We start from the raw sequence: 72,089 nt of genomic DNA, 5'->3' as shown, positions 1-72,089 counted from the left end.
AGCACAGCCACCAAAGGAGCCAACCTTAAAATCAACATACTAAGAAAAAAAAATCCTTCCTCCCCTTTGACCACCTCAAACCAGCTGTACAAGCACCAGTAATCCACAGGTTAGAATATGGAAGTGCTACCTTATGTGGTCTGTCTAGATCCAAGCTGGCTCTACTAAAAGTGTTGCTTAATTCTGCTGCAAGAATCATCACTGGATCCAAAAGAAACAACCACATCACTCTGAATACACTAAACTGGCTCCCTTATGAGGCAAGGATACAGCTTAAATTGCTTGCTTGACACATAAAGCACTACACATAAACACACCAAAGTACAAAGCTGACACACTGGAACATTCCTTTCTGGTCTGGTGGCTGCAGATCCTCTAGGAGCGCCAGCACCTTATTGTTAAAACTACAGAAATTTCAGAAAAAGAAAAAGGGGCCTGCTCCGGAATGGCCCCTAGAATTGGAAGCTCTCTGTCCCCTAAAATCAGACTGAATTCACCAATCAGCTCATTTAAAAAAAAGTCAAACTGTTTTTGATTAACACAAATGTGCACAAGAAAACTCTGACTCAGCATATGGAAATTAATTGACACAATGTCTCAACCTGGGCTCTCACTCGCCATTTGGGTGTTCAACTAACTGACTTCCTCTCGATTTGCAATGGGTAATGACAGCCTTTGTGTTGCTTGGTTGTCATGTTTCTTCTTGCCTAACCAAATGTAAAGCGCTCTTATACCCTACTAGGACCAAGTCCGAGCTATAAAAAACTTGATAAATTAAAAAATTAAAAAATGCAAGCCCCTGGACCCTCATTTGGTCCATACCTTTTTGCTGGAGTAATTTGAGGAGACCATGCCGAAGACAGAGAACCAACACTCTACCTCTCTCCATCCACTTCGTCTCTGAGACTGGCCCAGGAATGAACTGGACAGTTTAATCACTACCCCACACTCTTGGTCTGATCTGATTTCCATTTTTCCGTTTTTTTGCATTTGTATCGTACATAAATCACCCGAAGGTCTCAGAGCGCTTGCAGGCAAAGGAACCTCCTGTCCGCCGAACCCAGGACCGGATGATAAGTATTGCCTCAGAAACCACTTAATATAAAAGCAAAAGCCACCATTCGACAATAAGTCCTCCCCAACAATAAGTGAGTCCCTTGTATTAGGGCTCTGTCACATTTTGTCTAGTGCAGTAAGGGCGGGATTTCCATATGCTTCGCTTCGGCATTAAGGCCTTGTACATTGAGACAAACACTTTTGAGTGGTGTGGCCATTGTGTTGCACTAATGAAGTTGTAGAATGCCACTCATACCTCTCTCTTTCACCTGGTTAATTGTTAGTCAGGCCTCTATGGTCTAAATCCTCTGTACAACCAAACAGAATTTAAAACCAGTGTTAAATAAACCATATGTAAACATGACTTCATCCTACCCCTAACTGGAACTGCACAAACATTCAGTTTGGAAGCATTCTATCTGGCCCAGGTTTGGAGGCTCTCTTCCATTTCTCTGTTGGCCCACCTTCCTTGCCCAAACCCAGGGCAGAGACAGCTTCTCTAGTGCATCCACAGCAGCCTGACAGTCTCAGCAAGCTTTTAAGGTTCTGCGTGTCAGCTTTCAGGCCAAACCTGGATGTGTGCAGGTCCTCTCTAAGTCTTAGTAACCGGTCTATGTTCCTGCTCCATCTCTGCTGCATTGGAGTTGTTTCTTTTTCAGCTGGGATAAACTGCAGTTCAGCAACCCAGGTCTACGCCTCTGCCATGGTGGGTCCATTTATGTTTTTCAGCGCCAACTAGTCTTAGAATGGGCTTAGCCTTACTGAGTCACGTCATCTGCCCCTCATGTGACCCAACAGCCAAAGCTGCCACCGTTGGGACTGTGGAACCAGGTTTGATTCCTGGCTTTGGCTAATGTGCTGTGATTCGCGGCAAATGGATTAATCTCCCCCTACATAAAATGGATGTATGTCATTACGATGCATAATTTTACAACGCATACCTTTACAACGCATGTTTTACACCGCAACATCCATTACAACGCATTCCATTAGAACGCATGCCATTACAATGAAATCTTTGAAACTACCTTTACATCGCATTCCACTACAACGCATACTACATTTACAACGCATACCATTACAATACAATGCATACCATTACATTGCATATATGGTAAGTATTGGATAGTGTAAGGGTAAATATTACTATTCTAACTCCAGGGGGTGCAACGGTAGGGTAAGTGTTGGATAGTGTAGGGGGTAAAATTACTATTCTAACTCCAAGGGGTGCAACAGTAGGGTAAGTATTGGAGAGTGTAGGGGTACAACTTACTATTCTAACTCCAGGGGGTGCAACAGTAGGGTAAGTGTTGGATAGTGTAGGTATGCGTTGTAATGGTATGCGTTGTAATGACTGCGTTGTAAAGGTATGCGTTGTAGTGTCATGCGTTGTAATGGTTGCGTTGTAATGGCATGCGTTGTAATGGATGTTGCGGTGTAAAAGTTTTGTTGTAAAGGTAGTGCGTTGTAAAAGTTGCGTTGTAAGTGTTGTTTCCCACATAAAATACACAAACCTTATCTTGTGTAATGTAATCTGATGCTGGAGTAAAGCATGTCAGTACCCTTGGGCAGAGTTTGTGTGATTTAAAACTGCTAACCAAAACAGATAATTTTAAAGGGGTGAAAGATTGGCTTAACTCTTAAGAAGCTAGTGACAGGGTTGCTAGGTCTCTGTTTCTGCCATGTGATCTGCAACAATTCCTGAAAAAGTACATAATTTATTTAGATTGAACAAGCCGTTGTTTGAACTATAGGATTCCAATGCCACTTGCACATCCCAGAGATCTGTGTGCTTGCAATTATTTAAAATGCATTATATATATAAAATGTCACTGATCTGAGCCGAAATCATTTGTCGATCATCTTAACACATGCTCAGGCACAAAAGATTTGGTAATCACTACTTGTATTGCAATTTGTGGACTACAGATTGCACTCTACAAGTGATATACTAACCTAGCAACTTTTTTAATGGGAAATAATATCTCTGTTCTGACGGATATGAAGGTTCTATCGCGTCCAGAAAGTGACCACAATCCCTTGTTCCTTTCCATGGAGGTCAGGATCTCTAACTTTGGCAAAGTTCTGGAACCACAGATAGACCGTGTAGATATTTTTTAATCCAATGATACACATCGGCTCAAGTGGTTTAATGTATCTGGTAAGCCAGATCATTTGGATCAAATGAGGCATATGTTAGCTGAAGCCATAGCGACCCTACAGGCTGACAAAACACACGGTTCTCTCATTCATAATACTGCACAGGTCCATGAAAACTTATTTAATGGTCTCAAAGGTTTTGTTACCGCTAAACACAAAAAATCGCATCTTCCTCCTGCCAAGAAGGCTGCCGTTTGGTATAATTCTGTTTGTCGTACCGCCTACAAACGGTTAGCTGCAGCTATAAAAAGTAAAGATGGTTAGGGAGTAAAGGATGGCTTATAAGGTTGTCCAATCCCAGGCCAAGAGGGACTCGGACGAAGCTCACTGGAGGGATTTGCTTAGGGCGTGCAAGGATAGGGACATGACCAAGTTTTGGCACTTAGTGAAGAGGGGGAACGGCGACCAAAACATTATTCCAATCAATTATGTGGCGCCCGACCAGTGGGTTACCCACTTTAAGGGCCAGCTTGCATGTAGTTTATCAGATCAAACGACTTTTGAGATGCCAGTCTTTGTTCCCACTTTACACTTTGCCCAAAAAGAAATAGAAAACGCCCTGCTCCTGGTCCCAAGAGGTAGGGCCCCGGGGCTTGATTGCATTCCAGCACATTTATTTTTACAAGATGCTGATTCTTGCGCTTTGTACATACAACTATTACTAAATGCTATTTCTAAAGGAGCATCTTTGCCTAGTACTTGGACAGGATCTGTAATTTTACCTGTTTTTAAAAAAGGAGACCGATCAAACCCTGGCAACTACAGGCCAATAAGCCTGATTGACTGTATCCAAAAAGTTATGGCCAGGGTAGTGTTAGGCCGGATCCAGGTATGGATGGATGACTCTAATATCCTTTCCAACCTACAAGCAGGGTTTAGACAATCAATTAGCACGGTGGATCAGGTCTTAAAATGTATTCTTATATATTGGCGATTCATTACCCTGGGGAAAGGGACCATCTATGCTGCCTTTGTTGACTTGAAGTCAGCATTCTATTTAGTCCCGCGTCCCAAGCTGTGGTGCACGCTTCTAAAACTGGGCTTGCCGCTAGAGCTTTTAGATCTAGTGGTAAAGTTACACACCGATAATTATGCTCAGGTTAGATGGGACTCGGCAGGTGGGACCACGAGCAAATTCCCGGTAGAGAAGGGGGTGAGACAAGGATGCGTCCTAGCTCCCACCCTTTTTTCTATCTACATAAATGGGGTAATAAATTATTTCAAAGCTCATCCCACAGATGCACCCTGTTTGGCCGGTACTAGTACCCCCTTATTAATGTTTGCCGTTGACACTCTCATACTCTCTAAAACTAGACAGGGTCTCCAAAGGGCCCTCACGAGGTTTGAAGAGTTTTGTGCAGACCATGATCTCATTGTAAATGTCGACAAAACCAAGTATATTGTCTTGCACAACTCAATAAAAGTCATTGGCGGAGTTAGGATGAAGGAGGGATCTCTAGACCAAACTGAGACATTTTCGTATCTGGGGGTTTTAATTGACAGGAACATGAGTTGGAAGGCACAACTAGACTGTCTCTCTGTCAAACATGCCCAACTCTCTGGTGCTCTCCTCAAGGAACATAAACGGTCACACTCTAAACCAATTGCCCCAGTTCTCCAGATATACAATGCTAAAATAGGCACATCTATCCTATATGGTGTTGAGCTGTGGGGTCACACCAACTTGACCAACTTAGTTATGAGCCAGAACAAATTCATGAGGTCTCTTATTGGTCTCCCCCAATCGACACCTATAGTCCCTCTTTTACTGGACCTGGCCTGTCAATCGATCAGGGATGTGGCCAGATATAGGCTTTTAGCCTATTGGAGGCGTATCTGGGTCACCCCGAACTTGCTCACTATGCCCAGGCCATTCTAGAAGTCAGGGATTTCGATGTTAATCAACAAATCGTCTGGTTTAGTTTTCTGAAAAATTCACTATGTGAGCTAGGGCTGGCCCATTTGTGGACTACTCCTATGGGAAGTACTTTCCCTAGTAAATCTGAGTTGAAGGCAGTCTATTGGAAGCAAATTAACATGAAGCGATTTGCCTCTTGTTCAAATGGCTCCCTGACTAAGGTTTTTATTGATCTAAAACACAAACCCAAATTCGAGGGTTATTGGGACCTTATTACATCTACATGTGACAGGAAATTATTCCACAAGTTTAGGGTAGGTTCCTTGCCAATACATTCTTCTACTTCCAAATGGGGCAACACTAAGTCAAGTGCTTGTCCCTTTTGTATGATGCAAGTGAAACCATGTCCCATGCTTTCCTTGTCTGTCATGCTTATGTTAAACCTAGACGTACTTGGCTTAAACATGTATGGGTCAACCTGGGTACTAGATCTAGCAGTGAGGCCTTTAGAATCTTAAAAACATCTGTTGAAGGCTCAACTGTGGTTGCTACTGCCAGGTGTCTGGGTTGGGTAAGGGTGATTAGATGGAAAATTATGAGTTCTCATTAACTGTTTTATCATGTTGATCAATCAAGAGCATTTCTGTAATTAATCTGTCAATAATTAAAAAAACAAACAAAGAAAAACGCCAATAGTTATCTTTTTTAACGTCTTTTATAATCATAGATCTGTTTAGTATATATTTTATTTATTTATCATCATTTAATTGTCGTATCCTGGGTGACAACTACATATTATGTTTTTTTCTATTGTCGTACATAGGGTGTGTTACTGTAACCGGGCCACTTAGTATATGCTGTTTTAACTTTTGTGTTTTTTTTAACAAACCGAAATAAAGTTTATAAACTGAAACTGAAACCTCTGTCCTGTAGGCAAGGTGAAGAAAGCTGGCTTTGTGTATGATGCACACACCCTGCATCAAATAAGACAACCCTTATTGTGTTTATAGTGGTTTAGACAACATTAGAAAGCTCTCTAAGTGGCAGCTGTGGAAAGCAGCATTCAGGCTTAGTCTAGGAGAAGTGTAAAGCAGCTTGTTTCACCAGTATCTTATCTTATAGTGCAGATTAAGTGAAAATGAACCACACAGTGTAGCTATAAAAATAGTTATTTATTGCAGACAATTACGAACCCAGTGCCATATCTCCTACCCGGAGACATAATTACAATACACACAATACTTTGATATTATGACAGGTAAGTAGCATGAAAATACAGTGGGCTCCACGGGGAGACAAAATCATATACAAAAATGGTGGAATGTGACTAACGACTGAAGTTAAGAGAGGATCCAGGAGACTTAGAAGTGCTGGGGAGCCAAGGAACCCCCGAGAAAAGGACCCAGGAACTCCACGGAGGCTGTGTGCTAAGAGAATATATATCCACATGCTCAAGGTAAGTCAAGGGGGAAGTTGCAACTTTTAGAAAAAAGGACATTTCACAGAGGACTTAGAAGAAACCCCGTGGAATATGGACGGTTCGAGAGTCACCCATCCTGTGGATATCCAAGGAGACCAAGTTACGTGCCCGAGGGGAGCTGGGTGCATAGGTACGAATTGACATCAGGAACCGAGGTCGTCCTCAATGGAGGACTTCTAGCAAGATGCTGCTGATGAAGAAGCTGGAAGAGTCTGGTGGAATCCAAGGGTAGATTCAAGTAGTGGAGTACCTGCAAGCAGAGGGCAGAGACTCTATGTCACTTAGGAGTGACCACGGGGCACGGGAGTTGAGTGCCCACCAATGTTGGCTGTTTCAGGAGGATGCCCTTGTCTCTACAGCGACGCGGACCAGGTTACTCTGTGGATGACAAGGAATGGTGTACAAGCTGTCCCATGTTGGATGTCAATATCCAGGGGGTCGGTGTCCGGCGGGAGCACCAACAGGCCTTGGCAATAGCAACATGTGAAAGAAGACGAAGAGGTACAGTGTCAGGACCAGCAAGGTCCAAGAGACTCACCGCTTAAGTCAGAGTAGGACCGAGCAAGCAGGGAAGCCTACTGGAATTGAAGAGGACCCTCAACAGGGCCCGAAGATCTCTGGAGACGAGAGTCACCCAGCCTTCGCAAAAGACAGCTAACGCGGTGCACAGGGGCTTGGTTCTGGCGGTGTCGATGAGTGATCCTGACCTCAGACTTGGTCTGAAGACAGTGCAGGCCTCAAGGGAGTCGTAGAACCACCACCTGTGCTACTGAATCTGTTGGAGTCCATAGGAGCCCAGGATCAGTAAATCGGTCAGCTACATTGTGGTGCCTGTGGATGCAGGCAAGTGACTCCTTCATTTCAAAGGAGATTCATTCAAGTGTCTTTGAATTTCCATAGGCCGTGTCTGGAACCTGTATGGAGCACGGACACTGACGGGGCAGTGGTCTTGCAGAACAAGGAGATCTGGAGTAGACAGAGTCTTCCCGGTTGCAGTCTCAGTTCCCAAAGCAAAGTCAAATGCGGTCAGTCCGACGCGGTCAGTATGACTCGACCACAACTTCCAGATGGTTGAACAGGATGCAGAGTTAGATCTGAATCTAGGGACCCACCCTCAGGTAAGCCCTTGAGTACCCTAAGGAAAGGGTCGGGATGATTCAAGGGTCCCTCTGGGAGGAGGGGCTGGACAGTGGGTAGAATACTCCCACTTCCTTTGCTCCCTGAACTGGTTTGAGCTGGAGTATACAAGGAGGGAACCAAATGTGCTCTCAAGCAGTCTCAATGGCGCTGGCAAGTGCCCCCACCCTGCCCCAATACACTAAACACTGTCTGGGAGGTGGTCACACCTCCCTGTGACAGGATATTTATTGTTTTGCCTTCCCCTGATCGAGCTTGGCTCAGCAGCAGGTGGGCAGAATCATGTCTGAGGTCTGCAGCAGCCCGAGCTTTCTGTCTGGTTCCGAAAGACTGGTACAGAAGCGCTGAGGGCCTCCTGAAATAGACTTACAGTGCATGGGCGTGTGTTTCCAACATGTTTGATACCAAACATGACAGGGTTTGTTACAGCCAGTTTAGAGATGGTTGTCGCGTAATGACGCATGGCCACTCTATATATCGTAATGGCTAGTGCACTCACAACCCAGGAGAAGTAACTCTGAAGGTTGCAGGGGTATGCTGCTCATGCAATGGCACCCCCACACTTAATACCATGCACCCTGGCTTTGGGATTGAAAGGCCTACTAGAGGGGTGACATAGAGGTTTTAAGTGCAGTGATGTTAGATATAAGGAAACGCAGATCTTTTGTGAGAGGTGCAACTCACACAGGCTGCAATGACAGGCTTGTAGTCAGAGTTTGAGGGTCCCTCATGGGTGGCATAATACATGATGCAGCACATGGGGGACCCCTGGTGTACCTAGGGCATAGGTACCTTAGCACCATATACTAGGGACTTACTAGGGTCCCCCAGCAGCCAAGTAGGAATGTACCATGGAACGTACCATAGCCAATTTAGGGAGGAAGCACAGGTACTGGGGTCCTGATTAGCAGAATCCCAGTGAGACTTGTCAGAAAAACAGTATGACACCAGCAAAAAGTGTGGATAACCATGAAAGCAGATCCTACTTTCCTACACAAGCAACTGCCTCTGTAGCAGTACCATAACCAAATAAGCTGTATTAATGTTTAACAAGGCTGAGCATTTTAATATGTCCACCTAACTGTCTCTCACCGTACCACTCTTGCCTATTCCACATTGACAACAACAAGCAGTCTTTTCCTCACTACAGTCACTCCTCAGTGTGAGACTATTTATTGATGAAATAAGTTAGATTTTTAAAACACCCAGACTAAATATCAAACCTGGATCTAACAATCAGTTCTCTTGCTTATGTTTATATAAATGTATGAGCCATGGCTAATGAAATATTCCCCGACCAAACAGGCAATAGACCAATTAAATGTGGTACTTCTGGTGCAAAGGAGCATCCAATGCAATCAGATGCACCCCCCATGAAGACTCACACGTTTTAAATCATCTAAAATGTATATACACATCAATACATCAATAATCATGACCTTAGTGTTAATGTAATCATTAAGTGTATGGATACAGTATGTTCAATGCTAGATTTCTATCATACCTTGCTGTGTCAGACAATCCTGAAATTTGAGAAGACACCCTAATATGAGGCAAGTTCCAGTCACTACTGGAGAAGACCTGGTGTGTCCCTTGCTTGTGGTGTGTGACTTGCCAAGGAAACATCAATTTCAAAATGCTCATTTAACAAGGATTGTATCAAGAGTAGACTTGCAATAGTATAACATAACCATGAACTGCACCCCAAGTGTTTTTGACATGAGAGGGTGTATATCACATTTAAAATCATGCTGTCCACCTCAGTGGGATTGGTGTGGACATCTGTCACGATAATTACACATGTTGGTTACAAAACACTATGGCTCAGATTCACAAAGGTTTAGCATCGGATTAGTGTTACTTTTTTAAAGCTAACCCGATGCGAAACCTTTTTTAGGGATTAACAAACCAACGCTAATTGGTATTAGCACTGGGTTGTATGTGAAATTAACATAAAGCAGCGAGAAACACAGCTGTACATTAGTTTGCATCAAGGGGGCATTACATGTGTGTCTCCATGCAACCACTCATGCTTTTTAATACTAAGCGTTGTCTTCTAACATTAGGCGACAGGGTTTAGTGCCAAAAATTAACGTGGCTGGAAAGCAGGCATTAAAAGGAGAAATTAATTTCTTTCCTACTTTGAATGCGTACTGCACTATGTAGCACACTTACAAAGTAGGACAATCTTTAAGGTGTGTCTAGCCATAGTATTTTGTACAGGAAGCATACCCTTCTTGTACAAAACCTATGGTAGACTCAGGCATGCATCCTAGCACTATGGTGCTAAGGTGTGTACCTGGAACACAGCAGCTGAAATCAGCGTCAGCGCTAGGGATAGCGTAGGAGAGTGCTACATCTCTGTGAATATGGCACTCTCCTGCTTTCGCTCAATCATGCCACACAACCCTTACTTTTGGGTGCTGCGCTGCATTCTGTGATTTGTTTTAGAATCTGGACCGATGTGTTAAGGTATTTCTAAATGGGTACAGCAGGAAAGTGCCCTTTTTCGATGGTCATCCTCCCATGTTTTCCCTCAATGCTGATTACTCTGTTAGTGCACTGGAACCTGCTGCCCATGCCCCAGTGCACTCTGCCTAAAACTGTTATGTGTGAATTGGCAATCCCAATTGATAATGACTTTATCCCCCTTGTAAGTCCCGAGTATATGGTACCACCTGACCCATTTTTTAAAAAATGTCCTCACCAACTATACACTCCACCCTGATCCACATTTTTTGAGTAATATGCTTTCCCAAATAGGAAGGTTGAACAAACTGCCGACAAACCAGGAAGTAATACCACTAAGAGAGGCCATTTTGGAAAGTCAGCACATTAGCTTCTTCTCACTCCAGAACACTGACTTTCAGCGATCCCGTCTAAAAGGAGCCTGCTACCGTGGGCTCTTTTCATCGTCGGAGACATGGGCGGCACTCACCTTGAAGGAGAGAGTATCCATGAGGCAGTAATTATGGCATAGCCGATTCAGGAAACAAACAATAAATATACAACTATCGAACCTCTGGCAGTAACGCTTCTTAGCCCGTAATACTTATTGTTTCATGGGGATCTGTCTGATTTATCTTCTCTATACAGAGTGTGACTACAGGCATCCTGCCCCCCTCTATGGTCTCATGTTACAATTTAGAGGCAACAAAAATTTATGTGTGTTTGTTCTTTATTTCACTATTGCAAGTTGGTCCCCCTGGGTAGGGGACGTCCCCCCGGGCACTGCGTGAAGCCTTCTATGGGGTTGACACGTTGAAATAAATCAAGTACACTTGAATTCACTTCTTTTGACTGTGGTAATATATTGTGTTTACTGAATGTTTTGATATTGAAATATCATATCAGAACCATGTTCAAGACACAATTGCTGATGAAATCCATCAAAAAGATTTGAGGAAAAAAATGATCATTCCCAATGCATTTCGGTCCGTTATAGACCTTCATCAGGGGGTATTTTCTAAGGAAAATACAAATGTAAACAATAATGAGGAGCCAGACCATTATGGTTCTTAATAAAACATGTTAACAGCTTGTATAGGCGTGAGTGAGGGAGACAAGGATGTACAACGGATCTATAACGGACTGAAATGCATTGGGAATGATAATTTTTTCCTCAAATCTTTTTGATGGATTTCATCAACAGTTGTGTCTTGAACATGGTTCTGATATGATATTTCAATATCAAAACATTCAGTAAACACAACATATGACCGCAGTCAAAAGAAGTGAATTAAAGTGTACTTGATTTATTTTAACGTGTCAACCCCATAGAGGGCTTCACGCATTGCCCGGGGGATGTCCCCTACCCAGGGGGTGCAACTTGCAGTACCTTACACACATTCTGTGACCAGAAAGTGACACCCAAGCAGGCACGCTACAATCTCACAAACTATACAACTTGGTAGTGCGTGTCCTAACCTTGTTTAAGCCTTTATTTCACTATAGCCATGATTGATATTATTTGTTTGTATGTCTTGTTAGTGCCTTATACGTTGATTTTAAAGCAACATAATCACTTATGGCAGCACTAGAAGTGATCAGATCTTGTAAGAAAAATATATCACAGTTTTTCCATACAGGTGTAATGGTTTTACCAGTGGGGCACGGAGTCAAGTGCTCTTGATGTATCTAAAATTATGCTTTTTCGTTCCCTTGTAGCTGATATCTATCTTTTGTGATTTTCACACCGGTGGGTGCTGTATACATTTATTATTACATCTATTAACATTATATTTATTACTAACAATAAGAGTGGTAACAGGGAACACTTTTAACTTTGGTCCTGAAAAAGAGCATTGGGGTAGGGCTAGAAAATGTCGACCAGTGGAACCTAGGCACATTGTTACCCTTAAGTTTCCAATGTCCCCATATTTTAGGTATACTGGGGTAATAATAAATAATTTTTCCTACTGTCCAGGTATTTTTAACTTTTTTATCTCCCCACTCTGACATCTTCACTTCATCTACACATAGTACCAACTATAAGTTCTCACTCATCTACATAGATTGTAGCACGCCCTGTTCCGTAGCAGGCGGAATGAACCTGATAATGAAGCATGCCACTAAGGGGCAACCCTGGTGGTAAGGGTTGTCAAAGTGGATAGAAAAAGACCCTTCACATAACAGAGGGACTAGGGGCCAGATGTAGGTGGCCCAAAACCGGTCGGTAACGGCCGAAAATACCGATTCTCGGCCGTTACCGACCGGTATTGAGCCATCGGGATGTAGGAGTCCGAAATCCGTCCGAATCGGTAAAATACCGAATCGGAAAAAACACAGAATCAGTAAATTTACCGGATCGGTAATATACCGAATCGGTAAATATATCGATTCGGTATATTTACCGAATCGGAAGAGTTACCGAATCGGTAAAATACCGAATCGGAAAATAAGAAGTGGTAAAAACGTTGATTGAGATGTAGGGAAGCACAGAAATACCGAATTAGCCTCAAAATCGGTATTTAAGAGTCGGTATTTACCATGGATTGGAATCAGGTGGTAACCAACTGCAACCCATAAAAAAGGACCCAAAATGCAATTCAACTTGCAGTATGGCGGCATTTTATGTCATTGCAAGACGGCTATGGCTACAGCAGGAAGGAGAGAGGGAATGGCAGAGAGAGGAGCAGGTCTACAGACAGAGGATCACCCTGTTTATGCTCACAGAGGCAGAGATCCTCCAGAGCTACAGGCTGTACTCAGACACCATTTTGGACCTCATCAGGGACCTCCAACCACTGTTGGAGCACACCACCCTAAGGGCACACGCTATCCCACCGCACATGCAGGTGCTATGCAGCCTACACCTGCTTGCGTCTGGCAGCTATCAGAGTGTGGTTGCTGCGGTAGGTGGGGTGACCCAGAGCAGCCTATCAAGGTTTTTCCACAAATTCCTTGACGCCATGTTACAGAGGCTGGACCAATACATTTCTTTCCCTGCAACCCATGCGGAACTAGTACAAACAAAAGCAGACTTCTACCAGATGGCACGATTCCCCCATATCATTGGCTGCATTGATGGCACGCACATTCCCATTTGCCCCCCTGCTGGCACAGAATACATATACCGGAATCGGAAGTCAACGCACACCATCAATGTGCAGGTGATTTGCAATGCAAAGTGCACCATCACTGACCTGGTGGCAAAATTCCCTGGGAGTACCCACGACTCCTACATATTTCAAAACAGCGGCATCTATGCACGGCTGACTGCAGGGGAATTTGGTGAAGGATACCTCCTAGGTGAGACACATTGTCAGACCCCCATAATAACAATAGCAGTGTGACGTACATGTATGCATATGAGTAATGTTACCCGTTATCCTTCTAGGAGACAGTGCATATGCCCCCCGCTCATTCATACTGACCCCCTACCTCATCCCCTCAACACCCAGCCAGAGGAGGTATAACCGGGCCCACAAAAGCACAAGGAATGTAGTAGAACGGACCTTTGGCATATGGAAAAGCAGATTCAGATGCTTGCCTCAGAGTGGAGGTGCAAGGCAGTATACCCCCATCACCTGCTGTTTGATCATTGCTGCCTGTGCCATGTTGCACAACCTTGCGGTGAAGAAGGGCACTAAGGTGGAGTTGTCAGACTACGAGGATCATGACAACGACATTGCTGTGCCAGAAACCCAACCTGCTGGTGTGTCAACACCAAGTGATGGCAGATACAGATGTGAGGAGATTACAGACAACTATTTCTGAGTGAGTAAAGATACACAGACAGGTTGTGAATGTGAAAAAGGAAATTTAATGTTGCCACAACGTTCATGCACTGATGTGCAACAAAAAAAAGAAATAATTTAAAGGTGGGGACTGGTAATGCCCCGGGTTGCCTCACCCACACTGTCAATGTCATTTTCGGCCGCGCTTCCCAGAGCCACTGGGATGTTGCTCACTCCCTTCAGTATGGCCTGCAGGCTCTGCTGAGCACCTGGTGCTCCTGCGTGGCTCTACAACAGCGCTAGCCAGGCTGCTGCGGCTACTGCTGTTGTCTGCCTCAGCCACGTCCAGTGCAGGATTGACAGCAGTATGAGAGATGGCCTCCAGGGCACTGGTGATCCTGGCCATGCCCCTGGTTACCTCCGCGGTGTTTTGCATGAGGCTCTCCTACATGTTCACGCCTCTGCCACATAGCTGGGAAGTTGCCGTGGCCAGCCCGTTCATTGCCCTGTTGTGCACACGCGCATCCCTGCACCTTGTGTGCTCGATGGTTTCCATTTTTGCACACAGCTGGTTGATGGCGGTGGTCATGTGCAGCATTCCAGATGCAATGTCACTGTTGGTTTTTGCAACCTCCCTGTTGCTTTCCACTAACTCACTTATGCCCTTGCCCATGTCTCCCATTTGCAGATTTAGGCTCCGGAATTGGCGGTGGCAGGCCTGAATAGATTTACCCTGCATGCGCTGGATGTGCACCATGTTCCCCTCAAGGCCACGGAACACAGTGCCCTCTCCAGGTGGACCTGCACTGCTGGGAGTGCGTTGGCAGTGGCGAGTGGTGCTGGGCTGATGGGTGGTCTGCTGTGCAGCAGGAGTGACTTGTGTGGGTGCTGGAGCCTCACCCTCAGCTCCCGCCATGACTCTCAGTGGGGCCACAATTCTCCTCCTGGCTGGTGAGGTAGCAGGTGCTGGCAGGGACCGTGACGGGGAGTTCTTACGTGAGAACACCAATGGGGGGATTGAGATAGGTGTGGGGAGTGGGGAAACATGAGGGGATGCACAGGGCCGTCCTCATGGAAGATGGCAGTGGTGTCTACCTCCTCCTGCGAGGCATCTATGGTGCTTGGCCCTGCCTCCACACTCTCCTCCCTCGCTGGTGCAGTTCCCTGTGATGCAGATGCTCCACTGCCTGATGTTGCCCCTAGGTATAAAGAAGTGTATGTAAACTGAGTGCTAATGTGTTACAGTCACTTCAATAAATGCATTGCACATTTCACTTTCATTACTCTCATTTGCTTTCATTGCCTTGCTGATTTCTGTGCACTTACATATGGTCCAACATTAGCTGACTACATTTCCCATAATGCATTGCTCATGTATAGTGCTAGCAGTACTGGACTGGGGTTGGCCTGTACACAAAGGCTAAAGGGGAGCTGTTTGCTTGGGGGTGTCATGCTGCGCAAGCCTCTTACCTTTTGTCGTAGCCCTGGCTGAGCTGTCCGCATCTCCTACTCCCACAACACTGTCCGGCTCGATGGTTGAGGCCATCAGTTCCTCCAGGTCAGTCAGGGGGGGCGCTGGGTTCCTGCCTCCACCGGTGACACCAGCCTGCTTGTGGATCTCTGTCATTTTTTTTGGTGAGGCTCCTGATGTCATAGAACCTTTTCTTTAGGTCCTCTATGCTCCTGGGGGTCACACCCACAGCATTCACCTTCTCGCCTATGGCAGTCCACAGTTTTCTTTTGGCTGACTCTGGTACAGTGAGGGACTGCCTGCCAAAGAGCTGTTTGTGGACCCTCACCACTTCCTCCACCAGTATCTGCAGCTCCATTTTGCTGAACTTTATTTTTCGTTTTCTTTCAGCCTTCTGGCTCTCTGTGCTGCTTGCCATTATCACACTCTTTCAATTCAAACAAAACTCTCCCTGCTGCTCTGTCTCTCTGCTCGGCTCTGACTGCCTGTCCAGAACCTTATAATGAGTTGCAGCTGCCTGGGTAGCCACTCCCTGGTAGGGTGGGGGAGGGTGGTGCCACCTGATTGGTTGTTTTCATTAGTTTCACTTTTACTTGCTTGCCAATTCCGTATTTACCGATTCCGTATTTACCGATTCGGTATTTACCGATTCGGTATTTCCAATGCATTCCTATGGGCCTTTTGTCCCATAGGTTGTATGGCCATTACCGATTCGGTAATTACCGATTGGGTAATTACCGATTCGGTAACTACCGAAAGTCCTATACCAAATTTTTCCGATTAGGTATTTTTTACCGAATTTTTTCCTACATCTCATTTACCGATTCTTGAATACCGAATAGGTAAAATTCGGTATTTAACAATCGGTAAATGACTTTTACCTACATCTGGCCCTAGATGTCTAGTTTGGGGGAGGAGTCCTCTTGCTCCTAATTTTTCCTCTACCTCCCCCCTTTGTATAAACAACAGCGTGCAGCTGTGGGAGTCAAATTAGTATCAAAGAATTTTCATGAGGGGCACACAAGAAACACAGAACCTACTAAAAACAATCTCAATATACACCACACACGAACAGCATGGCAGAAATTACGGGCCTCACTTTCTTGGCAGAGGTGGTGGAGCGTATCCTAACCACCATTTCCCCTTTTGAGGGTTTAGAGAATTCAGGCCCTATGATAGAGAGTAAGGACTGGAACAAATTGAGTGCATTAAAAAGAGAACAGGTCAAAACAATGATACACAGCATTATGATGACAGAATATCTACGAGCCAATGCAGTTGCTCAAGGCTTTGTAGTTAGGAACGATCCCGTTCATCTTCCAACACATCAAAGCCTTTAAGAAAGACTGGTCTCCCATATCATGGCACTGCAGACGAGACTGGTTAATCCTCATAATAAAGACAGCGACACAACTATCTTAGGAGATGAAGTGTGAAATCCATCAAATTGAGGTACGCCCGAAAACATTCCAGTCAGTGAATTCACTCAAGAATGAGATTGGAGGAACTGAATAAAACCATGAATGAATTTGAGACGTCATTAAAACAAAGCAAATTCCACAATATCAAAAAAGATGCTGGCAAGTTCAGTCATGAAAAGGTCTACCCCTACATCAGAGATGACTACATCCCACCAGGGAGTAATTCAAAGTTCAACACTGACAGCGACGCTTCAGATTCTGGATAAAATAGCTTCAACTCAAGCATGGATAATAAATAAGCATGGGCGGAAAATCTGTTTCGCTCGCGGATTTTGCGGATTTTCGGTAAATTCGCAATCCGCGAACTCTCGCGAATTTACCAAAAATCCGCAAATTCACACGCAGCGGATTTTTTTGCTTGGTGATACAATATTGCGGCGTGCGGCGTTCACTTACCGTCATTCAGCGTTTGCCGAGATGTTTTTCTCTATATTTTGCAAGTGCTGCGCCATTTTGGATCTCGCTGCGGGATCCCGCGGGAGTTTGGCGACGCATCGTGAGAGTTCGCAATTGCAAACATGTAGATGCGGCGGGCAGCTACAATCTCGCACTCGCGAAATTACAAAATTTGCAATTCACCACTAGCAAGCAGCATAAACCTTCTGAAAATGATGATTTTTATCAGAATAACTCCTCAGGTTGACATTTGCCTGCACTTTTTTGGATTTGAGGCCTTTTTGGCTTTCTTTGGATCACTTTTGGATTAGAAATCAACTTTCACAAGCAAGTTTGTTTGGGGCATTACAGTTGCTGTTCTGCGGAAAAACGAGTTTTGCAAAACTGAAAGCACTCAGTAGGTGCAAAAGTTCACTCATCATTAGTAACCATTCCCTGTAGTGCTTCCTGAGGGCCCCCTCCAGAGTTCAGTTGCCTACATGCAACTATTCTATGACCCTGCTCTGACCCTCACAGCAGGCTCATAGAATAGCTACAAGTAGGCCACAAAGGTCCTGGGAAAAAATATTGCACTGCAACAGAAAGCAAATTACAGATAAGGAAGCTGGTGCCAGACAGGAAGTTTAAATTCAGTGACACATTAATCAACCCCAAATTAATTCATGTCAGTTGAAGCAGGGCAGGTGTGCTTTCTTCCACCCCCCCCCATAATCTACAGTGATGAATCAGAGGGTGGCAGTGATGTACCAGAGGGTGGCATGGGTGAATCAGAGGGTGGCAGTGGTGAAACAGAGGGTGCTGTGAACCTGTGATGATGAACCAGACGTAGAAACAACAAAGTCACGACCGTTGCGAGCCGCCAAGTAAGTTCGCAATTGCGAACTGGCACTAAACCCTCGCGAACTGGCAGAAACCCTTGCGAACAAAAAAAAAACGCAAATTCGCGAGAATTCGCGGATTTTGCGGATTGCGAGTTCGCAAATACGCAAATTCGCAAACGCCAGATTTGCAAAATTCGCCCATGCTTAATAATAAATGTATGTACAAAGGTAGACAAAACTACAGGAAGAACTGTAGGCAACCGCAAAAGTGAGCTTGGCCATCAAGGTCCAACATAACCAGGACCCCCACATCATGTACAACCTTTTCACACCTGGGGTGCCCAACCACCTTTTGCAAACTACCAAGAGACCCAGAATGTTCCTTTTTTAGGAAAACGTACCAGACAACAGAGAGGCAGGTCGAGGAATACACAAGTCAATTGGACCGTAGAACAAAAACAAGTCTGAGTGTCCACACAGGACATGACAAATAGCAACCAAGCGGGCCCAAGCAACCAACCAGCCTGACAGAGAACCTAACAGATAAACCACTCACCCTACCTGAATCCCAGGTATTGCAGAAAGGCCTGTGGTTTGTTCCTATAGCAAAACTAGACACTTTTAAACTAAGCTGTGAAAATGAATTTGTTACAAAACTCAAATTAAGAGCATACTTCATGGACAAACCAAGTAACAAGGAAAGACAAGGAGACAATGGGCTACAAACAAAATCTACCTTAAACCCACTAACATCGGGGAATCCCATAGAGATACTGGAGTTTGAAAAAGCAGTCATGAAAGAAATCAGAGAAATCAACCCAGATCTCTAAAATTTCCATAATACAACTAAGGAACATAAGCAAGCAAACAGGGAACTTGCTGTGGACAGAAACATTGTAATAAAACCAGCAGAGAAGGGAGGAGCAGTTGTGTTGCAGACAACAGAGGCCTACCATAGAGAAGGTCTGCATCTCCTGAACGACACCAGAAACTACAAACCTCTCCAGGAGGATCCTACAGAATCAATAAGGATCTACATCCTCATGATGATGGAAGAAGCCCTATTCCACAATTGAATTTCACACGAACACAGTGACTTCTTAAACAACAAATGCCCTATAATCCCACACTTCTACACCATTTAAAAAGTACACAAGAATCAGACGCCTTCACCTGGGTGTCCCATTGTGTCAGGGATAGGTTCTATCCTACAGCTCCTATTCAAAACACAGATACTTACCTGAAGGACACAAAAGATGTGTTAAAGATCAAAACATCAGTTTTGACCCTGACACACAATTATTAATAGGGCTTGTCTTTGAAGGTCTTTATACCAGCCTCCCCCATGAAGAGGCTCTCAATATCAGAGAGAATGTACTTTTTGAAGTGGAATGGAATTCCCTGAAACCTAGAAACATCTTAATGGAGTGATGCAAATTGGCCCTGACCTCCAACTTTTTCAGATTGGAAGACACACTGTACCAGCAAAAACACGGGATGAGCATGGGTAGTACCTTTGCGCCAAGCATTGCGGGTCTATATGTATTTCATTTGGAGGAACACAAAATCTTGACTTCAATCCATACCTCGACCACATCAAGTTGCGGAAACATTATATCGATGGCGACCTGGTGATTTGGCAAGGACATGAGACAAACACCACTAGTCCCCTGCAAACTGCAGGTAAAGCAATGCTCCTGAAACAAAGAAGCGATGGCTATCGGGCCCTCTGAGTAATCGTCGAAATCTGGATGAGCTAGTGCATTATGGGAACTGTAGTCCTGCCTTCCATAAAGTTACAGGCAGTTACTGTGTTCCCTGGGACCACCTATGTTTGCGTTACTTTCTGCTCCACTTACCATTTCCATGGCTTCTTGGCTGCCAGTCCTGCAACTGACCCCTGCATTCACTGCTGCACCTAGAGGGGACTCCATCCAATGTTCCTCTTAAATCAGCAGCGGCCACTCTTTGTATTTGTGCATCTTTTTCCCCCGCAGCACAGTTTCAGCAGTAAAAGCAGCTCTCCCGTGGCTTCCAATTAGCACCAGAGACACCCAGAACAACATTACACCCAGGCTCAACGGGCCAGGCAGAATTGAACTGACTTTCGTGGTTTGGTCCTGGTATGTTCTTCCATTCATTTTGGTGTCTAAATTAAGATGGAAATACACTCTATTTTTATAAATTGGTGTCAGACTTTTCTAGAGTCATGTCAATTTCTTATCGACCATGTTGGTACTCTGAAATGATTAACACGTGTTCCTCTAGTAAAGCCTGACTGCTCTTTGCCACACTACCAGGGCTGAGTGAAGGATTTATTAGTGTGAATCCAATGACCGCCTTTGGAGTATCAAGATAGTATTACATGGTGGGGTCAAACCCCCATACCACATAACAGCCCACCTTCCTACATTGGTGTTACAGCAGTGGAGATCCTGTACCTGCATTTCTCAGTACCACTTGGCCATAAGTGATTTTGCATGATAAATTGACTTCAAAAATATATTTTTTTGGGAGGGAAAGCCTGGCACCCATAGTGCTCGACTCCTCCCCCTGAGCCAGTATAAACCAGTTCATAACAGAATTCCAGAAGCTGCTGGCACTGTCAGGGAGGGGAGGAGGGTATAAATTAGGAGGATTTGCCACCATGTGCAGAGACAGAGCTGGGACAGGAATGTGAGGGGACCTGCTGCCAGGGGATACCGCTACTTGGGCCTGTGTGCAGGACTCTGCATCCATCCATCACCCCTCTACTGTCCCCAGGTCTAGTGAAAGCCCCACTTCAGGAGTTTAGGAAGCTGTTCAGGAGGAGGGCCACGCTGCAGTGGAGGATGGTGTAAGCCTACCGCCCTGTTCTGATGAAGCCCCCACTGACTGTTGAGCTGGCCCAGTAGTGCCTACTGCTCTGTCCCCCCGGCCCCCTGAAGAAGGAGGGCCCTCCTGGGTCCCTGAAGCTGCCGGGACCCTGAGCCACGCAAGTGCTGCACCCACAAGTGCTTGGAAGGGAAGGAACACCTTGGACCCCCCCCCCCAGGAGGTGAGGAGTGTTACCCTGGGGCTTGCTGTTGGGACTGCCCGCCCCCCTTTCGCTGTGTGCCTGGAAGCATTGGGCGTAGAAGAAGCGATTTATGGTAAAGCGCTGTAGTAGGAGGATTGTGCACCCAAGGACCTGTGCTGGCTGGAAGCGCTGTGGGGCCCCGGGGAACTGTTATTGGGGAGCGCTGTGCTTAGAAGAAGCCCTGCGTGCTTGCTAGCGCTGCGCAGCTGGAAGAGGCTGCTCCTGTGCCCACCGAGCGCTGTGTTAAAGGAACTGGGCAATCCCCAAAGCGCTGTGTATTGAAAGGGCTGGTCTGCCTACAAAGTGCTGCATATATACCCTGCGCTGTGCCTCTAAGCGCTAAAGTGCAAAATGCTGCCCCTGGCGCTAATTTGAATAAAAGCGGGTGCCCACCCCACGTTCGCCTGCCTCCTAAGCGAGTGCCTATCTCGCGTGGCTCACCCAGATCGGAGAGAGCCTACCCCTCATCACTGTCGGAATACAAGAACGTGTGAAGTGCCGTCAAGAGAACTCACCGCCTCCCCCGGGGCGCAAGAGGAGCCGTCGCAGCTGACCTGGAATCACTGCCGCGGTCAGGAGATTGCTGGTGCTGCCCCCTTGGTGTGCGAGTGCTGTCTGGGCCTCGTGGACTCTGTCGCGGCCCGGCGCTCGCCTGTGAAGGACCCCACTGGGAAGAGTATCGTTGCGGCGGCCCCCGGAACCAGGAGAGGACCTCCGGAGTGAAGAGTAGGCTGCGCTAGGCCTTAGAGGCAAGGAACACCCTCCGCAGGTGATGGGGGCGCCCGGCCGCATCATCGGCCACGCCCCCGCCATTGGTGCGCTGTCATTGGTTGTGGCGACCACATCCCCTCGCCGCCCGCACTGTGATTGGCGCCACACCCCCAGGTGCGGCGAATGGATTGGCTGCCCGACCGGGCAGCAGACAGAGGCCGATGGAAGCCCCGGGTTCTGGGAGGGAACCCGGGTGAAGCCGCAGGAGGTGGTGCGGGGCTCCCGTGATGAGGAGGGAGCCCCATTCGTGCCACGGAACCGGAGCGGAGCAGGGAAGCCCCGCGCCTGCCGCGAGTCAACCCAAGAAAGAGCCCGGTGAGTTGGGCCGTGTGGGGGACTACCAGAGACCTATGAGGAGGTGGGGGAGGGAGAGGACAACGGGGCACATGGTCAGTGCTCACCCCCCCTTTTGTGTCCGTCTGACTTTCCAGCTGCCCCACCAGGTAGTGGGCAGCTGCCACGTGCCACCTCTGTCGCCTTGGAGCCCGGTGGGGCTTCCCCTACAAACCGGACTACAGGTCCTGAGTAGCCTAAAAGTCAAACCATTGCCCAGTGAGTGAGGGGGGATGTCCCCATCGTGACTCAGATGTGGGAGCTGCATGTTTGGGAAGCTCCCCGGGGATTGGACATCTGTAGCCTAGGGATTGGCTCTAACGAGAGCGGGCGTAGATTATGGTCAGGAGGCCAGGGCCACTCTAGGCAGGAGTTTGTTTAAGATTTGGGCTGCTGATGAACTCTTGCAGAGTTCCCTGCCTCAGGTGTTATGCCACTGTTTACAGGGTGCCTAATGTTTCCCACGCTAAGGTTCTGCATAATGTTTTGATGCCTAGTGGTTCCATGCTACTTTTTTGTGCCTAATGTGCAGGAGAGCCTCCTGTATACCTGCAGAAAGTTACGTCCAGGGTGTTTAGGCCATCCTTATGGCGGGTGTTCCTGCCTGATGTTACCACTGATGTTTGCCATGCTAAAGTGATGCTCTTGGTCCGCAATATCATTTATGTCGAAGGCCTCCTGAGTTCTATCTACTGATGTTTTAGGCCTGATGTTAAGGTTTTAGGACTATTGGTTGATTTTATGCTGATGCCATGCATGAGGGTTCTTCACGCCTAATGTTTTATTTTACGCTTACAGCCTACTACTAAGGTGATGCCATGGATTAATGCCTGTGTTTACCCTGCAATACTGACCTTGTGTTACATGCCAATTGATAACGTTCTTTTTATTTCAGCTGATTCAAACGTAAAATTCCTCTATTGTGTGCTCGTGGTCGGGGGGACCTGTAACTGGAGACGGACATGTGATGCCACATCATCACATGATGGACGCACTGGGCTAAATAATATGACAGTTGTGAGATTGATCAGCCAGATGCATGCAGCTATTTGTCTGGAATTGGTTGTAAAATTGCTATCACTTCTCAGTTAGTAACACAGTCGTATTTATTGATAGCACCAGCCTATGCTTTTGCTCTGCCATTTGGTCCACAACTCGTGAAGCTTGTCTTCTGTTCTTCTCTTGACTTTACAATATCAATTCTGTTTTATGATCCACAAGCCTTCTCTGCTCATGCATGAAAGGCAAAAGCTCCATAACACTTCTGCTTCCCTTACTGGACCGTATCAGCCAGGCACCCAAGACAGACATTCCGAGGGGAATGCAGATGCATCACTAAATTTCGCATTTACATATACTGTATAATTTTTGCTTTAACAATCATAATTTTCAGGACTGACTTTGCATTTTCAGACCTAGATGACAGAATATTTAGATATATACTCGGGTCTCTGTGGCTGAAGTTCTGTTTGCAGCGCATTTTGTTGAACTGCCATTCCTTCATTTCCTTCCACAACAGATTTAATGATGATGATGCTGTACTGCTCATCCCCCTGATGACTATTGTTGTTGTATAGTTTTTGTCTTTGTCACACCTTTGCCCAGCTCCCGGTTTCCATCCATTCATCAAACTCCTAACCCTATTCCCCAGGCTGTGTGATTTATTGAGGTATGACTTAATTTACACCGTAAGTGGATCACACACTTGGTGGGGCAGATGTGGTGAAGGCGACACCAACCCATTGCAGGATCTTCTTACATGAACAATACAATAGCCCACACCAGCCCCACTTAGCCACCCAGGCATTCAAGGGATAATATAATGGCACATCATCATAGTACAGAAGAGATCAGAACAATGTCTGACTATATTCCAGTATCCTACGATAGTGAACACTAGTACAGGAGTTTTACTTTTTTCATGGTGGTTTGGTGATCTCAGTCTTTGATTACCCACTAACTCTAATATTATTTTCTTTCAGTTTAGAATATCTGTGATGTATATTCTTTCTGATGAAGCTGAGAGTTGGAGTTCACCTCATTGGAATAGGTGGGAGTGGGATATTGGTTTGTATTGTGATGTCTTCCCTGGCAGCACAAGAAGAAAAAATAACGCAATACCATCCCCATCAATAAGAAGGCACTTTTGGGAAACCTTTAAATAAGGCTTGGTAAGAATTTTAGCAAGGTGCCATATACTAATCAGTTCAGGTAAGAAATGATTAGTTAACTTAGTACTTAGTTGTTCTTTGGAAGGACATCTAAATTACATTTTTGTATGGTTGCAGACCCCATTCTCTGGCCGAACAACTGGCACCGTTAGTGACCAACTATTCCAGGTGTATGTTGGCCGGTGACTTGAACTTCTGGTTTGACAAACCAGAGGTGGACCCTCAGGCAGCTGTATTGCAGGAGCTACTGGTCGACCTTAACCTTAGGCAACACATAGATTCCCCCACTCATAAGAAAGGCCATAATTTAGACCAGCTTTGGTCCCACAACTTGCCTATCAGCTCCCTGATTATTGAACCCTGCATATGGTCAGATCATTTTTTGATACGCTTCCCTTTTCTGATCCAAGGGTCTTTGAAACTGACAACTGGGAAAGGTGGGACTTTTCGCAAATGGAAGGGCATCGACATGCCAGCATTAATTGACACCCTGACCGCGTCGCAACCCTCTTTATCACAAGTTTTGGATTTGATGGAGAAATCCCTTTCGGACTGGCTTGTGAACGCGGCAGACACCCATGCTCCTTGGGTTAAAGTCTCTCATTCTCGCCCCAATAATGCCCACAAATGGTTTACCTCCCAACTTAACTCTCAGAAACTGGAGGTCCGCCAGTTGGAGAGGAAATGGAGAGCTAGCTATTCTACTCCAAATAAAGTGGCCTACTGTGCAGCCCGTAAAAATTACCGAAAATTTTTCGGGAATTATCCTTAACTCACACAACAAATCTAAAGACATATTTAGGATAGTGCATGAACTCAGCAGCTGTGACCGAACAACTCCCTCTGTTATCCCCACCCAAGAGCTGTGCAATTCTCTTAACAGCTTCTTCTTGGAAAAAATTGACACCATCAAAAAGAGTATCCTGGCCTGCCCCTCACCCACCCCTTTAAGTGATATCTCTTTTAACCCGTCGCTACTGCACTCTTCTACTCCTATTACCTTAGAAACACTGACTACTCTTTTAGCCCGGGTCCAATCTGGCTCTCCATCCAACCCTTGCCCTCCACTCATTCTCAGAGATATCGGTCTGTCCCTCCCGCAGGGGATAATTACCCTGTTAAATAACTCGCTTTCCAGTGGCACTGTGCCAAAAAACTTCAAACATGCTTCTGTTGTTCCACTTCTCAAGAAATCAGGCACTGACCCTCTCATCCCTACCAACTACAGACCTATCTCCCTACTCCCCTATTTCTCAAAAGTACTGGAAGCCCATGTAACAAACTGTTTGTCTAATTTCATCGAGACAACTCAGTATCTGGAGCCCAACCAGGTGGGATTCCGACCCGGCCACTCGACGGAGGCCGTCATCGTGGCTGTCCAGAACAAGCTCCGTTCGAACACTGACAAAGGCATCCATCAGGCACTGATACTCCTCGATCTGTCGGCCGCGTTCGACACGGTTGACTATTCCATCCTGGTCAGCCGTGTCGAGCAGGCCGGCCTCAGGGGCTCGGCCCTGAATTGGATCACCTCCTTTGTCTCTGACTGATCACAATCTGTCACACTTGGTCCGTTTTCTGCTCCTAAATTGTTTTCATTTTGTGGGGTCCCACAGGGGTCCTCACTGTCACCTCTCTTATTTAATCTTTATCTTCGTCCTCTGCTTCACTCACTAAAGAATTATCAGGTCTCCATTTTTAATTATGCTGATGACCTACAACTTATATTCCCCCTCAATACACCAGATTCAGTTACTGAATTCCATAATGCTATGGATCATACCTCAACCACCTCAAACTTAACCCAGGCAAGACCGAACTGATCTTGCCTGGGAAAAGTGAGCTAAGTTGGGGTCCCCATTTCTGGCCTAGCATCACGGGCCAGCCCCCGTGCAAATCTTCATCTGTGAAAAGCTTGGGAGTCATAATCAGCGCCGACCTCTCTCTTAAGGGTCAAATTGGTGCTGTTGTCTCCGGGGCTTCGTTTCAGCTCCGGAAAATAAAAAAGATTTCCCAATTCCTTACCCACTCAGCCCTGATCCAGGTGGTCATTGCTTTGGTTATGTCCAGATTGGACTTCTCTAATAGCATCTACCTGGGACTTCCACTTGGCCAACTTAAGAGACTACAACTAGTTCAAAACCAAGCGGCCAGACTGATCATCAAGCAGCCAAAGTGGCAATCTATCACCCCTGGCCTGGAACAACTGCACTGGCTCCCGGTGGCGCAGAGGGTCATGTTTAAGACGGGCTGCATGGTTTTCAAAGCTCTTGAACACACTGGCCCTAAGTTTATTGAAGGCTTGGTACTCAGGTACACCCCCTCACTTAATCTCCGTTCTGCAAAGAAGGATCTCTTAATTGTTCCTTCCTTTAACAAAAAACGTTCAGGCGGCTGCTGCTTTGACTTTTTAGCCGCCAGCTTTTGGAATACGCTTCCTCTGCCCCTCAGACAGAGCCCTGACATTCTCACTTTTAGACATCACTTTAAAACTTGGCTTTTTAGACAGGCCTTCAAATAATGTTTATTTTTAATTTGGCTGTCTATTTTTCCTTTCTTAGTTATGTTCCCGTACCTCAGCGCCATGAAGCCCAAGGGCGTACGTGCGCTTTATAAATATTATTTAACATAACATAACATACTGGGCACATTGTTACAGATGGTAGGACAAGGGCAGTTACTTACACTAACTACTATTGTACTATAAAGTCAGTAAAATTGATTGGTGGTTGGGTGCTGCAAAACCTCATCAAGTGAAACAGATTTAAATTAACCCGTTTTCTCTTGTCACTCTGGTGGTGGGGTATAACTGGACTGCAGGAAGAGATAAGTAATCTACTGAAGAATAATAGGGACTTTGGGTAGGGAAAGTTTAGGGGGAACATCAGTACACTCAACAATACTAATACAAATTGTACTACGCCAGCTAGCAATAGGTAGACAGACATTAGATGAATATAAAAAAAGTAAAACACATTTATTCTTAGAACCCACCCTCTCCACCCACACCTGGCCCACCCCCTCACCAAGCCAAAATGTCCCAAAATGTAAGTCTGAACAATGTCCAAAAGTCCAATGTAAATACATGCTTTTTCCATTGTTGTGCCCCAACACTCTCCACCCACAACATGTCCTCACACCAAAAACAATTTTTTTTTTTTTTAAAAGGGCCTTGAGGGAAACAATTTCACAGGCCAATTTCTGCTACCCTTGCCACAGCGTTCTCATCTCCAGCGTAAGTTGTGCCAGCCATTATGGGACGTGGTGGAGAAGGTGTTTTGTTAAAAGGAGTGCAGTGGTGGTACAGGTGGCGGAAGAGGATCCCAGCTTTAGCCAGTGACATTGGAGTGCCCTAGTTGGAGGTGGACCTGGTTTGCGGCTTGAGACACCATGTTGTTGTTGGACCTGTACTTCCTACTCCTCAACCTCCAGGGCACCAGCTGACAATATTTGGAAGCCATTCCCTCCAACCTTTTGCTACTGCAGCTGGGCAGGTATCTCTTGCCCTGCTCATGTTGGTAGGTGGTCCTGTGCTAATTAATGTCTGTCCCCAGACTCACCATCAGCAGGAGTAGCTATATCAAGAAAGTAAGGGCAACCAGTATACAAAAACACAAATTGTAATGCTGCTCACCGCAAACTCTTTTATGGTGTCTAAAGTGAATGCATGACTCTGTTGAATTTAATAATAAAAAGCAAGCCTGTGTTCCGTGCATGATTTGAAAGAAGCACCCAAGTCGCCAGGTACTGGGGGCATATATTTTTTTAAAAGAAGGGGTCACATGGGGCCCCTCTCCTGAAGCTTTTTGAGCCCCAGGGACCACAACCTCGTTGGGGCTTTATTTGTATAAAAGTGGGGGGCTGTGTGGACCCTCAAGAGATCGCCATTTGCTTTTGCTTGGCAGGCACTTACAGCTCCAGCCAAGCAAAAGCAAACATTAACTTTGCTTCCATCAAGCAGGAGCTGTCAAAGTGCTCCTGCTTGCTGGAAGAAGGGTTTTCATCTCTTTCCTTGCCCTCAAACATGTAGACAGGGAAAAAGACTAAAGTATTGCTTACACATGCAGGGAGCTGCATTTCCAGCCACTTCCTGTGTACGAGAGCAATGCCAGCTCCAACTGGGAGCCGTCTCGGACCATTGGGGGCCCATTGCACACTTGGTGCTCTAGGTGGGCTCCAGGGCACCCAGGGAGTCATGGGCAGGCCCTGGGGGATTAGGTTCCCAGGGCTAACATCAGCCCAGAGAGAGGGCCTGCAGGGCATGCCCCATTCAATTGTGGATGGGCCCCAGGGGATGAGGTCCCTTGGGCTGTTTTCCTTAGTAGTAAGCAAAGGTCTTCATGTCTTTTCCCCACATTGATGGACAGCTTAAAAAAAGGTCACAAAGTACGTTTCCAGATGATTTTGGTGCCACATTTTTGCTGCAGAGGATTACGAGGACATCTCTACCAAACAAAGAAGCACTTACTTCATTTAATTAAGAGGAAGTACATCTGTTTGGTGGAGATTCACATCTGTGTAGTCTCATCATCTTCTGTTGACGAGGATTCACCTTATCACAGAGTTGTGGATGAAGAGGAACAATCACATTGCCAAAATCCCAAGGCACAAAAGGTCACTGGAAACATGACCTCACAGTCTTTTACACAGCTGTCGTGTAGAATGTGAATGAGACATTTACCCAATGAGGTAGCACTTACTAATTAACCAGACAAAAGTACACCAGTTAGGGAGACGCTTTCAGCAAAACTGGGGACTCTGAGGTTCCAGTCTGGCCCAGGTGTGCATTTAAAAGAAATTAAACCTCAACTAGAATCACATTCAGAAATATAAGCATTGCAGGTGCCCCAGTTTAAGATCCAATTCAGTAAAGCACAAACGTTCATAATAATAATAATCCACATTTGTAAAGCGCACAATCACCCGTAAGGGTCTCTAGGCGCTGGGGGCCGTCGGGAAGATTAAGCAAGCTATTGCCCAGAGTCACATGGTGCTGGGCTAATCTGCCGCCGGCCCTGGGGATCGAACAGTGATCCCCAGATTCCGGAGTCAGTCACCCTGGCCACGGCGCCACACCTCTCATAACATCTTGCGCTTGGTGAAAGGAAATTAAATGTGTTTCCTCTCGGATTCAGTGCGAAAAATAATCTGAAATCCTTAATTGAGGTCAATGTGCCATCAATCTAAAGGAGCTCAATCTTATCTGTAGTGACTGTGATAAGTGGTTTCTTTCTTGTCATCTTCTGGTGATAGCAGAGTCCATGGTTCCCCCTTTTAAGTGCCCTAAGTATGCAAATGCCCTAAATCCATAATGCTACTCACACATCCTCTCACAGACCCACACAGCCACTCACACAACCACTGACAGATCTATAGTGTCACTCACAAACCCAGTTGCAGACCCACACAGGCACTCAAACACCCACACACAAACACACAGAGGCACTCACACCACCACTCACCAGACCCACACAGGCACACACACCGACTCATAGACCCATAGCACTACTCACAGACCCAGTCATAAACCCACACAGGCCAATTACTTATCATCCATGTTGGTATTCTGAAATGCACGATACATGTTCCTTCAGTAATGCCTGACTGCTCTTGGCCCCACTACCAGGACTGAGCTGAGAATTTATTTGTGTAAATCCAAGTACCATCTTTGCGGCATCATGATATATTACATGGTGAGGTCTATCCCCCTACACCTCATCATTCTTCACCTTCCTACAGGTACATAAGGAGACTGATGGGGTGCCATTTAGATGTAATGGTTTCTCCATTATTATGCAGGTTGCACTTATGCATCAGAGGCTCATTTGTGCATCATCATGTTTATGAATGGCAACTCAACATTGCTCTCAGACTTTGTTTAGTTCTAGGCTTGCACGTACTGATGCAGAATGTGGGGTTACAAGTGTAACAGACGAGCAAAACCGTTGCACCTGCATGTGATCCTCCTTTTGTTTCATAACTTCCATGATGCTTGCATTGTGATATGCATTTAAATGAGTTTCTACTTTGTAGTGTGAAGGATATCATCAGAAACTCCGTAGACTGACATCATGTAAGTGTGGCCCAATGACTACCACAACAGTTGCATGCCATGGAGTATTGCCTCTCAGGGATAAGAAGCCTCTGCACCTGGATGCTTTTTATGTTCAGTTGGTACACTAAACCATATTCACATTGAGAATTCATATAGTTAAAATGTGCTTCATATAAGTAAATCTTGTGTAACATTAGTTAATATCACTTTGTTAATATGAAGTGGGTCTAATGTGCTTGCCAGTGGATCCGACGTATCTTCCCATTTGGGCGACGCATCCCTGAGCAGAACCAAATGCACCTCCTCGACTAAGCGGCATATCCATGAGCAGAACCAATGCATCACTTCTGCAGAGTGGATTGGACCCATTGTTGAAGACTCACATTGCAGTCTCAACCTGCATCTTGGGACCGACGCATCACCTACAGAACTGCCATTGCATGTTGCTTTCACCGGCATCACAGCTTTACCGCTCATGGAACTGAGGCATCGCCTCAACTGTGCCTTGCATCCCAGACACCAGACTTCACATTGCTTGCACCGTTGGCGGGATCCTCGATGTTGACGCAGCAGGACCTTGCACCATAGCCTCACTGCATCTCAGAACCGACACATCGCCTCGGCTGAGCGAAGCATCTTTGACGTGGATCCATGCAACCCTCTACAACAAAGATTTAAGGTACTCTGTTCAGCTGGCCTAACTGGGTCCCTCTAACTGGCCCACGCTCTATCGCGGTCAGCCTGAACATGTGGATTTTTCCTGACCTGGCGCGACCAGATATCCTCAATAGCTCTGTGTGCTTTGTGGTGCTATTTCCCACTAGAAAATTCAAAATTCAATATCTCCAGTTCTACTAATTTGATTTTTGTCATTCTGGTCTTGTTTTATTTATTACATTTATATCTATTGATCTAACCTGGGGTGTGATGTATTTGTGTAGCGTTTTTACAGTTTTACTGTTTGAAGTGTACTTTACACATTTTATCTAAGTTAAGCCTGACTACTCTGTACTAAGCTGCCAGTGGGTGAGCACATGTTAATGTGGGATTTGCTTGTGCCTTACCCTGACTAGTATTGTGGTTCTTTCTTGGTCAGGGCTCACCCCCAGTCAGCCAACTAACCATTTTTCAAAAGTAATGTTTCCAGAAATAATTGGCATTCATAACATGGTCAAAGCTAAACATTAGCATTAGCTAAGCACACCTGATAGTTTAAGGCTGCATACACCAGCGGCTGTACGGGTGGTATGACACTAGCACCCCATGGACATAAAGGTTCCATGGGCTAATATGTAGACCACAATGCTTCTTTACCTGAGGCACTCTTGCTTTTGAGCTCATTTTAGCAGACACTAGGACAGATTGTGTCCAACTACATGGGCAGACGCCAGCCTGTACATCAGTAATGGTGTTCCTTTCTCAATACATTCCTGTATCTGTTTGTAAACCAATTTAATATCAGTCTGACCAGAAAGCATTCACCTGCTATTGGTCTATAATTTGACCCCCTGGGCCACATGCATAAAAGAAGCTGGTTGCATTGTAACTGTGAATGTCAGATAAGGATTAGGGCATTTTGTATATTTTAAAAGTAATTTTCAAAGATCCTCTTGCTGAAAACTATCAGGCACATGCATCAAAGCTTTTTGTGAGTGCAAACGGTGCGATTCGCAAAAATCGTCTGTTTGCACCTGCAAAAACTCCTTTTGCGATGCATTAAAGTGTTAGGCACTCGCAATTTAAGAAATCGCAATTTATTGCAATTTCTTAAATTGCGATTGCATTTAAGGAATCACAATTTGTGATTCCTTAAATGCAATGCTAGAATCACTTAGAAATAGTGAATTCGCTATTCGGGGCTGCAAAATACAGAGAAATTACTCTGGTCTGTATTATGCAAAAAACTTTGAAAAATGCACTAACGTGCATTTTTCAAGGTTTCAGGATACACACACACATGCCCTTGCAGCATGTGTGTGCGCAACATGGGTGCACATCACAATTTCAGGGATGCAACAGGGTGTCATTTTGACACCTTCGCACCCTTGAAACTGCATGCGAGTAAATTTGTGAGTATCTGTAGGCCCCTGGAATGAATGGGAAGCCATTCCTTAATTGCAAATCGCAATTTGCGAGTCGCAATTGAGGAATGTTTAGGAATCACTATTTTGATAGCGATTCCTACATGCATAGGGTTTTGAGAGTCCTTAATTGTGATTCCTTAATAATCGCAATTAAGGACTCGTAAAAGCTTTTCTTGATGCATGTGCCTGTATTTTCCCTACCAAGTCCTTTACTTCTCCGCCCCCGAGAAAAACTTGATGACTGGTGTTTCTTCTCACACTTTCTACAGCAGCTAGATCACAGTAACTTAAGTGTGAATTTATGTGAATGAAATGCACCTAGAAATGTTGGGAAAGTTTCATCTGAGTCGGTGTGCACTGCACTAAGATGGAATTTCCACGACCAATCCACTGTCACAGCTTTGGGGAAAGCCACAAATAAAACGTAAAGAAAAACTTAGGAGTGGATATGCTATGTATATGTGAGTATGTTACATGCTCTTATTTCAGATTTAATTAGCGTAAACACATTACACCTATTTGCAAGAATACTTCAGTCATAAATATGAAAAACGACTTTGCAAATCAGGTTCTACATTGTAGTTTGTCACTGGCTGAGTTGAACCAAAAGTTGATAAGAATTCCACTTGTTTCCAACTTAGGTTCTCATTATGAGTTAAGGGGAGCTGAATAACCTCGTGGAATTCCACCCTGCCTTGGTTTTATTTTTCACACCTGGATTTTCCGGTCTTTAGAGAACCTGATCCTATTTTTCCTCTGTGGTAATTCCACACAATAACATTGGTTCTTGCTGTAACAGAATCAGCAGACGCTCCTTCCCCATTTTTAGGTCTGGCTTTTGAGAGAGACTAGACTATTATTATTTTAAAAAACTAAATGTTATGCATACATAGTTGGGATTTTGGTCAGCAGTCCTTACCCATTGATCTCTTCTGTTGTCATTTACATTTTCAATTCCCTCACTGTGAGTCACGATGTTTTACTTGTGCATAAAGTGCACATCAGCTAAATGTACTCCCTTCTAGTGCAAGAGCTGGTCACATCCTCTTGAAATGAGTTGTTTGGAAGCAGGAAGTGTTGAAACAGTATTGGAGTCCCAACACAAGTTGTAGCATTTAAGATTAGGGCTTCGGGAACAAACGGTACAGTAACGTTTTTTCTGTGCTAAAATAAACCTCTCTATTAGAAATGGGGTTCCTGGTTGGCTTAGGTATGTACCCAAGCAAGGCAGAACCCACCACTCAAGTCAGGGTAAGTAGGATACACGCTGAAGGTTTACCTGTGCACATCCTCTGGCAGCTTGCACAGAGCTGTCAGGCTAAAATAATGTAAAGAGACATGTGCAAAGTATTTGTGCAAAACACACACACACACAAAAACGCGATGAATACACCACAAAAAGACTCCACACAGGTTTATAAAAATAGGTTACTGTATTGTCCAAGACCAAAACGATAAAAATTCAGGTAATACTTTTCAAGTTATTACTTTTTAGAGTTGCATGTAAAACAGTGCTTAACATGTTCTTCATACTTCAATGATTACAGGCAGTCATGCTGGACCAGTGGGACGCATCAAAATCCAATTTGGGGTTCTCCAGGGGTTCTGCCTAGAATCTCAATCAAATATTAGCCCAAGTTGCCAGGAAGTAGGCAGGGTGCCACTCAGCCCAAAACAGCCCTCGAGGGAGCGCTGACTGCCTGCACATCTCCCACAGGCCCGCTAATACACAGTACCTTGTTGGAAGGGTTTGCTGAAGTCAGCAGGTCTTGGAAGGTGTCGGACTGCGGGGATGTCGACATAGAAGACGATGCATACATCTGGGGGCTGAAACGGGCTGACGAGCCTCATGTGCCAGTGCCTTGGGCACATCCCTGGTCTCCTAGGCAATGGACGCTGGAGAGCCGCCCTAAGATTCACTGCCAAGGCATCCCAAAAAAGTTGATGCTTAGCCCACACAGCCTTGGACGGCTACAGTGCGGAACTTAAGGTGACGCTCTGATTCTGAACCAAGCAAACGTATTCGATCTGCAACCAGGCAAGGCAAGGCTAGTGATTAGGCCAGCCCTGCTCTTTGTCAAAGTTCAGCTACCGGACTCACAAGTTGCGGAGTGCCACAGCAGTAGTAGGACAATTAAGCACCCAAAAGTGCCTTTGACGTAGAGGGTGACTTCAAAGCAGCTCTTTGAAGTGCACAAGGATCCCTTTAAACTATCTATTGAAGTATGTCACCCCCTGCCATTCCTCCCTGCCCAAGAAGACCAATAAGAATGCAGATGAATGTAGATGAGTGCTCCAAATGCTGATGAGCCACACCTTCCTGTGTTTGTGGCTGTCTGGAGGGAATGCACAAAGTGTAGCTGGCACCCAATACAGATGTGTAATTGAGACAGCATGCAAAGCACACAGGGCCAGATGCATCAAGCGAAATGCGCTCGCAAAAGGGCCAGATTCTCAGAATCTGGCCCTTTGCGAGTGCAATTTTTGCATTTGGGATGCATCATCCCAAATGCAAAAATCGCAAATAGAGAATTCGCTAAATTGCGATTGTTTGCATTTAAGGAATCTCAAATTGAGATTCCTTAAATGCAATGCATGAAAGTATCAAAAATAGCGAATTCGCTAATAGGGCACGCAAATTACCACGAAGTACAACTTCATGGTAATTTGCAAAAACTTTGATAAATGCACTTTTGTGCATTTTTCAAAGTTTCATGTTGCGCACACACATGCCCTAAGGGCATGTGTGTGCGCAACATATGTTTACAGATCACATTCAGGGGTGTAACAGGGTGTCCTTTGGACACCCCTGCACCCTTGAACTCGCAATCTCAATTTGCGAATCGCTAATTGCGATTCGCAAATTGAGATTGTCTTCCCATTCATTCCTATGGGCCTCTAGGCCCATAGGAATTAATGGGGAGGTATTCATTAATTGCGACTCGCAATTTGCGAGTCGCAATTAAGGAATTCTAAGGAATCGCTATTTTTATAGTGATTGCTTGATGCATTCCATTTTGCTATTCCTTATTAGCGATTCCTTATTTTTCGCTAATAAGGAATCGCAAAATGGATGCTTGATGCATCTGGCCCACAGTGTTATAATCGCAGATAAATGTGCACTTTCTAAAATTCGCATTTCTAAAATAGTAATGTTAAATCCAACTTTACCAGCAAGGAGGATTTGTTGTTACCATTCCAAACATATAACATATGCAAAAGCTACTCTTCTCCGATCAGGAATTACAGTTTAAAAGTGCATTAAGGAATTCCCAGTGCTAACCTATGGAAGGAGTAGGCCTCAAAGTGGTGAAGAAAATAGGCTGCTTATCACTACCAAGTCATGAAAAACATCATAGTACATGTCCTACATTTCATTTACAGAAGGCTTATGGTTACATAGGGCCTACCTTAGTGGTGACTTACTTGTAATAAAAGGGGAGCTTCAAGCTTGGCAAGTAGTTTTATAAGCCAAGTCGAAGGTTTGGGGTGGCCCTTCAGAGAGGGCAATTTCCATCACCCCCAATCCAAGAAGGCCACTATAGTCTTGCCCGTATCCCTTGCTACAGTATCTGATTTAGAGTTCACCTAATAATATTCAAACACATAAGTGAAATTCTCCATACCTGCCTACAACATAGAAAATCATTCCTTTCCTACATGAGGACTAGATTTCAAGGAATTTTAATTAGCAAGTTTCAGAACTCCTGGTTCGTCATCAACCACTTACTTTACAAAGTACAATGGGCAATATTTATAAGGTATTCACAACACTGTTCTGTCACATAAGAGGGAGCTAGGGTGAAGCAAACATACATGAGATTTATCAAGTCATGCAAGGCCACCTTGCATGGCCTTGCATGACTTGAACAATCTAGAGTAAGGCAAAGCGGCGTAAATTACTGCCTTGCTTTACTGTGCCCCAGGGAGGCTGTTCATGAGTGGAGGTTAACTGGTCCCACACATCCACCCATGTTTTTGGCACATTCCCTGATTTACCATTGGTGGTAGACCTGGGAGTGCGTCAAAATGCTGCATGCTCCCAGGTGAGGATTGAGAGTGAGAAATATGGGAATTTCTCCTTGTTTTAATGCAGCAAACATAGAAATAGGAAAATGCCTCTTTGGAATGTTTTTGTGCAGGAAAGTGTCACTTACTGCACAAAAACAATCCTTATCTACAGGGCAGACAATCTTGTAACAAGAGAAAAGGGTCCTGCGTTGGTGCTAGGTATCCAAAGGTGCACTAGGAAAGGACACAAATGCATTGTACAATGTTAAATACAATGCATATCCGCCCTTTCAAGCAGTGCAGCAAGGTGGCTTGCTGCATTGCACTGCATGATATCAATCAGTTTTTGTAAAGCACAGCTTATCCCATGTAAGGGTATGCAGACGCTGTGCTGCTGGCATTTAGTCGAAGAGCCAGGTTTTTAGTCTGTTCCTGAAGTCTGTCAGGGATGGTGTGGTTCAGGGGTGGAGTGGGAGAGCATTCCAGGCTTTAGCGGTTAGGTGGGAGAAGGAATATCCTCCGGTACGGCAGTGACAGATGCGTTGTGTCTGCGCGAGTTGGGCGGAGTGCAGGTTTCTGGGTGGTAGGTAGAAATTCAGGCGGTGGTCCATGTATGCTGGTCCTTGGCCATGGAAGGCTTTGTAGGTATGTATGTATTGGTATTTTTGTATAGCGCAATGACTGTCACCCATCGGGTATACTGGCGCTTCGACTTGGATGATATAAACACAGTGTTTAGGCAGTTGCGCAGCTTAAAGAAAAGGGCTTACAGAGTTTTTGGAAAGTGTGTCAGGAGCTTAAGATGGCATCTCTTCTGGACAGGGAGTCAGTGGAGGTCTCTCAGGTGCTGAGTGATGTGGGTCTTTTGGTCAGGTTGAGGTCGGCTCAAGGGCAACGCTAATCGTAAGGGAGATTTATCAAGCCACGGAAGGCCAGTTTGCCTGGCCCTGCATGGCTTGATAAATCTGAAGTAACACAAGGCAGTGCAAATTGCTGCCTTGAATTCTCTACCCAAGGGAGGCTTTCCATGGATGGAGCTTGGATGTCCCCATGCATTCACCCATGGATATTGGTGCATTCTTAGATTTACGATTAGTGTTGGACCTGGGAATTTTTTTCAATCAATCAATCAATCAAAGGAAATTTATTTGGTTTTCGAAAAGAAAACCATAAAAGTCGGAAATACATCACAACACACCTAAAAACTACAATTTAGGTTAGTTAAAAAGTATTAAAAAGTACAAAATGCTCCAAACCCCATTTTTCCTCACCCCCTCTAGTTAGTCGCAGGTCGCTCTGAGCCTAACTGAAGCTTTTAAAAAGCTGAGAACATGCATACCGTGCTCCCCGAAAGCAATAATAAAAAGGTAAAGGCAGGTCGCACTTGATTAAAATTGGCTTGTTTTAAAATCGGGAACAAGAAGGTCTTCCAGGGCACCATATAATTGCTGCAAAACTTCAAAAAATGAAGCATGTCCTATGGAGACGTACAGGCGCAGCCACAGGGCAGCAAAACCTCACCTTTCTTACTCCCTCTAGGATATGCAAGGAGAAAATAAGAAAAGTCCAGTCGAAATCTAGTCAATAAAGAGCGGTTATGTGAACTGGTAATCCCTAACAGATAAGATTCTGTAGAGGAGGCAGTTTTCAAAAGGCTATGTCTACATTCACTGGGCTTCCTTAGCTCACATTCTTTCCTTTCCATTATCTCTAAAAAAGGACTCTTTTACTGAAGGTAGGTCTTTCCTACAGGCACTATCAGGGGTGCAAAAAATGGTCTGGTCTGACTAGTTTCCTTCATCCTTCCTGTATATAGTTAAGCCAAGGAATATGATGAGCACCGTCGAGGCCTAGGCAGTCCCTCAATATCTCTCTGTTAAGAGTAGTCTCGTCCCTTGACCAGACTTGAAGCCAATAATATAAAGGGTGAAAAGACTACAAATCTGTCAGATAGAGCACACCCAATTCGCTATTAACAATATAAGTAGCGGTTCCATGCGGGACACATAATAGGTATCTCAAAAACATGTTTTCCACTTTTTGGAGCTCCCCGTGCGGAGCATAGCCCGGATCTCACTGCCAGGCCCTGCCTTAGAGACACACCTAGATTTATAAATCAGCAAAAGGGCGCCTATAGGATATTGCCCAGACGGGCGGCGAATTAAAAATGGCTGCATTGGCACATAGAATGATCCCCTCTTTGCTTATTTGTTCCATTTTAAATTGGCATCCAACATAACTTCTAAATAGGAGAAGATACTGATTTTAGGGACAGGTTTGGTCCCTACCTTAAAATTGAAGGGTTTTGTTGGCCTTTGACCTATCTGCATCATGTACGACTTGGAGGTATTTACTAACAGGGCTGGGTCTTCCATAAAGGACGCAAAGGAGTTCAGTAGTGATTGCAACCCCTTCACGGTCCGGGCCATGAGAACTGCGTCATTGGCACACAATAATACCAGCAGGTCCTGCCGGCCCACCTGGGGTACATCCACATGGGTGGATAACAGGTCCTTTTCTAGATTATTAATATATAAATTAAATAAAAAGGGAACCAATGAACATCCCTGACGTACACCTCTCTGAATTGGAAACTGACTGGTCACTTTGTCGTTGTTGGTAAAGCGAACCACCGCTTTGATGTCACTGTGGAGCTCCTGTAAAAAGAGGATGATGTTATTATCTACTCCCATATGCCTAAGTGTCTCCCATACTTTGCTTCTATTCACCCTATCAAAGGCCGGCAACAGGTCCATAAAGGCCAAGTAAATCATACCTTGTCCCGCGACCGTGTATTTATTTAAGATCATGTACAGATTAAGGTATTGGTCCAGTGTTGACCTCCCTGGATGAAAGCCAAATTGTATATCTGATAATATGTTATTTTTATCAGACCATTTCATCAGACCATATCAAATAAAATATGTTCCACCACCTTTACTGTTGAATCCAACAGTGATATGGCCTATAACAAAATACTATCTCTGTTGCCTTTCTTAAAAATCAGTACGATGATTGATGTGGCCCAGGAGGTGGGTGGAGATTCTCTATTAGCTGCACTAATGATGGAAGTAAGGACTGGCACTTACAACTGCGGGTTAGATAAAAATAGGTTGGGAGTATACCATCAGGACCAGGGGCCTTATTTCTGGACAGTCCCTCAATACCTTTTCTGGCCTCGTCGGCATGCATGAAAAGAGCCGACTTTCCTGCCCCCTTGCCATCCAGTAACCTAGTCTCTATTTGACTAACAAGCATTTCCTGAAAATAACGAACCATTTCCTCCTCCGTTATACGCGCTTCAAGTGGTTGGCCAACATCTCCTACCAAAGATGGGCTGTTAACTATGCTCCAGAACATTACACTATTTTTTAGGGTGCTGGCATCAGTGAGCTTTGTCCAAGTCTCATCCCTCAAGATGGCCTTGCGGCTTGCTAGTACTAATTTATATTGACTTTGACAGACCTTCACTGAAGCTAGGTCCCTAGGTTTAGTACATAATGCTGCCCTCAGTTCCCTTGCTGCTCTTGAGCATGTACGATCAAACCATCTCGGGCCATGTTCTTTCCGGGTCCTGGCTGGTGCCTTTAAGAGAGCCCAATACACAAGAGATAAACATGAATGTGTTAAGGATAGTCCCTGGTGCTTCCCGCCCTTTGGTGCAAATATGCAGTTTCCCTTTGCACCTTGCAACAAGGGACTCGTAGAAAAATCCCACAGTGATCTGGGGCCACCTTAGCCTTCTGCCCTGATCTGTAACCTTGAGGGGCCCCTTTATGCACTTGTTCCTATGATCCCCTGTCACGAACCAGCTAACTGCAGCACAAAGGGGGTTATGATTACTATAAAAACTCTCCTCAACTGAAAACTCCGTCAGGAAGGGGAAAAAAGGATTAGACACATAAATAACATCAATATAGGATAAACACACCCTCTCTGAGAAGACACATTGCCATAGTCAAGTTAAATTCTTCCACTAAAGTATTGAGTGATTCTCCCTGCTTGGTGTGCTCAACATGCATTCCTGCCCACCGTGGACATCATGGATTGGGAAAATTTAACACAGAAGGGTCCCCTCATAAGTGAAGGTTAAAGTCCCCAGCATTTATAAAAAAAAACCCTGTATAATTAAACTTTGATGTCATACTGTTTAAAAACAAACCTAGCATGGTAATGTTACAGGCGTCTGTGGCAACAACAATGGCATTATAAAACTTCACCAAAAATAACTTTTCAAACCCCTCAGAAAATAACAAAGTCTGCAAACAGGGATTGTCCGTTGGTAGCACCTTCATACGACAATTGACGACCAGGGAAACAAGGATGATCAGACCATCCTTGTGTCTTCCAGCCCTTGAGGGGATGGCGGGCACAAAAAAGGTTTTATAGCCCTCAAAAAGGGTACTTTCAGTATAGACTGCATCTACGTAGTATGACGTCTTTCGCTTTGGTGGGAATTATTTGCAGCTGTGCAGTAGCATTTAAAATAGCCGCTTGAATCTCACATGCTAATGCACATGCTGTTCTTAAACTAAACCTCGCATGTCTTACTAAATTGCCAATGCAATAGTTAAAATAAATTAAAAGGGAATAGAGTAGGAATAAGTGGTATACAGTACATTTATTTATTTTTGTATTCTAACATGTTTTTCTTTGACTTTGTTATTATTTCCTATTTGGGCCTGGAAGGTGACTGAAATCTCTATTTTGCCTGGTTATGCTCAAGCGCACTGAACTCTGTCAAATTCTGTGCTGTGACATTAAAATCAAGCCAAGGACACATTAACCAGAGAAGTGCCTGAGAACACCACCCCTTGACCCAGAGAGGGGGAGAACAAGTCAAAATGTGCATACAATGTATTAAATACTAATGTGAAATGCGGGTGGGAAAATAAAGCTTGGGGAAGTAATTAAGGGGAGGGAACACAGAACAATAAGTAAAAGAAATGACATTACATTAGTATGGTGTGATGACCTCTCCCCATTCCATTGTCCAATCAGAAGGGATTCCCGAATATTGAAACATTAGGGGGTAGTACATACACTTAGAATAGTATAACTAAGGAAGGCTTAGTCAGTTAGTTTGTCAGCCTTGTCACCGACCTGTCACCGATCCATCACTGAAGCAGACGACGGCGGATGCCAAGGAGGTCATAAAGGCTGCTCGAGCACTCTGACAGAAGAATCGAGAAAGGAGAGATGGAGAGAGAGAAGAACCTGAGAGATCGCTCAAAAAGACGAACCTGTCCATCTAGAAGGGGGAAGAATTGAGAGCAGTACCAGAGAGGGGAGTGATGCTCGCGTTGCACTTAGAAGAGGTCACCTGTCCTGAACCTGTCCTGAACTGTTGGCTCCTGACTACTCGGGAGTCCTTTTTCCAGCTCCTTGGCAGGGGTTGGTCCTCACACCATTCTAGGTAAATATAATTCTGTGTGGTATGTCCTTTTATCGTTTCCCTTTTTCACCCTTACCAGGTACCAATGTCATGAGATTTTTCTAAGTATTTATGTTTTACTTTGAACATTTTCCTTAAAGAATTTGGTGTACGACATGTATTGGTATTTGACTCACAAAATTATTGCATAGATAAAGCTTTTAAAACTCTCTCAAGTATGTGGTCAGTCAAAGTAATAGAGGTGAATGTAATTTCTACCTATTTTGCTAACAACCTGATCCATTGACCAGAGAAAAATTAAGAACTAAGCTGATAAGGTTTGGTAAGAAATGGTGTAAAGGTAAATTTCATCACAAAGTAAATATAAGTCCTGATCACCAGCGGTGATTATCAGCTTCTGAATGCGTGTTTTATGGGCCACGGTGAGTATGGTGTTTTAGAGTAAATCCCATGCTGCTATTCTCACTGCATCAATATTACCTCAAAACCTTTAATAAAATCACACCACATAGGATCACTAAGCTTGCTTGTTAACCCATCAATGTTCCACAACAAGAGTTTACAAGCCTAACCTTCTCTGTTACCAGTTGGACCTTGCAAAGTCACAGTGTTGAGTGAGGAGGATGACTGTACCAGTACCTTGTCTTTAAGTCAGCCACAGGTGCCCAGGGTGGGCAGGGAAGTACATTGATTAGTGATAGGGATATCTTGAGTCGTCGGCTGACTAAAAGGCCGCTGGCGCAAAATTGGAGCCAGATGAGGCCAGTTATTCACTTCCCCAGGTGGTGTTACTCTAATAGCAGTATCTTCTGCTACTGTAGTGTGAAGAGCAGTCCTGGCATCATGGACAATTATTACTGCTGATGAAGCATGAAGAACAGATGTTACATTGCTGGTCATCACTGGCAGTCATTGTAGCATGACAAGTCAGATTCAATGAAGGTTCGCATTGCTGGTCGCTGTGGAGAGATGTCTTGGTGTGAACTGGCTCGTTGACAGTCACAAAGAGTCCAAAAATTTGGATTTCTCCTTTTCTTGCAGAGGAGTTCACTCTGATGCTAGCCAAGGGTCCTCCAGGATCTTAGCAGGCAGTTCTTTTAGATCAAGGACTACCTCTAGCAGAGACCAGCAGGGATTACACAGGTCTAGCTCCAGGTCGTGAGTAAAAAGTGTTGAGTGTGAAGTTCCCCTAAAACAAAACAGACATAAATATATCATCTCCATTTGAAAAGAATCAGCCACCGCGTGTTTCACCCCTTCAACGGATGGCTTGCCTCTGGCTTTTTCAAGGCTGTCATTTTCAAAATAAACAAATCAATACACAGTGGTTCCTTTACGTATAATTTAAGTATAAACTCACCACTAGTGTGCCAAACAGTGACCCCATCACCCAAGTAATTTCCATCCTGTGTTCTCCTAAACAGCAGCGTGTTCTGATATTTGGAAGAAATTGTACAAATTAAATCAATATTAAAACCAAAGATGAAATAAAATTACATTCCCTGCAGTGTTGTACCCATGTGTGCACTGAGTGCACTGAGTGATCAATTCATGCACTCCTATTATGAGAAAGTGATTGTCATTTATTATTTATCTGTATTTACCTCCTATTATCATGCATTCATATTCCCATTTACCTATTATTAAAGGTATTTATAATTAGTAATTTATCTATGTTTACTTTCATTGGTTGTATGGATTTAAATACTCTCCCTTAAGGCAAAATATGACCTGTAGTGAAAACAGTTTATCATTAAAATTCTATTTTTATATGAACTTTTATTTTTTATGCATCAATTGTTTACATCTGATACCATTTTAGAGTAAATTATAATCATTCTTGAACAATTAAGGTCTATTGCATATATTAGGGGTGTAGCTATTCCAGGTTTGTAATGTTGTGCTACACATTAGCAAACTGATACTACACTGCGACAAAAAAGACCTGGCAATTACATAAAAAATATTCTTATATCTGTACTGCTAAATTTTAAGTATTAATTATTTACATCTGAACGCATTTTGGAGCACATTAATATCGTTCTTGATCCATTTAAGTGCATCCCAAATGTTGGAAACATATCTATTCCATGTCCATAATGGTGTGCTACACTGACGTGGCCTTGCGGTAACAACTCTTACCCGCAAAGTGAACATGACTATTGTATTGCTCCAGGACCTGGGCTTTGTCATTAATGAACAAAAGTCAGAATGGCGCCCGGTGCTGCAGATGACCTACTTGGGATTTCTCATAGATTCAGTCTCAGTGTCACTGAGCTTGCCAACCTCAAAGGTGACCAAGATAAGAAGGAGCTCTTGCAAGTCCTCAGGAGGGACTGAATCTCGCTACGCCAGCTGGCCAGGATAGCGGGACTTCTCTCCTCTTTGATCCAAGCCATGTTCCTGGGCCCATTCACTACACAGCCCTCCAGAGACTGAAAGCTCAACATCTACGTAGGGGTATTACCTACAAAGAAATCAAATCCCTGATGGAGGAAGCTAGGATGGAACTCCAGTGGTGGATCAACCATATGGCAGCCTGAAATAGGAAGGGCGATCTTTGGATCGACCCCGGATACTGTGATAGAGTTGGACGCCAGTAGATTGGGCTGAGGAGCCTGATACAGAGTATAGATGGGAGGCAGATCGTCAGAGGAGGAGTTACAATTGCACATCAGCTGTCTAGAGTTGCAGGCGGTATACTTCAGGGTGAAATCCCTCACCAAGGACAGAGACTCTTGTTGCATTGTGTTGAGGATGGACAACATCTTGGCGGTCCAATATATCAACCGCCTGGGTGGGACTCGATTGAAGTACACTACTGCAAAGGAAAAAGGTCCACCTAAACGAATCAAACAATGGCTCATAAGGAGTCCAATAATTTCAATGCACAGCATGGAACTCACCTAGGGGCGGCAAGAGGGTCACAGGGTGAAATGAATTTCCAGTATAAATGTACAAAATCTTTATTTTCTTTTTTTCATATTTTGTTTACACACATTTTATCAAACACATTAAATAACATGATATATAAATTGATAGGCTAATAAAACATACATCTATAAATACACATAATAAGAAAAACCCCACATCAACCTCGCAACATGCATACACTATCTTCTCATTCAGTCACACACAAACATCCACTAATACACCAAACACTCGATTGAAGGTCTTAACCAACTTGGCCAAGGACTTTGGCACTATTGCCCCCAAAAACAGATCTCTGCAACAGCGAAGTATCTTCCAGGCCTTTAGAACATGTTTACAGATTTGAACTCCAGGAACTTCTCTGACTACAGCGATTGGCAACTAGATCATGCGGTCTTCCTGGCTTTGATGAACAGATGGGGCCCCTGCAATCTGGACCATTTTGCCTCACAATTGAACCACCAACTCCCACGATTTGTGAGCTGGAGACCAGATCCGAAATCCATTGCAGTGGACACCTTTCTCCAAGACTGGTTGATGGAGTACCCATATGCATTTCCACCTTTCATGATGATACCCAGAGAAGCGGCCCAAGTTCAATGGCAGGCAGCGTCCTTAGTATTGATCACGCCAATTATGAGAGCACAAGCCTGGTTCCCAACGTTGAAGGAGCTGTTGTGGGACTGCCCGATACAGCTGCCCTCATTCCCTTAAAATCTCAAGGACCCCCAGGATGGCCTTCATCCGCTGGTACTTCAGTGTCATTTGCAACTCATGGTATGGAGGATTTCAAGGGACGCTGTAAGGATGAACAATTTTCATCATACACTGCAAACCTCATCCAGCAGGCATGGGCAGCAGGTACAGTCAAGAAGTAATGCTCGGCTTCGAGACAATGGCACAGTTGGTGTCTGGAGAGACACGTGGATCCCATGGGGGAAAAGGTTACCTACAATCTAATCTTCTTAGTGGAATTGACCCAAGCTGGTCTGGCCTATCCAACAGTTTTTTCTCTTTTTTTTCAGCCATCTCAGCAGGGCACTGTGAGATTGATGGCAAACCGGCAGGGGAACATCCCTGGTTTTGTAAGTTAATGCGAGGCATCCAGCTGTCTAGGCCTCCAAAGCCTAGATCATGGGTACTCAAAAACTTTCTCTCTGGGGCCAAATTTACAGTGTGGTTTGTGTCCAAGGGCCGCAGCGATCGGGTGGGGTCATTGGGGAAGGGGGCAGGGCTAGAGCAAAGAAAACCTGTGACCATGAGGTTGATCACAGGTCCCTGCAGTGGACGCCTTCGTCCACTGAGCCACCAGACCCGGCATACACACATCTCTCTCTCTCTCTCTCTCTTTCTCTCTCCCTCCCTCTCTTTCTCCCTCTCCCTCCCTCCCTCTCTCTGCCTCTGTCTCTCTGTCTCCCTCTGTCTCACTCACTCTGACTCTCTCACTCCCTCTCTCCCTCTGTCTCATTCACTCTGACTGCCTCCCTCCCTCTCTTCCTCTGTCTCACTCACCCTGACTGTCTCACTCTCTCCCTCTCTCTCTGTCTCCCTCTCTCTCTGTTTCCCTCTCCCTAACTCTATTTTCCTCTCCCTCACTCTATTTCCTTTTCTCCTCTTTGCCTCTCTCTCCTTCCTTCTGTCTCCCTCTCTCTCCTTCCCTCTCCCTCATTCCCTCTGTCTCCCTCTCTCTCTGTTTCCTTCTCCCTCACTCTATTTCCCTCTCCCTCCTTCCCTCTTCCTCCTTCCCTCTGTCTCCCTCTCTCTCCTTCCCTCTCCCTCATTCCCTCTGCCTCCCTCTCTCTCCTTCCCTCTCCCTCACTCTGAGGTCTCCTGCACTCTGAGGTCTCCCTCACTCTGAGGTCTCCGTCTCTCTCCTTCCCTCTCCCTCACTCTGAGTTCTCCCTCTCTCTCCTTCGCTCCCCCTCACTCTGAGCTCTCCCTCTCTCTGAGGTCTCCCTCTCTCTCCTTTCCTCCCCCTCACTCTGAGCTCTCTCCCTCTCTCTGAGGTCTCCCTCTCTCTCCTTCCCTCTCCCTCACTCTGAGGTCTCGCTCCCTCTGTCTCCCTCCCTCTGTCTCCCTCCCTCTCTCTCCTTCCCTCTGCCTCCCTCACTCTGAGGTCTCCCTCTCTCTGAGGTCTCCCTCTCCCTCCTTTTGTCTCCCTCCTTCTGTCTCCCTCCCTCTGTCTCCCTCCCTCTGTCCCCCTCCCTCGCTCTCCCTCCCTCTCTCCCTCGCTCACCCTCCCTCCCTCCCTCCCTCCCTCTCCCTCCCTCGCTCTCTCTGCTCTCCCTCGCTCTCTCGCTTGCTCTCCCTCCCTCGCCCTCCCTCTCTCTCTCTCCCTCCCTCTCTCTCGCTCTCCCTCGCTTGCTGTCCCTCCCTCCCTCACTCTCTCTCCCTCATGCTCCCTCTCCCTCCCTCGCTCCCTCTCGCTCTCCCTCGCTCCCTCACTTGCTCTCCCTCCCTCGCTCTCCTTTGCGCTCCCTCTCCCTCCCTCGCTCCCTCTCGCTCTCCCTCGCTCCCTCACTTGCTCTCCCGCCCTCCCTCGCTCTCCCGCCCTCCCTCGCTCTCCCTCGCTCCCTCTCTCGCTCTCCCTCGCTTGCTCTCCCTCCCTCCCTCGCTCTCAATCCCTCGCGCTCTAGCGTCCCAAACCCCAGGCACTTCCCGACCCTATTTTGCTAGCCCCAGTCCCCTGGTGCAGACACCAGGACGCTCGGAGAGGCTCGACATCGTGCCTGGAGGCCTTATGGCTCGTCCACCACCTGTCTTCACTACCGGGCTGTACCCCTGAGCTGACGGACTCTTTGAGAGCCACGGCTGCCCAAAACCGGGTGCTGCGTCCCTAAAGCCAGTGAAACTCATGCAGAGGGCAGGGCGCTGCGGGAGCCTCAGCTCTGTCTCTAGCGCCCCAACACCAGACACTGCTGGACCCTATGTCGCTACCCCAAACCCTTGGTGCGGACATCAGGATGCTCGGAGAGCCTCGGCTCTATCCCTGGAGCCCTTACAGGCAGACAGCGCTCGTCAACCTGTCTCCACTACCCGGACACCTGAGATGACGGACTCTTTGAGAGCAACGTCTCTATCTCTGGCTCTGCCAAACACCGGGCGCTGGGTCCCTAAAGCCAGTGAAACTCACGCAGAGATCAGGGCGCTGCACGAGCCTCGGCTCTGTCCCTGGAGCACGCAGAGGCGGGCAGCACAGACACTCCGCAAAGCCCCTGGTGTTCCCAGACATTGTTGGACCCCGTCACCTCTGCCACTATGCACCGGTGATGAAGGTCTGGACCTCTAAAGAGCGTCTGCTATGTCCCTGGTGCCCCCAGAACAGGGTAGAGCCGATGAGGTTCTAGGCAGCTCCCCTGGTGGTCACAGAGTGCGAAACAACAGGAGTCTCTGTACCTGTGCTGTCAGCATCAGCCTGTGCCACGGACCGCCTCCCCCTGGGCGGGAACCTCTGTGAGCCATCACCATTTGCTGCCATGACTGGCGGGCACCTGTCGGGCACCACTGCCACCCGTTCACTCAGTGACCCCAGAAAGACTCAAAAACCTGCGCGCTGACACGGAACAGGTGCATCAAATCAATAAGCAAGTCGCTGAGGCGTTCCGGCGCTTGCAAAGTAAACACCAACTATCCAAGCAGATGCAAATGAAAAAGCCTCGCTTCATTTAGTCCTAAAAACAGTCTTGGAAACGGCGTGTCTCCTATGCTGTTCAGCTTCAAAGTGCTGCTGCCCGCCTGCGAAGAAGCGCAGCGATTTGAGAAGATTTCTTTACTGGGCACGCACACACAATCTCCACACACAGCCGCACCCAAGCACTTCACACATTTTTAAACGACCATTGGCATGTTAATAAGCTTTTGTTCACCTCTCAGCGCCCCGACAGCTCCACTCTGACTATAGTGAGAATTGTCCAGCCCCCACAGAGCAGCAGAGTCTGAGTCACACTCTGTTTGCAGACAGGTCCGCGGGCCGCCAGGGAAGGCTTGCCGGGCCGCCACTGGCCCGTGGGCCGTACTATGAGTACCCCTGGCCTAGATATTCATGCCTGTGGCTGTTAATTTAGTGCAGAGGCTTCTTCATGGCTGGCAGAATAACCAATATCCATCTCACAAGGAGCTGTCGGCTAAACTAGCCATCCTGCTATGTCTGATTTCATGTAAACGGGTTTCGGATGTCAGAGCACTGGACATTTCAGCAAGAGTTTTTACCCGGAAAGAGGTCACCTTTACCATATCAAGGAGGACAAAGACCAATACCAGGTCGGTATCTTATCCTTCCTTTTCAAAACATCCTAAATTGTGTGTGGTACTGTGCATTAAGGCATATGAGGAGATGAACTCAGAGTTTCGCCCCCCTGGGGAAAGGCAATTAATTACCGCCATGCAGAAACCTTTCAAAGTGGTTTCCTATCCTTCCATTGACAGGTGGGTACGATGGAACGTGTCAGAGGCAGGTGTGGATGTGAGTAAATATGGTGCACATTCCACAAGAGGACCTATGGCACCAAACCATTCAGGTAGGTGGTAGACTGGATGATATTATGAATGCGGCTGGTTGGTCGTCTGATTCTACCTTTCAGAGGTTCTACTTCAAGCCCATTTCGGAGGCGGTATCTCTGGTCGTAAGTAAGCTTTGAACGTGCATAATCCTTGCCTCAGTCCTGTCATAGAATGAAAAATGTCCTATCTAACGAGAAGGCAAGTTTCAATACTATTGAAGACTAGGAGGCGAGGATTTTCCTACCCTGAGATTACTCTCAATCTCATCCCGCCCAGGATGATTCGTTATCAGTAAGCACTTTTCTTCCATGCTGATGTCTTTGCTGAAATATTAATGTCATTGAAATGTTATACCGTTTAAATTTTGCAATCTGAATAGTTTTCTTTTATATGAATACTGTTGACATCCCAGTATACTGAAGAATTTGATAACGGTACTTTCTCTGTATTGCAGGGTATGTTCAAAAGTTCAAATAAATCAGCAATCCCAACTTAACATCCTTCAGTGAAGTAGAGAAAACGGAAGGGACGTCACATGATTATATGTTATGGACTGTTATATGATTGGATTTTGGTTACCATGGAGGCTGCTCCCCAATGGTTCATTGGATGTGTAGTCTGTAATGTTTTTACTGGTTTTTTATTTAATGTTTTTCAAATACTGCTATGCAAAAAAAAATGAAGAAAGATATGCATGAAAAAAATATATGCAAAATCCTCGCCTCTTTGTCCTTAATAGAATCAAAACTTTCTTCTTGTTAGCTAGGAAATTTTTCATTAACCGGTTATTTGAGTTATTCCGATTCAACCGTATTACGTTTCCCTCCTATTTCTACATCATTCTCGACTACACATATGGGAGGAGTTAGCGTCCTATGAAATAATATTGACTTCTAGGTACAAAAAAGACATTACTCCCGGGTGTGATTAGAGAAGAGGCGTGGTACAAATATCTAGTCTCAACATAATTACAAAAAATATTCTGAAGTGAATAGATCTCTGTCGGGTTTTCCATCTACTAATCTTTAGACTATGATTTTTCTTTATAACATATACAAAAAGTAACTTGTCTCAGGTCCAGTTAAGTCCAGTTGCAGCAGATCATTTTATCATGTTTTAAGGAGTGAAGACAAGCACTTTAGCACTGGTTAGCATTGGTAAAGTGCACAGAGCCCTAATGCCAACAAAAATGAATTCAGAATCAGGAGGCGTGAAGGCAAAAAGTGTGGGTGAAGACCACAACAAGGCTCTCAGGTCTAACCGTTATCCAGGGCTTTAAGTGGGCTGGGTTTCACAGGTGCTGAACACCAGCAGTTTTTTAAAGGGGCCTCGAAACGGGTTTCTATCGGGCTCTGTTTTGTGCCCTGGCACAGGCGGTACGTTTTTTTCCGGACTGCAGTGACAGCATGAACCTCAATGTGCACCTGCTCACACTGTTCACTCCTCACTAGTAGAGAAGTTACGGCATGACGTCATACCAGATGAGCCTTGTAGGGTAAAGGGAAATCCTTTCAAGAGAATCGTTTTCTCTCTGGATTGCCCTTTTCTTTTTGAAACTCAGGAGCAGCAACATTGTTTGTTGTGGTGTCACCAGGGCTTTAAGTGAAAGCTTTTTCAATATTATATACAAGCCATAGTTGCTGCTTATTTATCTTATGCAACTAACAACTATTGACAAAGCCAATAGTCCTGCCTTGTTGTAGGTATGATGTTACTTGTTGTATCATATTTCTAGATGCAATGATGAAAAAGCAAAATACCAGTCGGACGGCAAACTATGCTAAGCACATATGTTTCGCTTACGTGGTTTAAGCCACGGCCTTAATTACATTGGCCACGACCCTTTCAGAGACCCCCCAGTTTTTTCATCCCACTTATAAGCCCCGCCGTTATCATGTAGTCATCATGTAACAACGAGCTTTTACACATTTGCATACTACAGAAGGAAAAAAATTCTGGAACATTCTCACCAGATGTAAGCTACTTTCCCACTGGTGCTGCCAAGCTTAGGTTATGCTAATATGATGTACCTGTATATTGGAGTTTATCTCCTGAGACGTCTGCTGGGATTGCAAATGGCGCTGTTCTTTGGGATCAGAATCTCCTCCAAAACTCATCAACAGCTGCTCTGGAGAAACCCCACTGACTAACTCTCGCTGTTTGCATTCAATTCAAAGCGCAATGTACAGTGAGTGCCTCGACACCTAAATGCAACTGGAGCTTCCTTCTTGCAAACAAGACGAATTGTGTATTGACCGAAGAGAATGCTTCGTTCTTCAAAGACGAGCCAGGTAGATATCTAATCTTTCCACTGCTCTCCTTTGGGGGCGACTTCTTACACCTCAGGCATCTCATCTGTGAAATGATTTATGACCCGATAGCCAAACTCTCTGATCATTTGCAACTTCGAAAACAATTGTATTTATTGACTTTTCAATCAATAAGTCACTGGTCGTTCACACACTCCGTCATCTTCTCTGGAATTAAGAGTACATTGTTGTGACCGCGCGCAAGAACATAAAACATCTGCATAATCGTTAAAGGAAGTCTCGAATGAAAGGGCCCACCGAGCTTTGCAAATGTCTGAAATGCAATGAAAACATATTTATAGGCTTAAGTACATTACAAAGGGTTACTAAAAGGGGATTTCTAGACTCCTGTGTTTAAGAGATGTGAAATTCTGTCTCTTGAAGCAAGCAGTAAACTGACCAAAATCTCAACTATTTGCTGCATAACCATTTTCACAGGCCACACTAAAGCCACGGGAACTTACAGGCAACATATTTAACTCTTTGCCTACCAAATATTTGTAAGGACATTTCGGAGCATTTCATTTTCTTACATTTTCAGTATTATGGGGCATATTCTCAAGGATTGTGGACATGTGTGCAGTAACAACCTTCTCCCTGCTCCTCGCAGTCTTCTCCACATGAAAGGAACTCTTCGCACTAGACTTTGAGAGGGTACCTTTTTCAGTAGGACTAACCTGATCCCTGTATCCAAGCTGCATTCATTCGCGGTTGGCCTGAACGTATGACTTGTCCACGGTCTAGCACGACTAGATGGCCGCGAGTGGTACTTTGTGCTTTTAGGTGCTATACTTACCTAAAGATATAAAAAATTAAATTCAATATCTCTGGTTCTACTGATTGAATTTTGGTTGTTTTGGTCTCACTATATGCACACTATTTGTCTAAATTGGTTTAGGATTTTTATTGTGTTGTCTTTTGTCTTTATTACTATTTGTGTGCTACATGAATATTTTACACATTGCCTCTCAGTTAAGTTTTGTATCAAGCTACTAGATGGTTCAGCAAAGGTTAATTTAGTAACTTTTGTGGTTTACCCTGACAAAAATTCCACCTCAACCAAAAACCCCAATATCATACAGTAACCAATGGGTCAGGTATGTCATGCAGATTTTGAAATCTTGAAAGAGTTCAAGACAAAACCCAAAAATAGATGACCCGAAATGGTCCGTGGTGTATAGAACTAGCCAGTTGTACGTGTGCGAGCAAAGCAAGATTTGAGATTCAGTGGAACTGATTGTCTGGCTGAGGCTCAGCCTTCGTCTTACTGGGGTTTAGCAAACCCAAAAAGAGCTGTACCCAGCATCCCCATTCTTGACATACTTATTTTCAAATACAAAAGGGCATATTTATGAAGAATTTGTGCCTGTGCAATGTCATGACAGTGACAAAAACTAGCATAATGTCTTGATGAAGTATTTAGTTACCGTAAATGTAACACAAATTGCGCTTTGAGCTGCTTTACATTAAAAAAGGGCATCACATGGGGATGTATGACGTTACAACGCATACTTTTACAACACATGCCTTTATAACGCGGTTTTTACAACGCATGCCTTTACAACGCATAGTGCTTTGGGGCGCTGGATCGTGAATAGTTTAATTTACTATTCCAACTCCAGTCCCATTGGATAGTAGGGAAGGTGTTGGATAGTACATTAAATCTATTCCCTATCCTAGAGCGCCCCCCAGCGCAATGCGTTTCATGGTTTCTGTTGTAAAAGTAGCGTTGGAATGGTAGTGCGTTGTAAATGTTTTGTTGTAAAGGTTGTTTACCATCACATGGTAGTACATGGCATTTCAATCATACCTTCAAAGGGTTTTGATGCAATGCCTTATCTACTAAAATTGGTGGACAGGGTTTCAGACCAAAATAGAATGTCTCATTATGGGAGGTGTTAACAAGGATAAATGTTTTCAGTTCTCCTAACCTTTCCCACAAAAGATGTGTGCTGCATTGTATAGTTTACATCCAATGTATGAAAAGTCTTGAAGATAGACCAAACAAAAGGGGCATATTATCAAGGGGGTTTATCTCCGCTTTTTTGGCTTTAAAAGCCAAGAAAGCGGAGATAAAATTATCTCCCTATTACCTAGCTTTCGCTAACACCAGTTAGCGACAGCTAGTAGTAGATAGCGACCATCTTGGGCCCCACTTTGCATGTCAGTGATATTTATCACTAATGACATGCAAAGTGGGCGTGCCAAGATGTTAGCGACTGGAAACAGTTGCTAACATTGCTATCTCCTATTACCAACTTTTGGAGATATTCGTGCTAAGCGTGATTATCTCCAAAAGCTAACACCTGCCCCTGAGCAGTTCTTAGCCATGTTATCCAATGGTTGGTGGATAACATGGCTAAGAGCATTAGCTCGGTAATGCATGAATATCGCTGACTTTTCTGCGTTATTCATGCATTTTGGACGATTTATATCGCTTAGGAGATAAACCTTGATAATAGCAAGGTTCCTAAGCGATAAAAATCGCCGCAGCTCGGCGATAAAAATATTGCCGCTAAGCCAACATAGCGATAATTATACCTAGTTGTTGGTAATATGCCCCTCAGTATTTTGTTATAAAAGGGTGCCATTTCAGTAAAAAATATTCAATAGATATCAGGCACACTCTTTTACCCTGTGGTGCAAAGTTGTGTGCATGGCACTAGGAAGCCTGTTTGTGCACCAGTGCTGGAGATTAGCACAACAGTGCTGTACCTTAGTAGGTATGACTCTGTGGTCCCCAGTCCCCCCTAGCACAATGTAGTGCAGTATATTTGGTTGCTTTGCTGCTTTCTGCTTCTATTAATAAATTTGCCCCAAGGACACATCGGGACATCTTAGTGCATAAATACAATTTGAAATGTAGCACAAGTAAATGAAAATCTGTGTGTATCTGAGCTTTAAACCATATGTTGTTGTGCCTTTCTGATGACACATGCATGTTACATGCAAACTAGGCCTAATTGTATGATGAACATAAGCACACTAATTGGGCCAGATTTATCGAACATTTGCTTCACCCTTGTGCCACGCATGGGGACGCAAGGATGATGCAAAACCTAAGTGAGATCTATCAATCCATGCAGGGCCACTGAAGGCAGTAACCTGTTTAAGGTCACTCGGGTCACTAATGACCACCTCTCCGCCTTCAGTACCAAATGAAGAGTCGGTCAGACAGTAGAGAATACAAACCAATAACTGTTCATTCATATACACTCAGAGCGGAGCCCCATCTGCCCAGTCGCTAAAAGTGCTTCAGCGGGGAACTGAAATCACCAAGCATAGAGATACATTATATACGTTTTGTAACTGGGCGAAAACCTGCCCACCGTGGAATTTTCCAAGCAGGAGCATCTAAACAGGAAAATACAGAAAACATGGTTTTCAGCGCTCATATCTTTACACAAAGTAACAGAATCCACTGCCGTTCCATCCGGAGCCCGCCACCAGACAAGGGGGAGAAGGCCTCTAACTAGTGAGAAAGGATTGCGCTAATAAGAACATTGTAATCATTACTGAAACAGAACATGAATGAAGAAATGAAACTCTAAGGGAAGCATTTCTCGGAATTGTACTAGATCAGTTTCAAACAGCCTAAAATGGTGCCCAAATAGAAAATGGTGCAGCGAATACCAACTTAATTAAAACAACGTAAGCATAAACGATTTCTATTTTAACAGAACTTCCATGGTCCTGCATGGATTGATAAATCTAGAGTAACGGAAGGCAGCACAAATTGCTGCCTTGCATTTCTCTGCCCAAAGAAGGCTTTCCAGGGTTTGAGCGTGGGTGTTCCCAGGCATTAACCCATGGATTTTTGGTGCACTCCCAGATTCACTATTGACGGTTGGCCTGGGAATGTGTAAAAGTGCTATGCCTCACCAGGTGAAGCGTATCGAGGAGAAATATCTTTATTTCAAATCCTTTCTCCTCTTTCTATGTGAGCTGCAATCAGAGAAATATGCCTCTGAAGATTGTGTTTGTGCAGGAACGTGTCACTTCTGCTAAAAAATAACCCTGCCTTCAATGTAGGCAGCCTTGCGGCATGACACAAATGTGCCTGCATTGGTACTAGGGAGCCAAAAGGCTGCAAGCTCTAGGAAAAGACAGAAATGTGCAGTGAAATGTTAAATATAGTGCATTTCTGCCCTTTTACACAGCACAGCAGGGTGGTTTGCTAAATTACGCGGCATTAAAATTGATAAATATGGGCCTACCTCTGTAAAGTGTGTATGTGGAAGAAGTAGGGATAAGAAAACGAATGCCTTCAGTGGTGATATTAGCATCATTTTATAGGCAGGTTGATGTTAGTTGCAGTAACAAAAATAACATAAATGCATTGAAAAGAAGTACATACACTACAATACAAGGTCATCCAGCTCAGCACAGAGTAATGTGAAACAGAGCATAGTTTGATACAATTGCTTTCTTTTCAGGTGTCTCTCTACCTGAGGCTTTGTTCAAATAGTGAAAGGGTGTAAAAGACTGCTTCTCTCCAAGCTCCACAGAGAATCACTTGGGAGAAAGATATGAAGAGATTAAATAATTGTGGAGGGGCATACACAATGATTTGTTGCTTGAAGGAAATGCCAGAGAGCCGTTATCCAACTGCAGGACAAGGAGCTTTCGAAGCGATGGATATGTGGATATATACGTGGCTTGGCATAAGGCAGTAAGGGAAAATGCCAATCATTTCATTACCATGAGGCTGATAATAATACAGATATAGGCATTAGAAAGAGTTTAGAATAATTATTACAAATAGTAACGTGAAATATAAAGTGTTTTGTTTTTTCTTAGCATTCATCTTGCATTATATTATAGTTGCTGAGGCTAATGTAATAATTTTCATCATTCTGATACACAGATGTGTATGCTAATTGTGCATAATAAATGCCTATTATTGTAGAACATAGACTGCTGTATGTGTAGTGGGTTTAGGGGTCAGGATGAGTGTCCATGCATCCGCAGATAACCCTTGCAGAACTTCTATGGAAGGGTTTTCCAAGCCAACAATCCGGATCTGAATGAGCTTAACGAATCATAGAAGAGAGCAAAGGGATGTGATAATTTTCTTCGCAAAGGAATTGTTGTGGAATATGAAACTCTCCTCAAATTCCGCCATATACAGTATTTACATTTACATTGCAAATGAGCACCCTAATGCAGCCCCTTTCATTTGTAGGTGAAAACATAAAAAATGTATGAGGGCACATGTAGCAGTGACAGATTATATTCAGTAAGTACCCTGTGTAATCTCTCTATTCTCTAGATAAAGTAGTATTACCTCTAATGCCTCACCTTTATTCTCCACTATTCATGTATAATATGATAACATCACATGTCATAAGAAGGCGTCTTCATTGAATGGGAGACCGTTAAAGGAGTCTGCAGCATCCTAAATGAAGGACTCGGTAATTTTTGGAAAAGGTTTAAAAAATGTACATACTTAAATAGAGGTTCTAGGATAGATTCACATCTTTGAAGACAGGGCTAGGTGCTGCCAAACGTGGTCGCATTTATGTGAAGCTCCCATGACAGGCTAAGGCCCAAGCCTTGGAATGGTATTTTCATGTGTGACTGATGTGGGAACACTGGGAGCCTGCTGCCACTTCGACAGCCCAATGTAAGGTGGCACAACAGAGCCTCAGAGATAGAGGGGCATGATCTACATTTGGGCCCGAACACTGGCCTTGAGCGGCTGGTATTCTGCTGACTTCCTGACCTGCTGCAGCTCCCCACTTATCTCGCAGGAGTGCACAGGATCTGGTAACGAGAGCACCTCAATCACAAGAGCCCTTCCCCAGCATGCACTGATGAGCATAGTGGAGCCCGCCCTCTTGGGCCTGGCTGAATGTGCACTACTAAACCGTAGGTGACATTTCTGAATGGGCATGTAAGTGCTCGTATGTGCATACATCCTGTGGTGCGCCCCTCTGCTGGGACTTGATGGGGGACAGTAAGCCTTGGTTTTTCCACGCACAGTCCAGGAGGGCCTTCCTCTGAATCGGAAAAACACATCCAGTAACAACACCGGCAGTCATCTTGGATTGGTCTGTTTCTGCTTTGCTCATCCCGCTGCATCGCACCCTATAGCATTGTACTGGACACCTTGGTGCTCCTGCTGAGCTTACAGCACTGGCAACAGACTGTACAGCAGGGGCAGCTCTGCACTGACTTCCCTCTCTTCTTTTTTTAGCATACACACTCTTTATATGGCGCCTTTGGCAGGCTGCCCTTATTGATCACCCTGCCCCTCCCCATCCCTCCTTTTCAACTGGCCTTCTGCCTGTCTGAGACGTTGGTGGCGTTGACCTCCCATTTACTCTGCAATATCCCCCCCCCCCTGCTCCCCTGGCTATCCTCATTGAACTGCGTGCCAAAACCAAAATCCGAGCTGGCCAGGCAACTGCTATACTCAGAAGCAATGAAAAACCACCCAAAATCCTCCTGATCACACTCGAACTTGGAAGCAGCCCCAGATGTTCCAGAACCAGTTCTCTTCTCTTTACCAAGAGAACTGAGTGATATCAAGTTGTCAAGAATATGCCGGTAGTTACCATACGTGTGGAAATACAATCCCGTAGAAGGGATTTCACCACCTTCAGGAATCATATCTCATCCTTGGATGACAGAGTCACCAATTTGGAACAAAGGGCTGACAAGATGCCGTATTGGGGGATGACCCCAGGCAACTTCGCAAGACCATAAACTTGAAATATCATAGTTCTAGGGATTATGTGTGCATTACTGGGGAAACTGGATCTTAAATTGAGCCTCTTTGATGTTGGAATTATAGTTGTACCACTGAACAGCTGCAAAAGGGAATATGAGGACCCAGAAGACCTAGAAACTCTCATGGATACTCTAGAACATACTACCTACTATGGATGCCTCAAAGTCCCTGGAAGCCTCTGACTCCTTGCATCCCATAACATGTAACCGTATCTCCGCCACTGACTTAGAGGAGCATTGTCCGTGAGAGTCAATGACAAAGGAATGCAAGAGTGGTGGTAAAGTATGAGTGGGAAGCCCCACAGAAACCAGAGACAAATCCAGATCACCTCTTAAGACATAATATACCCTTGGCCTAGGTCTCGATGAGTGTGCATAGTGCACTTGATGTCCTATGGAGACCAGCCGGTGGTATGCAGGTGTGGTTTGAGACCCCAGCATGCCATCAGCACCTCTGACTATTTTACCAGGTCTCCTAGCTTCCCAGCTGTGTTTGTCCATATTGTACCGATGCTGCCTTATGTGACTGTTTACCAGGTTTTCATGTGGCCTTTTTATGACGCCCTTCTGCTTCTTCTCCCCCTCCTGGGACCTCTACTCACCAAAGCACAATGTTAACGGATGCAAGCACTGTGGTAAGTGCTAGATAACGTATTGAACGAGTAGAGTACAGTTCCTAGGGGTATAGTGGAAAGGAAAGGGGGGAAAGACAACATTTTTGTCTTGTTGCCCTCACACACCCCAAGAGGTGTCATGCTTCATCATTGGGCCTTGCTCCTCGTCGGGCCGGCGCTGCGATGCTCGACGGGCTCACCATTTCCGGGGCTCTTTTGGGAGAAGCCGTTGGGTGCGTGCGGGTGTGGGGGCAATGGGGGTTGGTGTGCACGGGTGGAGTGGTTTAAAATAGGTCAGGGTCGGTCCTAGAAGCAATTAATTTTAATGGTGAAGATGGATCCTGCCTAACTAAAACAGATTGAACGCCCTACGGGAATGTAATGTTCCTAGCAGGCCGTCTCTATAGTGGGGTCGACATGTTTCATGCCAATTGTTCCAGAGGAATCGGTAGGCACTTCATCAGGACCAAAGTGAATTAAAGTGCACAAAAAAGAGGGAAATTGGAAAAACAGGAACCAAGACTTTTGGAAGAGGACTGTTATGGGGCCCTAGTAGTCCTGTTTCTGGGTGGAGTTGACACCTGTGAAGAGATTAAGAAACAGATTTGTATAGTATGGAGAGGCTGGAGGAAGGGTAATGGGGTGGGGTAGGAGAGGTAAGAAGGACGGAGTTAAGTCTTAGTTAAAAAACTCAGTTAAAAACCTTGCAGTATCAAATTTATCAAGGACTACAATGGACTGGTGTGGCCACTATGGAGTATAGAAGGAACCTGGGCTGGAGGCGTGTTAAAAGGGCTTAGATATCCCTACCAATTTATTAGGGGAATGGTAGGTCACCTGCAGCTGGCCCTCAATGAGTGTAAGTCCATTGAAGGCAAATCTCATGGATTGTTAGAGTTCTACGATCATTTAGAACATTTTTCGGACAGTTGTTTTAAAACCAATCCATAATGCTGAGTTGCGGTGTTTGGAATACAATAGGATAATGTATATGAAGGTAGTCTTCCTCTGTTGTGGCATTTTACATATTAATTAGTACATCCAGCACACTACGAGTAAATGGTGATGGTTGGCACACTTTGCAGCAAATAGCGTGATCACAATATACATACGGCCTGATTCATGAAGCCGAAATCGGCTCGCAAAGGGCCAGATTCTGAGAATCTGGCCCTTTGCGAGCTCTATTTTTGCATTTGGGATTCATCATCCCAAATGCAAAAATCAGTAATAGCGATGTCGCAATTTTGCGAAGAATTACATTTAAGGAATCTCTATTTGAGATTCCTTAAATGCAATTCATCATCCATTAAAAAATTGCGAATTCGCAATTTCGGCCCGCTATTTACAGCGAGGTCAAACCTCGTGGTAAATAGCGAAAGCTTAGAAAAATGCTTTTAAAAGCATTTTTCTAAGTTGCATGTTGCACACACACATGTCCTTTGGACATGTGTGTGCGCAACACCTGTTTCAATTTTCATTTAAGGGGTGCTACAGGGTGTCCTTTGGACACCCCTGGCACCCTTTAAATCGCTATCTTATTTGCGATTAGCTAATTGCTAATCGCAAATAAGGAATACTCCCCATTCATTCCTATGGGCCTTTTGGCCCGTAGGAATGAATGGGGAGTTTTTCCTTATTTGCGATTAGCAATTTGCTAATCGCAAATAAGGAATTTGTAGGAATCGCATTTTATTTTGCGATTCCTACATGAATACTGTTTTCTCTATTAGAGACTCGCAAAATGGTACCTTGATGAATCAGGCTGATAGAATGTTAAAATCGCCCATTGGAAAGGTTGCCAGTAATTGGTTAGATGCAGGTAATATTATCGGTAATGCCAATTCCCCCATAAACAGGGGTCACTTGGTAACATAAACACATTTCAGAGAGCCCCAATAAAAGCACTCACCCGTAGAACAACTACTACGGCCGGACGGGGTTGTTAGGGAGCACGTAGTTGCTCCACTCCTTCAGAAAAAAGGAGAAATGAGTTAAGACCGTAGTAACATGAAAGATCCGTGCAATAATCTCCTGGGGCTTACAGTACTTTTGAAAATGAAGCAGGAATACTGACAAGTGGGTGGCGGCAACTTTGCCAGTACACCTACCCTCGCTCCGTTTCCCCGTGAATCATCATGACCGGAAGCTGAGTATAAGAGCCCAGGTTCCGGTGAGAACACTGTAACGCTGACTGCATCCGCCATTTTGGGTGAGTATCGGCGTGGGTTGGATTGAAAGCTTTATTGAGACACGGATTGACCAAGGATAACACAGGTTTTTTTTTTACACCTATGGTTAATAGTAACTTTATAAAACTTATTGTATACATTTATCAAAAGTGAAGCCAAACAATGGTGACCACGGGGTGAAAGTATCTTCATGTGTGCTATGTGTGAGAAGGAACTTAAGTGGCCCATACATTTCTATCAGGTGCTAAGCGTGGGCACAGGGTCTATGTAGCTGTAGTGCAGTGGAGTCAGTGATAACTACTGCACACTGTAGTGTATTGTACTAGATGGGTGAGTTAAGCGATGCACTCCCCATCGGAGTAAAACCGTAAAAATCATGACTAGCTAAATAGAATAGTTAGGTAATGGAGTAGGCCGGATCTATGGTGGGGTTACTGGATGTTGCCAGGGGTATTGTCCACGGTGTAAGTGGGGAATATGACTCTACATGAGTTAGACATACGTCAGTTGATTACGGTGGTAGGGCTAATAGTAGTGATCTAGTTGTGCAAGGGTTAATACATCCATTAGCTGCTGCTTCTGTTGCTGTATTCTCAAATGTTGAGACTAGCCCACGGGATATCGTCGTTCAGGCCTCGTGTATGTGTCGAAAGTTAAAAAACCCATTGTTGCTCCTTCCCGAACAGGGACTCTTTAGAGATGTTTCTATTGTGTTCAAGGATTGTCCACTGTATGTCGTTTGGAGAATGTTGTGTTTCTGCGAAGTGGGTATAGAGTTTCGTCGTTGCTTCACCACACTGGATGTTACTCCTATGTTCTGAGATTCTTGTATTTACAGCGCGCGTAGTCATCCCCACATATTGGAGTTTGCAGGGGCATGTCAGTAGGTACACACAATTGGTGGTGTTGCAATTAGAGTGTGTTTTTTGTATCCAGACCCAGGTGTCAGATAGTTCAATTGTTTTTGTTGCTTTCGTTAAACGGCACGCAACACATAGTCCACACGGGAAATGGCCTGTAACCTGGGGGAGTCCCCAAAGGGTGTTGTCAGGAGTGGTATGGGGCTTGGGTCTTGTGTTCACCACCATATCTTTAATATTAGATGTCCGTTTATAGGCGAACCTGGGTTACTCAAATGATTTTTCTCCTACCTGCAGAATATTCCAATGTTTGTTTATCACTTTTTTGAGAGAATTGGATTCTGGGGTAAAGGTAGTCACACAGGTAAGGATGTCTGAGGTGGGTTTTTCTTGTTTTTCCAGGAGTGCCAGTCTATGTGTGTTCTGTGCTCTCTTTCGGGCATTCTTTATCTGTTTACATGGGTATTGGCGTGAGGGTAGGCTGTCGCTGAGTTCCGAGGTCTGTCTTTTGAAATCCTCTAGCTCGGTGCAATTCCGCCTCAGTCTGAGGAAATGCCCATAGGGGAGGTTTTCTTTTAGGGCCTTGGGGTGGAAGCTTTGGTATTGTAAGGGGCAGTGGCTGTCTGTGGGCTTTTTGTAGGTGGTGGTGGTCAATTTGTTGGGGTGTCTCTTGATCAGAAGGTCTAAAAAAGGGACTTCACTTGAGGAACTGTGTGCTGTGAACCTAAGGTATGGGTTTAGATCATTGATCCATTCTAGGAAGAGTGTGATTGTATCACTAGAGCCTTTCCAGAAAATCAGAATATCGTCGATGTAACGACGCTACAATTGGATGTTGGACGTGAAGGGGTTAGAGTCAGTCAGGATATCCCTTCCCTCAAAGTCTGACATGTAAAGACACGCTAGACTTCGGGCGAAGGTGCTGCCCATTGATGTACCCTGTTTCTGGTGGAAGAGGCTGTTTTCAAATTGAAAGAAGTTTTCTGTCAGGGAAATCTGGGCACATTCCATTATGAAGCTGACGGGTGTCGGGGAAGTCCAAGTGCTGCTGTACAAAATGGATTCCACCACATCAAGGGTGATCAGTTGGGGGATGTTAGTGTACAGGGCCTCCACATCCAGTGTGAGAAGGATATCCAGTTGGAGGCCCTGTTTGTTGGTGGATCCAATTAGTTTGAGGACATCCCTGGTGTCCTGGAGAAACAATGGAATAATGCGGACAAGTGGTTGTAAAAAATGGTTGCAAAATTTCAAAAGGGGTTCAAGGATGGACCCTATACCTGAGACGATTAGTCTCCCCGGGGGTGGGCTTACCCCTTGTGTATTTTGGGGAGGGTATAGAAGTAGGGATCTTTGGGATTTTTCTGCATGAGGAATTCCGCCTCGTGCTTGGTGATCCAACCCTGGTTGAGGGCTGATGAAACCAAGGAGTTGATCTTGGTGGTCAATCGTTTTGTAGGGTCTTCTGTGAATGGCATGTAGTACTGCCTATTGTTCAGCTGTCGGAGACATTCATTTCTGTAGTTGGTGGGGGACATAACGACGATTGCACCCCCTTTGTCCGCCTCTTGTATGGTAATCAGGGGGTAGTTGGACATATTTTTTAAGGCTCCTATTTCTCGCTTAGAGGTGTTGTGATGACTGCTTCTCTGGTTGTTGACGCTCACTTACTTAGATGGTTAATGATCAGCTATAGCACTCCTTCAGGAAACACACCTGATCCCTGACAAATGTACTAAACTATGCAGGTGTTGGGTGGGTCAGGTTATCAATGCAAGCGGCTTAACCACGGCAGAGAGTACATGCAGTTTCCTGGGCCCTACTTGAAAAAAAGGCATAATGATTCTCTTTCATCCAAATCCAAATATAGCTTTATTCGGTTTTTTAGCAAGGAAAATCATAAAAGCACATTTAATACAACATAATAAGATGAGTTCAAAACTCAAACATGAAAACATACAATTAAGAAATGGTAAAAAAGTCTTTGAGGTTGTGCAAATTATGGTTGTCGGAAATCAGAAGTCAGTCAATTCATAGTCGCTCTACACCTTACTGCAAATTTCAAAAAGCTAGCAGCTACAATGGTTGTAAGTTCATCTTCGAGCATGTATAGCTTGAGTAAGGCTGGCCTACACTGTCTTACGCCCCACAGTTTCAGGAGTGGGAGTAGATGTTTCTTTCTGCCCCAATCATAAAATTTGCAAAATAAAAGAACGTGAATGTTGGATTGCTTGGAAGCATTATCGCAAGGACAGACCACCAGGTTAGTAGACCAGTCATCTGTGGTGGGAAATGTTAGTAGACGGTAAAAACAATCCGTCCTCATCCTTGTTAGCAGCATTCTCGTGTAGATTGAAAGAGTCGGGGAAAGATAAGAGGGAATGCCAGCATCATGTAGTAAGAGATTGTGGTGAGCAATCGATGATTTATTACCTTCGATATAAGAACGCCTGTCTTCAAGTAGACCTAAACAGCGAGCCTTCAGGTCCTTTTTCGAGATGGTTAGGCACAAAGTCGGGTTGACATATAAATCAGCCAAATCCAATGATGTTAGAAATTTCTGTACATAGGCAAGCCAAGATATTTTTCTTGAGTCAGTTAGGGCCATACAGTCCTTAATCACGTCTTGGTTCAGCACCGTTTTTTCCGAGGACCATATTTTGTGCCATAACAGAATTGGTGCGACTTTGATTAAGTCCGAGATATGTACACGGGCGAGCTCGTTGTGACAGACTGTGGTGGAAATAGATCGAGGAACAGCCAGCAGATATCTAAGAAATGCGTTCTCGCTGGTTTGTATCTCTCCACAGTCCGCCAGACCCCAGATACCAGCACCATATGTTGCAGTGGAGACGCATTTAGCTGCAAATATGTCCAACAAAATCCCGACCGGTTTCCCACCTAATTTAGTAGCAAATTTCTTTAGGGCTCCAATTTGCCTAATAAAAGCCAAGTTTCGAGTGTGAACAGCATTATTCCATGAACCTGTACTATTAAAAAGTATGCCTAGGTAGGTAAAAGTTTTCGTGAGGCTGATCTTGGATGCATTAATGAATGTATTGGAAGAAGTGGTCTTTTTTTTACTACAACACATGTTTCCTGGGCCCTACTTGAAAAAAAGGCATAATGATTCTCTTTCATAACTCTTTTTCCTGCAAAGTCCTATGCACCTGGACAAATCCCGAGGGTCACTATGTCTTTGTGGATTTTTAAAACAGGAGACATTGAACTGGTAGTAGGATCCATATAAATCTGGTCTGGCACAAAACTGACCAATTCTCATCCACTTCTTTTGGTAAAATGCAGGTTTTCAGTGGAAGGAACTCAACTGTCATAGAGGACCAGGTCTTCAATAGAACCTGCCTCACCTGACACCCAGCACACCATAGATAGGCATCTCCTGCTCGATTTGGAACAGGATATGGTTCTAATTGAACTGTGGTGCCTCCTTCATCCTCATCCTGTTCTGTCTACTATCTGCAGCAATGGGTGTGGCCAGGATTGGTGTATTGTACCTTTGAGCAACCAACAAAACCACATCCTTTATTTTCTAGATAGAAGAGGTGCAGGAAGTGGCTTCTTTCGAGAAACTGATCTACAAATGATAGGCTGCAGCGGTTCACAAATCTGGATGTCCTTCCTGACCAAGGGCTTAAATTGGGCTGAACCTAGGTCGAGCCTCTCTCCGACCCCACCGGAGTTGTATTTAGAGTCCTCCGACTACCACTTCCCTTCCTTCTTTGCACTTCTTGTTTTTTCTACTTTTAATTTTCTTCACTTTCCCTCTCAGGCCATGTAGTTATATCTATCCACCCTTCAGTTCCATTGGAGCGTGCTAGAACAGTCACTTTATCTCGCCCAGGCACACCAGCTTGGGTATATCCATTTCCTGTGTTTTAGGATTGTTGGCACTTGGAACATGCTCTTTGCACTATGTTTTGGTGTGCATTTGTTCTTACTCCTTGATTGTTGTTGGACTGAAGTTAGGTCTGATGATCTGTGCTCTCACTGAATGTGCCACATTGTAGTCTGTTATTTGAGACGTTGTTGTTTCACTTGCTGATTTTACAAAGTCTGTGTTTTGTTTTAAAAATACTTAGAAATAAAGGCATGTTACACAAAAGATTCAAATCTGGATACTGTTGGTGTTCTTAAGAAGTGGAATAACATCAAGGACCATATGATCAGACATACACTGAAGATATGCACGCTAAAAAGAACTACCAATGACGTGGATCAATAACAGACATCTCAGATGTGGTGAGTGCTCATTCTCCCCACAGACAGTTGAAGGCTCTACATTTACATTTTCAAACTACAAAGCCATACACAACGCCTTCTCTAGGAGCAATGATGCTTGTGATATATGAAATCACTATTCCTGGAAAAAGACTAGTCAAGAAGTCCATAATAGAATATGACAATGCAAGTCGAGAACACACTGTATATTTCAGCATGCACCACTAGTCAAATATTTTATTGAACATTCCCATAACGAGACTAAATTAAAATGGACAGTAATTGAGGATGCTCTGGCAGTGATATAGTATGTCTACTACTTTAAAAAGAAGTAACAACTACTGTGCTGAAGTTTGACACTACTAACACTGGACTAAACAAAATATTTGAAAGTCTTGTCTAAGATATATCTGAGGTGTTTACCTCCATACAAACTACACACTTCCCAAATCCATTCACTTGTGTACATGAGCAGGATAATGATAATTACGAGTTTGGTGGTCTTGGAGCGGGCAGCCACCCGTAGTCAGTCAACTCGCCAGATTGAGAGTTTTAATACTGCTGGCGGTCCGGCTGTGGCTGCACAGGTGTGGTGGTCCCACAGCCTGTGCCTTTTTAAGGCTCAAAGGTGAGCCATAGAAAGGCAGTGCTGTGGTAGCGCCTCAGAACGTTCTTGCACGAGGAGGAATGCACCATGTTGTGAGATAAGACCTTGCTGGACTAACGAGTGACATTCAAGACCTTACAAATTTCGTGCAAAAATAGGCATTGTGACATTTGAGGGGAAAATGCTCGGGAAGAAAAACATCTTTAATTCATGCAAGTAATTGGTCAGATTTCATTGTTCATCTGAGCATATGTGTGTAGCCAACAGCAACATAGTAACAGGGCTCCTGAAGCTACTCCTGTGGCATCTACCTACCACTACTCCAGAGATGAATTGAAGTCTGGTTATAAACGTATCTGTCCCCCAGAGAGAAGAGTATGTTCCAAACTCCAATCAGCGTCTAACAGGACAAGTTGATAGACTACATAGGCAAACCTCCAGCCCACAGCAATAAGAAAGTGAGATACACAGCAGCCGGGCATGCACTTTTTACACTATGTTTCGTAATTCTGGTTGTTGTTCATAATTATGTGTGATGTAATACATCGTAATAGCATTTGCAGTAGTGAACAACCTGATGATGGAGAACATTGACTGTACCAATCACTGCAATTTACACATGTTGTGACAATTTAGGTTAGTGTCCTTGACCTAATGGATATTAGTACACCTTCCATAAAACACATTTTGTATATTAGTAACACTTAGGTGTTTACTAAGGATTGCTGTACTGAAAGTGAAGTTTTTTAGTCAACAAAAAATGTGCTCCCATAAACGTGTGTCATGTTGTATCAATGCATATGCATGATGAATAATATACCCAAGAAAGTGTTGCTCTCCCTCTCAAAAGTGGTGTGAAAAACAAACCATCCACTCATAATTTCACATAAAACCACTACATGTATACTACTTCAGAAATTCCAGTGTCTCCATATGCACTTAATGTACCTCTTCTATCACTAAGGGCTTCATTCACAAAGAATTGGCATAGGGCAGCGCTGCAAGTCCTTCTGCCGGTATGCCCTACGCCAGTTCAAAAGGGCAGGGATGCACCTTGTTTACAAAATACGATTTATTCCTGTTCTTTACGCCACCACCGGTGTACAATTTGCAGCTGAGCGCCTACGCAGGCACCCTTGCACCATGGTGTTTGTGTTGTTGGCATGATTGTTTTTGTGAAGGACATTTTTGAGCCCCTTCCAGTTCAAAAACAGTCATGAGAGATGTTTTCCTCTTTCTATGTGTGCTGCAGAATGCAGCACATGTGAAAAGAGGAAAAAACGAGGATACATATAAATATTTCTCCGTGTTACAGCTGCTCTGATGAGGAGTTTGTATTTGGCACTGCCCCAGGTTTACATGAAGTTGTAAATCTGGGGCTGTGTTTCCGGAATTCGATGTTGGTTTCCCACAGAGTTTCCATGCTGGCCTTTCCGACACACAAAAGCTGTCAGAAAGTGACTTTGGGGCCCGAGCAGTGCCCCCTTTGCCTCCGCGGCATACAGTTGGCCAAGGGGGTACCTATGGTTCCCCCTGCAATTCTATGCACTGTGTGGCAGGCACCATGGGGTGTCTGCCACAGTGTACAGGGTTTTACACACCCTGCCATTTCTAAATGGGAGCCTGTATTAAGGCTGGTTTAGAGCTGTAATACAGGCTCCCATAGAGAAATTTGAGTTTCCGGGACGGTGGTCGGAATCGCTGACTGGAGGTCGGTGAGTACCGAGACGAGACGTGTCGGTTGGAGGCAACTCCGACCAACATCGTAATAAGCCCCTATTTGTGCAGTTTTAACCTGCCATCTCAACATGGCATAATAAACATTTTGCTAGGTCCAAACATTCCTTTTTAATACATACAAATCACCCATAAAGTAGGCCATAGACAGTTGCAAGGACAAGGTGCAGTGTATTTATAAAGTTGGACATGTACATTTAAGTTTTACTCGTCCTGGTAGTGAAACACTCTTTTTTCTCTACTGATAGAAGTAACTCTCCCATGGAATACCATTGGAGATGTCTTATTACATTTTATGAGTGCAATTACCAAATGGGAAGCGATAACTGGTTCATGTTTGGTGTCTCTGGAATCCCAATTTAAAACCTTACTTATGGTAAAGCAGATTTTATATTACAGTTCTGAAAATACCACTTTTAGAAAGTTGACATTTTCTGGCCATAGCCATTTGGTGCCTACAACCTGTCTATCATCACATGACTGGATATAGTTGGCAGTTGGGCTTTGAATATTCCTCCTAGAATGCCACACACAATGGGGGCTTAGGTGTGACTAAATGGGTGATCACTGGCAGGATGGGATGGAGGAGCTGGGCACAGCCCCACCTTTACTTGAATAGGTTGTGTTCATTACCCACAAAAGGTGCACAACAATCCTGGATTGCCACTTCAGCCAGCTTGGAGTCAGGGCTGGGAAACTAGGGAATTCCACACACTTAAAAGACACTGTATAGACGCTTCTCCCACCATCCACAACCAGGGCAAAATTATATATTAGAAAGACCTCAGGCACTAAATCTTGAGTACATGTTGAACCTGTTGGTACTCTTCCATAAAGATGTACTGCTGTGCTGCTGAAAGGACTGTCACTCTGCTGGAATGCCACTCTGAAGAAACTGCTGCCCTGTTGTGCTGACCTGCTGCCCTCATGCCCAGTGCCCTCTCTTCGCATAACAAGCATAAATTGCTGTGGAGGTCCACCACCGCAAAGCTCCATCCCGCTCACCCGTAAAGCACATACGGCTCTTCGCACCAAGCCAACCACCAGCAGTAAAGCTCTTCTTGCTTTCTTTGGCCCTCACCAAAGTTAACGGGACTCATGGCACAAAACTTGAAAAGGTAAACCTTCTTCAGGTCTAATCTGGGAATGTATCTGACACGCGCTGCATCGCTGACGGCCTGAACTTTTTAATTTGACCTGGTTCAGAATGCCAGAGTCAGCGCTTTCTGCCTTTAGCCTCAATATTACAGTTTATTGTTTAAAAATTCATAACTTTGGATTTTTGTTGTTTTAGTCTTGTTGTGTTTATTACATTAAACTGTATTCTTCTAACCAGGTGTGGGCTCTTTTTGTGTGGTGCTTTCACTGTTTTACTGTTTGAAGTGTTATACAAATAATTTACATATTGTCTCTAAGTTAATCATGACTGCTCTGTGCCTAGCTACCAGGGGGTTGATCACAGGTTAATTTAGGGTTTGCTTGTGCCTTATCTTGACTACCCTACCTTACCCTGACTAGGATTGTATTGCTACTTGACCAGGGCTCAAACCACATTCAACCAGTAACTAAATTATTAGCAACACTGCAGGAAGGGCGAAGTCCAACACCATTAAACTTCACTTCTCAGCCCTGAGTTCAAGCAGGTGTAGGTTCAGACTATGAGAATCTCCTCACAGGTCACAACAACAGGTGCAGTACGTCAACTGTCTTCCATAGATCCAGAGGTGTTCCCACCCTACCCAGTTTTGCAGCACTTTCTGTGTGGTTTACTATATTCTTTCCCCTGGCTCACCTCTCTACTTAAAACCAAGATGCCAAAAGCTTTCTTCCCATGTGTAGAGCTCACTGATCCCTCCCAGAGGTAAGGCTATGATAATGAGCAAACCCAGCCTTGTGGTCACATCAAGCCAGTTCTGGAGCAGCTACCCCTCACACTGAGCTCAGAGACAAGATGGCTATGACTACAAAATGGAAGCAGACTTCGGTGTAAACTACACTTACCTGTGACAGGTTAGGCTTCTTTTGCAGCTCAGGAAGGGGCTGAGCACAGGCCATCCTGCTGAGGTTAAAAAACAATTCCACACACCAAGCTCTGTGTCCAATATCTGGGAGCAATTGACACCTCACTTTTACCTTACCACAGGTGAACCATTAACAGTCAGGTGACACTGGACAGTGGCAGAAAAACTAATTTGGATAAGGAAGAAAAACACAGCTTTCTAATAGTCTAATTTTCAAAATAGTAATATAAAATCCTAATCGACCATCAAGTTGGATTTTAGATTACCTCTAAAATGAGACTTTCATTGATTTTTCTATCTCTTCCCAAACTAAAACTGTGCATTATAAGGGCTTATAATGTAACCCAGTACTTTCCTATGGCAGAGACAGCCTTGCTACAGTGAAAAACGATTTGGGAATTTCTTCACTGACAGGTTATGTAAAAAAATGCATGGACTACTTTTTAAATGCCATGTACAATGCCCTGTGGGCATTTATGGCGTGTGTTAGGGGTGACTCTCAAGTATCAAAAAGGACGTTTTCGACCTGGCAAATGGTTTAATTTGTCAAGTTGAATTGGCAGTTTTACAAATACCTACCTTGGCTGCAGGACAGGCCTCAAGAGATGTTATGCATTGTCACTTTATTGATGGCAAAATATGTTCTGCAGTCCACTAGTAATATTAAATTTACAAGCCGGGGCAAATGTTTGTACCATATACTTGGTACTTATAGGTAGATTCAATATGTCAATCAGGAGAGTTGCCAATTTGGGTATGTTTTAGGGACAAGAGCACATGCACTGGGTACCCAGTGCTCATAGTTCAAAAACCAGCAATAAAATACAGCAGACACACAGGGGTGGCCAAGAGAAAATGGGCATTTTCGTACATTATCTTGTTAGGCTATGATAAAATATACAGGCATCTTAGTAGTCATTGGCAGCAAGTGTGACGAGCTGAGTACAGTTAGCACTCAAGAAGGCACTATATGTTCGCATAAGCCCTCATGTATGAATCCAAGCTCTACACCCATGACTGCTGTTAGACCCAGCGGGTTCTGGCTGGAAGAGACACATTGAAGCCAGCTGGAATCCCCTTCCTAGGTAGGATGAGTATGATGCATGTGTCCATAGGACCGCCGTACTCATGGTGGCAGACAGACCACCACCACACAGGCTGTCCACCTGCCGTAATATTAAATGTGGCGGTTGGACCACCACGAGACCACCGGCTCTGCTGGGGGTCAAGTATTCCTCTGTTCTAGCAGTCTGGAAATGGACAGGAAAATGCTGGCGGTGCCACTAAGGCACTGCCAAGCATATTCCGACGTTCCTTTCCACTGCCCTTTTCACAGTCATGAGCCTGCCATGAAAAGGATGGCAGACATGGAAGTGGCCCCCTGCCACTTCTGGGCCTGGGAATGCATGCAGGGGGGCACAAGTTGTGCC

Source organism: Lissotriton vulgaris, chromosome 3_1 (genome assembly GCF_964263255.1).
Source record: "Lissotriton vulgaris chromosome 3_1, aLisVul1.2, whole genome shotgun sequence".
Lineage (NCBI taxonomy): Eukaryota > Metazoa > Chordata > Amphibia > Caudata > Salamandridae > Lissotriton > Lissotriton vulgaris.
This window is presented reverse-complemented; position numbering follows the sequence as displayed.